The sequence below is a fragment of the Mustela lutreola genome, chromosome Y (genome assembly GCF_030435805.1).
Source record: "Mustela lutreola isolate mMusLut2 chromosome Y, mMusLut2.pri, whole genome shotgun sequence".
Lineage (NCBI taxonomy): Eukaryota > Metazoa > Chordata > Mammalia > Carnivora > Mustelidae > Mustela > Mustela lutreola.
This window is the reverse complement of record NC_081309.1, coordinates 2819981-2892069: the sequence shown is the minus strand read 5'-3', so window position 1 is coordinate 2892069 and position 72089 is coordinate 2819981.

The following is a 72089-nucleotide window of genomic DNA, read 5'->3' as shown; positions in this document are numbered from 1 at the left end:
TGCCTCTTGTGGAAAATGGGCATGTTCTAAAGGAGCCAGGAGAAGGGAATAGTGTGTCAACTAGGGCCATTATAGGGGGACAGACACCGGATGCTACAGGTTGGTAAGGAGATACAGGAAGACAACAGGAGAATGAGCAAGGGAGCTCAGAGCAAAGGTCTGGCATTTTAGGATGGTAGGAGGTACTCTGTACCTGGCTGCATTCCTTAGGGACCTAGGCCCAAATTAAATACACCATCTCTGGCCCCAGGGGGTAGAGCTGGAGAGGGAGCTGACTTGCTCCTAAGTAGATAAACTACTCATTGCCTTTTAATCTTTTCTTTGTTTCTGTTCACAGATAAGGGTAATTTTCAGCTCTGATTTCTTAAAGAAATGTTCAACCCTCATTTTTTTCTTGTCCCTAGGTCTCCTACAATAAGCACCAGTTTCTATTCCCTAGAGTCAATGATTTCCATAAGCTAAATTCCATTTTCCACCATTCTTCCTTCTATCTTTGGTTGCTTACTTATTGTCCAGTATTTGTCTTCCAGGTCACTAATTGGATTCTCTGCTTCTGCCAGCTTCCTGGACTTTGCATCCAGTCTGCTACCACTCTTTTCACCAGGGACTCTTTGTTTTACTTTATTTTATTTTTTAACACTTTTATCTCTGTGGTTTGACTCTACCTGATGTCTTCTGTGTTGTCTGATGTATAGTGAGTATCCTGTCCGCTGCTTTCAATCCTCCATCAGGCGTGTTACATGTACAGGTTTCTCATTATTTGTTTTTTTTTTCCCCCCCTTGGCATCAGTTGATTTTTCCAGTTTTGCATTTGTTCTATATCTCTTATTCTCTGTATTCTCAAGGCCTAATCTTTTTTTTTTTTTTTTTTTAGCCTGAGGGTAATTCCTTTAAGAGAAAAGATCATGGAGTGCCCAAGGGATGTCCCTTGAAGAAGTCTCTGGGGTTTGTGTCATGCATACCATCTGCAGTTGTGTTGTAACTGTCCCCTGTCCTTGAGGCCAGTCATCTGCAGAGGTTCTCATTGCCTGCTGTTTGGAGTGTTTGATGTCTGGGCTAAAGAGGGTGAAGTTTAGTTTGGTGGGCTCTTGTGTGCCTGTGAAAAGATGTTAAACCAATGCAAAAGTATGAAGGCCTGCGAAATGCTGCAGTCAGGGAAGAATATATGGGCAGGGCTTTCTTCTAGTTCCCTATGGGAGAGTCTGTTCTCCTAGGACTAAGTAACGTGGACTGAGGAGGAAGTCCCCCAAGAGTTCCATGGATGGGATTTCATGTTTGTAGGTAAGGCAGCTAATATCCTCACTGTCCTGCCTTTGGCCAGCATCAGTCTTGTTGCTGCTGATGTGAGAGCCCAATTTTTTTTGCCCCCTTTTTGTAATCTCTGAGAATACTGCCTCTCACGTATGCACTGATACAACCCACCATCTTCCCACTGTGTCTCTTGATATTGTCTCTGATCATGGCTTCCAGGCTGTCTTCACCTGGTTGCTTGTTGGTGTCCTCTCCAAGAGGAACACAGTTTTATCGAGTCAATGTCTGCCAAGCCTGCTGATCGGAAATCTCCTGGCCTCAAGACCCTTTGTTGGCAAGAACTCGTGCCATTCAGACGCTCTGCTGGTCACAGGTGATGGTGTTGGATTACATGTCCCATGTGGATCCCCAGTGTGTCCTCCTCTCTCCTGTGGCTTTGTCTTTTCCATTGGCTCACTGATCTCTGAAGCACCAACCCGCAATATATCCCTTAAATCTTGTCTCCAATCTTCTCACATAGTCTCTGTGACTACTTTTCTCCTTTACTGTGGAGTTTGATTGGTATGCTTCAGTTCATTTTCCTCCATATTGCACTTTATGTGGTAATCATCAGGTTTTGTTCATGACTGAAGACATGCATGGAGTTCCCAGACACTACTATCATCTCTCTGTCCTCCAAAAGCCCCTCAGACTCTTACACTGCCATAATGAAGAATAAATTTTTGCCATTTCCTTCATGTGGTAAATTTGTGGTGAATATTTGCCTATGTCACATCTATCAGTCTCAGAAAGACAAATAACATACGATTTCACTCTCTCATGGTAGTCAAGAAACCTGTGAAAAAGCAAGGGGAAAAGGGGCAAACAATATGACTCTAACCACACACGCAAAAATTTGTGTTTGTTTGAAGGCCGGGTAGTGTGAATACGTATTTACAAAAGAGTGATAAATGGGACATAACTTGTACGAAATGTGGCTGAAAGAGATGGAATGTGAGTTTTGAAGGCATGTCAAATTGAATTGCTATCCAAAAGAGACCGACTTTCTATCTCTTGAAATTTCATTTTAAGTGTTATCTGAAACACACACACACACACAAAATCAGAAAGTACCAAGAACAAAGGAAACTCAAGAAACTTATGAGATGATGCCAAAACATTGTATGGGGAAACAATATAGGGTTAAATGCTTGTATTTCCAAAAATTAAAAACGCCAGAATAAAGCAACCTAACTTGATGGTATAAGGAAGTAGAAAAAGAAGAGACAAATTCCAAAGTTAATAGAAAGAATGAAATAATACATATGATCAAAGAAATAAAAGAAATATAAATAAACCAGTGCAAAAAAATCAGGTGAACTCAAACATAAGTTTTGAAAATGTTAACAAACTGGGTGAGGCATTACCTGGGTATAACACGGAGATAAGCATACAGTTGAAAGTATGAGACCACAGGACAACTGACAGAAAGGAAAAAAATAATAACCTAAAAGATTCCTCTATGCAATTATGCCAGCAAATCCAATAACTGAGAGAAAAAAATATATTGCAAGACACATATCAACTGCCAATATTAGCTCAGGTAACCTACAATTTGAGCTTTCTAGTAGTGACTAAAGCATTTGAAGCAGTAATCAAACACCTCCGAACACATGAAGTCTAGGTCGAAATCAAGAAAAAATATTAGATTATGGATGTATTGTGGTGTCTATGTCCTCATCTCCTCGTGTTCTAAAACACGAGGTTTTGTTTTTTATCCTTTTTTTAAATTTATTTTTTATTTATTATCTGCATAACAGTATTCATTATTTTTGGACCACATCCAGTGCTCCATGCAATCTGCGCCCTTTATAATACCCACCAGCTGGTACCCTAAGGTCCCACCTTCACCCCTTCAAAACCCTCAGATTGTTTTTCAGAGTCCACAGTCTCTCATGGTTCACATCCCCTTCCAATTTCGCCCAACTCCCTTCTCCTCATCTCCCAATGTCCTCCATGCTTTTTGTTATGCTCCACAAATAAGTGAAACCATATGATAATTGACTATCTCTGCTTGATTTATTTCACTCAGCATAATCTCTTCCAGTCCCATCCATGTTATTACAAAAGTTGGGTATTCGTCCTTTCTGTTGGAGACCTAAGACTCCATAGTGTATAGGACCACATCTTCCTTATCCATTCATCCGTTGAAGGGCATCTTGGTTCTTTACACAGTTTGGCAATTGTGGCCATTGCTGCTATAAACATTGGGGTAGAGATGGCCCTTCTTTTAACATCTGTATCTTTGTGGTAAATACCCAGTAGTGCAATTGCAGAGTCATAGGGAAGATTTATTTTTAATTTCTTGAGGAATCTCCACGCTGTTCTCCAGAGAGGCTGCACCAACTTGCATTCCCATCAACAATGGAAAAGGGTTCCTGTTTCTCCACATACCCTCCAACACATGTGGTTTCCTGTCTTGCTAATTTTGGCCATTCAACTGGTGTAAGGTGATATCTCAATGTGGTTTTCATTTAAATATCTTTGAGGGCTAGTTATGATGAACATTTATTCATGTGTCTGATAGCAATTTTTATGTTTTCATTAGAGAAGTGTCTGTTCATATCTTCTGCCCATTTTTTAATATGATTTTCTGTTTTCAGTGTGTTGTTTGAGGAGTTCTTTATGAATCCTGGATATCAATCTTTTGTCTGGACTGTCACATGCAAATATCTTTTCCCATTCCTTGGGTTGCCTCTTTTTTTTTTGACTGTTTGCTTTGCTGTGCAGAATCTTTTGATCTTGATGAATTCCCAAAAGTTTATTTTTGCTTTTGTTTCCTTTTCCTTGGAGACATACTTTGAAAGAAGTTGCTGTGGCTGATATCGAAGAGATTATTGCCTATGTTCTACTCTAGGATTCTGATGGATTCCTGTCTTACATTGAGGTGTTTTATCCATTTTGAGTTTATCATTATATAGGGTGTAAGATAATGGTCGAGTTTCATTCTTTTACATATAGCTGCCCAATTTTCCCAGCACCATTTATTGAAGAGACACTCTTGTATTCACTGTATTTTTTTCCTGTTTTGTCGAATATTATTTGCCAATAGAGTTGAGGGTCCGTATCTGGACTCTCTACTCTGTTCCACTGGTCTATGTGTCTGTTTTTATGCCAGTACCATTCTGTCTTGGTGATCACAAGTTTGTAGTAAAGCTTGAAAACAGGTAGCATGATGCCCCAAGTTTTATTTTTGTTTTTCCACATATTTTTAGCGATTCGGGTCTCTTCTGTTTCCATAAGAATTGTTGGATAATTTTCTCCAGCTCTTTGAAAAATCAATAATTCTTGGAATTTTGATCTGTATCGCATTAAAAGTCTAGATTGCTCTAGGTAGTATAGACATTTTAACAATGTTTATTCTTTTGATACAAGAGCATGGAATGGTATTCCATCTTTTTGTGTCTTCTTTTATTTATTTCATGAGTGTTCTGTAGTTCATTGAAGTTAAATCTTTGGTTAGGTTTCTTTCTAGGTACCTTATGGTTCTTCGTGCTATAGAAAATGGAATCGTTTCTCTAATTTTTATTTTCTATATTTTCTTTGTTAATGTATAAGAAAGCCACTGATTTCTATACATTGACTTTGTATGATGCCATGTTATTGAATTGCTGTATGAGTTCTAGTAGTTTGAGGGTGGAGTCTTTTGGGTTTCCCATATAAAGAATCATGTCATCTGCAAAGAGAGAGTTTGAATTTTTCTTGCCAATTTGGATATCTTCTATTTCTCTTTGTTGTCTGATTGCTGTTACTAAGACTTTTAATACTATGTTGAACAAGAGTGGTGAGAGTGGGAATCATTGATGTGTTCCTGATCTCAATGGGAAGGCTGCAAGCTTTTTCCCATTGAGGATGATATTTGATGTGGGTCTTTCATAGATAGATTTGACGAAGTTCAGAAATGTTCCCTCTATCCCTATACTTTGAAGCCTTTTAATCAGGAACAGATGCTGGATTTTATCAAATAATTTTTCTGGATCAATTGAGAGGACCATGGGGTTCTTCTCTCTTCTCATATTAATTTGTTGTATCACACTAATTGATTTGCAAATGTTGAACCATTCTTGTAGCCCAGAGATGAATCCCACCTGGTCTTGGTGGATAATCTTTTTAATGTGCTGTTGGATACTGTTTGCTAGGATCCTGTTGAGAATCTTAGCATCCATATTAATCAGTGATATTGGTCTGAAATTATCCTTTCTGATAGGGTCTTTGCCTGTTTGGTGATCAAGGTAATGTTGGCTTCATAGAGTGAGTCTGGGAGTGTCCCTTCTGCTTCCATATTTTGAAACAGCTTCAGGAGAATATGTGTTATTTCTTCTTTGAAAGTTTGGTAGAATTCCCCCGGGAATCCGTCAGGTCCCTGGCTCCTGTGTTTTTGGGATGTTTTTGATCACTTCTTCAATCTCATTACTAGATATTGGTCTATTCAGGCTGTCAATTTCTTCCTGGTTCAATTATAGGAGTGTATAGTTTTCCAGGAAGGCATCCATTTCATCTAGGTTGCTTAGCTTATTGGCATATAACTCTTGATAAAAACTTCTGATGATTGGTTCTACTTCCTTGGTGTTAGTTGTAATCTCTCTCTTTTTATTCATAATTTTATTAAATTGGGCTTTCTCTCTTTTCTTTTGGATTAGTGTGGACAATGGTTTATCGATCTTATTGATTCTTTCAAAAAACCAGCTTCTAGTTTCATTGATACATTCTACTGAATCTCTTGTTTCTAACTCATTGATCTCAGCTCTAATCTTGATTATTTCCCTTCTTGTGCGTGGAGTTGGTTTGATTTGTTGTTGGTTCTCCAGTACTATATGGTGTAGGGACAGCTGTTGTGTTCTGTATTTTTCAATTTTTTTGAAGGAGGCTTGGATGGCTATGTATTTTCCCCTTAGGGCCACCTTTGCTGTATCCCATAGGTTTTTGACCGAAGTGTCTTCATTCTCATTGGTTTCCATGAATTTTTTCAATTCTTCTTTGATCTCCTGTTTGATCCAAGCATTATTAAGCAAGGCGTTCTTTAACTTCCAGGTGTTTGAGTTCCTTAGGAAATTTTCCTTGTGATTGAGCTCCAGTTTCAAAGCGTTGTGATCTGAGAATATGCATGGAATAATCTCAGTCTTTTGGTATCAGTTGAGTCCTGATTTTGACCCAGTATGTGATCTATTCTTGAGAAGGTTCTATGTTCCCTTGAAAAGAATGAGTATTCTGTTGTTTTAGCGTGAAATGCTCTGTGTATATCTCCAAGGTCCATCTGGTCCAAAGTGTCATTCAATACTCTTGTGTCTTTATTAATTTTTGCTTCAATGATCTGTCTATTTCTGAGAGAGGTGTGTTAAGATCTCCTACTATTAATGTATTCAAATCAATATGATTCTTTATCTTGATTAACAGTTTTTTTTTTTTAATGTAATTCTCTACTCCCTTATTAGGGCATCTATATTTACAATTGGTAGATCGTCTTGGTAGATAGTCCCTTTAAGAATGATGTAGTGTTCTCCTGTATCTCTCACTACAGTCTTTAGTTTAAATTCTAATTTATCTGATAGGAGAATCGCTAGCCTAGCCTTCTTTGAGGCCCATTGTCATGAAAGATGCTTCTCCATCCCTTCACTTTCAGTCCTGGTGTATCTTTAGGTTCAAAATGAGTGTCTTGTAGACACCATATCGATGGGTCCTGTCGTTTTATCCAATCTTCAACCCTGTGCTGTTTTATAGGCGCATGTAAGCCATTCACATTGAAAGTGATTATTCATAGATCGTTTTTATTGACATCGTGTTACCTTTGAAGTCTTTCTCTCTGTAGACTGTCTATATTTCTGTTCAATGCTATTCTTACGATTTTTCCTCTTTTATAAAACCCTGCTTAATATTTCATGCAGTGTCGGCTTGGTGGTTGCATTGTTTTTTAAGCCTTGCCAGTCTTGGAAACTCTTTATCTCTCTATCCATTTTGAATGTCATTTTTCTGGATAAAGTATTCTTGGCTGCATGTTCTTCTCATTTAGTGTTCTGAATATATCTTGCCAGGCCTTTCTGCCTTGCCAGATGTCTGGGGCAGGTCTGACGTTATTCTGATGGGCTTTCCCCTGAAAGAAAGGAGCCTCTTTATCCTAGAGGCTTTCAAGTGATTATACCTCCAATTATGATTTCTTAATTTGACTATCAGGTGCCTTGATGTTTTGTATCTATAATATTGGGTGGAGACCGTTTGGACTCTAGTACATGAACACTGGTTCCAATCGTAAGATTGGGCAAATTCTCATGAAGAACTTGTTCCACTATATCTTCTAGACTTCTTTCTTTTCCCTCCTCTTCAGGGATTCCAATAAATCTGATTTTGAAATATTTCATTGCATGATTTATTTCCCTGATTCTGTTTTCATGGTTTCTAAACTGTTTGTTCCAGGCTTCCTCCTGATCCTTTCTCTCTGTCTGTTTGTCCTCCAGATCGCTAGTTCTACCTTCTTTCCCAGTTACTTTAGCTGTGAGAGAATTTAGATGAGATTGGAACTCATTGAGAGCATTGAGAACCTCAGCCCTGTTAGCTTTTAGCTCCTCCCTAACATTGTGAACATCCTTTATGGGCGCTTTCAGCCTGGCTCTAATCAATTCCATTTGATCATCCATGGCTTTGTTCAACCTAGCTATTGCCTGGATAATTGTTAGCCTGGATTCTCTTTCCAACATATTGTCTATGTTGACAGCCATTAGCTCTGTTGCAGAAGGTCCATACTCTGTATTTTTATTCTGTTGGGCATTCCTCCTCCTAGTCATTTTGGAGAGAGATGACTGAACACATGTAGCTGGATGTGTTGACCGTGGTGCAGTCAAGGTGCACCCTGGAACACTTCTGAGCAATCAGGATTCACCACCCAAATGAGATACAAAAGAAAAGAAAAAGCAAAAGAATAAGTGAGAGAGAGAGAGAGGAAAGATGAAAGATGAAAGAGATTGTTTAGCCCAATTGGGTCCCAAGGTAAGAATTATGAAGTAGACAAACAAAAACAGACTAACAAAAAGACAGATAAAAGAATATGACAAGAGAAAAATATATATATATATATATGCATTTAAAGGAAAAACCTCATCAAAATGAACCCCAAATGTAAGATATATGTGCTATCAGGACAATCACAAAAACACAGAACCAGTGATGGAAGAAAAGGATGGAAGTGTGGTTATAAATTCGTAGTGTGGGTGGGGAAGGTTGTTTTGATTCTTCCTGGATGTATCTTGATATCTATTTTAGTGGACTCAACTTTGCTAAGATAAATGGGATTAAAAATTGGTTTACCCAGTGGAACAGTGTAGAGAGCCCAGATATGGACCCTCAAATCCATGGTCAATTAATCTTCTACAAAACAAGAGAAAATACACAGTGGGAAAAAAACAGTCTCTTCAATAAATGGTGCTGGGAAAACTGGACAGCTATATGTAGAAGAATGAACTCGACCATTCTCTTAAAGCGTACACAAAGATAAACTGAAAATGGATAAAAGACCTCAACGTGAGACAGGAATCCATCAGAATCCTCGAGAAGAACATAGGCAGTAATCTTTTCAATATCATCCACAGCAACTTATTTCAAGATATGTCTCCAAAGGCAAAGGAAACAAAAACGAAAATAAACTTTTGGGACTTCATCAAAATCAAAAGCTTCTGCACAGCAAAGTAAACAGCCAAAAAAACCCCAAAAACCAAAAAACAAAAAACAAAGAGGCAACCCATGGAATGGGAGAATATATTTGCAAATGACAGTACAGACAAAAGGTTGATATCCAGGATCTATAATGAACTCCTCAAAGTCAACACACATGAAACAGGCAAACATATCAAAAAATGGGCAGAAGATATGAACAGACACTTCTCCAATCAAGACATACAAATGGCTATCAGACATATGAAAAAATGTTCATCATCATTAGACCTCAGGGAGATTCAAATTAAAAGCACATTGAGATATCACTTTTACACCAGTTAGAATGGCCAAAATTAACAAAACAGGAAACATCATGTGTTGGAGAGGATGTGTAGAAAGGGGGACCCTCTTCCACTGTTGGTGGGAATGCAAGTTGTTGCAGCATCTTTGGAGAACGGTGTGTAGATTACTCAAGAAATTAAAAACAGAGCTTCCCTATGACCCTGCTATTGCACTCCTGGGTATTTATCCCAAGGATACAGATGTGAAAAGAAGGGCCATCTGTACCCCAATGATTATAGCAGCAATGGCCACAGTAGCCAAACTATGGAAAGAATCAAGATGCCCTTCAACGGATGAATGGATAAGTTAGATGTGGTCCATTTACACTATGGAATATTATGCCTTCATCAGAAAGGGAGAATACCCAACTTTTGTAGCAACATGGACGGGATTGAAGAGATTATGCTGAGTGAAATAAGTCAAGCAGAGAGAGTCAATTATCATATGGTTTCACTTATTTGTGGAGCATAACTAATATCATGGAGGACAAGGGGTGTTAGAGAGGAGAAGGGAGTTGGGGTAAATTGGAAGGGGAGGTGAATCACGGGAGACTATGGACTCTGAAAATCAATCTGAGAGGTTTGAAGTGGCGGGAGTGGGTGGGAGGTTGGGGTACCAGGTGGTGGGTATTATAGAGGGCACGAATTGCATGGAGCACTGGGTGTGGTGAAAAAATAATGAATAATTTTTTTATGAAAATAAATAAATTGGAATAAAATAAACACCATATATTGACCTAAAAAAAATTGTTTACTATGAGGGTAATATTCATTGGGAAAAGGGGATTAATTTGAAGTTTAACTCTATATGAATATTAGAAAATAAAATAAAAAGGAATAAACTAGACTAAACCAAACTAAAATAAAAAAAAAAGAAATTCAAAAAATAGAAATGCATAAAGAAAAACACAGGTGTATGTATCAAAAAGTTCATGTTAGAAGGTTATTATGGAATTTGATGTACGTGACAGCTCACTGTGATGGTAAATTGGTTAAAAAATTATCTATGTAAAAAAAAAATGAACCAGAATAATGAGGAAGAGTTAAAAATAAATGTAGTCCTATGAAGTAGTGGTGGTTGTTCTCTTGCAGTCATTTATTTTTTTCTTTCTTGGTTTATTTTCTGGGGTAGTGGCATGCCACATGGATTTTCAGTCAATGATGTTCCCTGAGTTAACTCTTCCAGTTCCCCTCAAGGGTTTGGGCTCTGAGGAAACAGGTTTTTATATAAATATTCTCACTAACCTGCCTTCAAACAAACAAAATATTGCGTGTCTGTTAGAGTTGTATTGTTTGTGCCTTTTCCTTGCTTTTTCACATGATACTTGAGTACCATGAGAAAGTGAAGTGATATGTTATTTGTCTTACGGAGACTGATAGATGTGACATAGCCCAATGCTCTCCACAATTCTGCCACATGAGGCAAGGGGCAAGAATTAATTCTTGCTTATGGCTTGGAAAGTGTCTGTGGTGCTTTTGAAGGACAGTGAGATGGTAGTAGTGTCTGGGAACTCCAGGCTTGTCGTCAGCCAGAAACACAACTGGAAGATTACCCAATCAAGGGCAACATGGTGGAAATGGGCCGGTAGCCAACAAAGCAACTCCACAGCCAAAAAATGGAAGAAGTTGCGGAGACTTTGGGAGAAGAATTGAGGCATGGCTTAGGGGAGATGTGGGCGGTTGGTGCTTCAGAGGGCCGTAAGTCAATGCAAAGGACAAAGGCAAAGAAGAGAGGAGCACACTGAGAATCCACAAGGAGCATGTTTCCCAAGGCCACTGGCTGCGACCAGCAGTGACTCTGAATGGCATGAGTTCTTGTCAAAGGGTCTTGAGTCCGGAGTTTTCAGATAATCAGGCTTGGCAGACATCACCTCGAGAGAACACTGTGTTTCTCCTGGAGAGGACACCAACAAGCAACCAGATGCAGGAAGCATGGAAACCATGATCATAATCAATCCTAGTAGGCAGAGTGGGAAGATGGTGGTTTCTGGCAGTGCATCCATGAAAGGCAGTGTTTGTGGAGATGACTCGATGACTCGATGTGGAGATGACACGAAATTTTGGGCTCTCGCACCAGTAGCATAAACACGGAGCTATTCGCCACTAAAGGACGGTGAGGACATTAGCTGCCAAACCTGCAAACATGAAGTACTTAGTGTGGAACATTGGGAGGACTGCTTTCCTCAGTCCAAGTTGCTTTGTCCCAGGAGAACAGACTCTCCTGTAGGGGACTTGAGGAAAACCCTGCCCACATGATTTCTCCTGATCACAGCATTCCACAGGCCTTTATTCTGTTGAGTTGGTTTAAAGTTTCTTTTCACAGGCACGCCAGAGCCCACTATGCTGGACATCACCATATTCAGCCCAGATACCAAACACTCCAAATGGCAAGCAGGAGAGCCTCTATATTACTGGCCTCAAGGACAGGGGAAAGCCACAACACACCAGCAGAAAGCATACATGCCAAACACATCCGAGACTCCCTCAAGGGCCAGCCCTTGGTCAATCCATGATGTTGTCATCCTAAAGAATTAATTTTCAGGGTAGAAAACAGAATGGGCTTTCTTTTTTTTTTAAGTAGATAAGATATATTTATGGAAAAGAGTAGGACTTTGATGCATAAATATCATTTTTTAAAAAATTTTCAGCATAACAGTATTCATTGTTTTTGTACCACACCCAGTGCTCCATGCAATCTGTGCCCTCTATAATACCCACCACCTGGTAGCCCGGCCTCCCACCCCCCACCCCTTCAAAACCCTCAGATTGATTTTCAGAGTCCATTGTCTCTCATAGTTCACCTCTCCTTCCAATTTCCCCCATCTCCCTTTCCTCTCTATCTCACCATGTCCTCCATGCAATTTGTAATGCTTCACAAATAACTATATGATAATTGAATATCTCTGCTTGACTTATTGCACTCAGCATAATCTCTTCCATTCCCGTCCATGTTACTACAAAAGTTGGCTATTCCTATTTTCTGATAGAGGCATAATACTCCATAGTGTATATGGACCACATCTACCCTATCCATTCTTCCCTTGAAGGGCATTTTGTTCTTTCCACAATTTGGTGACTGTGGCCATTGCTGCTATAAAGATTGGGGTACAGATGGGCCTTCTTTGTACTACATCTAAATCTTTGTGGTAAATACCCTTAGTGCAATTGCAAGGTCATAGGAAGTTCTATTTTTAATTTCCTGAGGAATCTCCACACTGTACTTCAAAAAGGCTGCACTAACTTGCATTCCAACCAACAGTGGAAGAGGTTTCCCTTATGTGCACATCCCCTCCAACACGTGTTGTTTCATGTCTTGCTAATTTTGGCCCAGAAAGGCCTTTTTCAATATAGAGAAGACAGAGACTGGGATCCAATGCAAAGGTGGTAGAATCATTGGACGCTGAGGAAAAGAACAAGAAATGATCCTGTCCAGGCCAATCAAAATGAAACGTCTACATGTAACATGCTCGATGGAAGCTTGAAGCAACATCAGGATATTAACTGGGCGCAGGGGAGGGTTTATTTAATTTGGATTTAAGTCCCTATGGAATGCAGCCAGGTTCAGAGCATGCCCCACCATTCTGAAATGACAGACTGTCGCTCTGATCTCCATAGTTCATTCGGCTTTTCTCTGTCTTCCTGTATCTCTTCACCAACCTGTAGCATCCACTGTCTATCTCCTTGTAGGAGCTCCTATTTGTCACGTCCTTCATCCTCTCCTGGTTCCATTAGAACATGCCCATCTTCACAAGGGGCACTGCTTGCTTATCACCTGAAGCTATTTGGGGGATCGTCATGAGAGGTTTAAGGCATGCTTGTGCATCCACATCTCCATTCAGTTCCACAGAGGGTAGCTGCACCAACCTGTAGGAATGATCAAGACTCTGCAACATTCGAGTCCTCTTCCTTGCATCCATTTGGAGATACATGTTGACATACTAAAACGGGCACCATAGTTTTTTTCAGATGGTATCACTTGGACTATGGTTCTCTTCCAACAAGCTCCATGCTTGCTTCTGTGGACTCCAAGTACATGAGTCTGTCTTGGGCCTCAGTTTATCATGTGTAGGTTCTGCCTTTGGTGCTTGGTCATTTTTGAATATTGGGAGACCATTTTGGAATGGTGTCTACACACCCTAGGTTTACTCGTGTACTCACTGTTGATGACTCCAGACATGTCTTTGGCATGGTTGCAGGTGTTCCCTGGGAGCATTCCGTGGTGGCACTATTCCTAGTCAGAAGTGCCGTGATTGTGTGGAGGAACCAAAGACATGTGCGGGGCATGGAGTTCCACCCCTGAGTATTGTTGGACGCCTGATTCTTTCTAGGCCAGTCATGGGTAAGATGAAATGGTGGATTCCTGCCTTTTTCCAGAGCCCCGAGGGCTGGTGGTGACAGTCACGACCAAAGACTATAAATTTAGCCATGGAGAAGGTGCCACCGACTCACTTTGTAACTTCCTTGGTGAGAGACCCAGGCTGCTCCAGTGATTTGAGAGGGCTAGGGGTCCTCTTGGCCCACCCATGAATACTCAGGCCAAGAGTAGTGATCAGGTTTGTGTCGAGGAGGAGTTGGTGCTATGACCTCAAGCCTTGGTGACATCACAGAAGTTGTTGGCTTCACTGAAAGAGCAGTCCCTCTCTCATGACCTTTGAGTCCTATGGCTTTAGGTACTAAGCCACGGGATGGAGGAAAAAAAAAAAAGCCTTCTTAGCCTGACTAAGAACTTAGGTTGTCTTGTGTGTTAATTTCCCACTCTCCCTTTCCAGACAAAGAGAAATGAAAATGACATTCGGCATCCCATCCTTTAGACCAACAATTCTCCAGAGACAGCAAGGATTTCCTATTTCCACTGCAATTTCTAGAGATCTCAATAAACAGTGAGGCTTCTTGGGTATCATCAGCTCTCTGTGAGGTTTGTAATCTGGTGGGTGAGGGAGTTCTTTCTCAGTGTCTTTTCCTTATGGTTCAGGGAAGACTAAGGGATAGAAAGTCCCTTCTCAGGGAAAAATATTAGGGCATGGATGTATTGTGCTGTCTGTGTCCTCATTTCCTAGTGTTCTGAAACATGAGTCATAGGCATTAGGGCTCTGTCTACCTAGTTTTACCTTAAACACCTTTGCAAATGTTAAAGTAGAGTGACATTCTTCATGATAGCTAACCGTTAATGAAGAGCCTTGGACAGCACTCCTTGTCATCTTTAGTTAACTCTACCTGCTGTGGTAATGGGTATAGAAATGTTGACAAAGTCTTTTTAATCAGAGGAAAAGGAATAACCTATGTCGGTGGCCTTCAATACCCCCTGGAGCAAGACAGTAGTTTGAGATGCAGTGCCTTTGCAAAGACTAGTGGATAAAGAAAATGTGATTTGTATTGGCAACAGAGTATTCCTCAGGCACCAAGGAGGATGAATCCCTGGTACTTGGCATTGACATGAATGCCACAGGACTGGGTGTTACAAAATGAAAAAGGCAAGCAGACAAAGCGAAATGTCATATGGATTCTCATCTATGGGTCCCAGAAGGAATACCATGGGCCTTAGTAGAAAGAAGGGAAAACTGAAGGGAATCATGTCAGAGGAGGAGACAACCCAAGAGTTACTCAGAACTCTGAGGAACCAAGCTGAGGGTTACAGAAAAGAGAGACATGCATGGAATGAGGGAACTGGCTAATAGGTGTTGAGGAGTTGTGGCATATATTAGAAGAAGCACTAGGTCTATATAGAACTAAATAATCCGTGAATACTCTGTCAAAAATGAATGAAGGATGATAGGCCTACTTCCTCAACACAACAAAATATTAAGAAAAAAACAAACTGGCCCTTTCCAAAGCAGTTGAAGACTGACAGAGAAAAGGAAATGATTATATTTTTATTAACTTTACTTATTAAAATGACATGTACAATTTCCTATAATGTCCGTATCTGAATTGGTCTTGATATTTGTAAATTAGAGTCTCCCTGCCTCCTCCATTTCTGGAATCGATTAGTTGAAATGGCAGTGCATTCACTAAATGTCTAGACGAGTTGCCCAGGAAAGTAATTTGGACCTGGACTTCTCTGTGTTGGTAGGGGTTTGATTACTGCTTCAAATGCTTTAGTCACTAGGAGAGAGTTCAGATGCTGTAGAGTTCCTGACCTAATCTTGGGAGTTGATATGTGTCTTGGAATTTATCCTTTATTACAATTCTTGGATTGGCTAGCATAATTGTGTAGAGGGGCTTTTAGGTTATTTTTTTGTTTCTTTATATAAGTTGTCCTGTGGTCTGCTACTTTCAACTATATGCTTGTCTCCCCTTGAATCCAGGTAATGGCTCCACCAGTTAAAGTTTTCAAAACTGATGTGTGAATTCTTTTGAATTTTTCCTATTGGTTTCTCTGTATTTCTTTATTGCGATGACCATATGAATTATCTCCTTTTTTCTGTTTACTTTGGAGTTTGTTTCACCTTTTTCTATTGCCTTATGCCATCATTTAGGTTGCTTTTCTTCAGTGTTTCTAATTTTTGGAAATAAGCGCATTTAGCCCTATATTCTCTCCTCATACAATATTTTGGTATCATCCCGTAAGTTTCTTGACTTTCCTTTGCTCAAGGTACTTTCTGGTTTTCCTTTTGCTTGTCCTTCCTTGAGTCTGCTAGTTCGGGAGTGTGTTGTGTTTTCCACCTTTTAGTGTCTGGCTGTGTTTCCCATTCGTAAGTGATTTCTTTCTGTTTTCATATATTCGTGGTCCTAAGTTACAAGATAAGATTTGAATTCTCTATTAATTACGACTGGATTTGGACTCCAGCAGAGGATCTCTGATAGAAAATGTTAGGTCTGCCCTTGGGAAGAACTTCTCTTATGGTTCTCAGATACACAATCTTATGCATGTTTCCCCAAAGCTCAGGTGGACTCGAAAGCCCATGATGACGTCTGTTATTCCTTACCACCTTTCCCTCTGGATGATCTGTCTTGTGCTGTAAGTGGATATCGTAGTCCCCAACAATATTGGAATGTGGTCCCAATCTCCTTTTCTTTCTGTTAATATGCTTCCAACATTTAGAAACACCCACATTGGTGGTGTATCTGTTGGCAATTCTTCCAAGTTTCTGATGTTTTGATGCTGCATGAAGACAAAACACCTTCCGGGAATCTTTGGTCTCTTGAAGTGCTAAAATCTCTCTACTTGTCACCGGCACAATCACTTTGATTCACTTCTCCTTGGCAGTTGCATTAACTATATCTTCCCAATTCCTCCATTTTCAAGCTATGTGTATCTTGATAGTCGAAGGAAATCTCCTTATAATTGAAGAAAATCTCCTTCAACTGTAAGGCCAAAGTAAGTTCAAGCTTGTTTTGTTTTCGTTGTTTTCTTGTTGAACTTTTTTGCCTTTATTTTTTTTTTTTTAATTTTCATGTTTCTAATAATCTGTTTATAGGGATTGGAGAATTTAATCCTGATTACGTTAACTAATGATTGACAATGAAGGAGTTAACTATCTCATTTTCATTGTTTTCTTAATACCCTTAATGGTATTTATGGGGGGTTTGCTTCCCTTGATCCACAATTCCTCTGCATCTCTCATGTGTCTTTTCTGTGTGTGTGTGTGTGTGTGTGTGTGTGTGTGTGTGTTTGTGTTGATGCTGTCTGTGTGTGTTTCACATAACACTTATAATGAAATTTCAAGAGATGGGAAGTTGGTCTTTTATGGATCGCAATTCAATTGGATATCCCTTAAAAACTCCCATTCCATCACTTGGATATTGTATGTTATTCGTCTTTCTTAGACTGATAGATGTGACATAGCCCAATGCTCTCCACAATTCTGCCACTTAAGACAAGGGGCAAGAATTTATTCTTGCTTATGGCTGGGCAAGAGTCTGCAGTGCTTTTGGAGGACAGTGAGATGGTAGTAGTGTCTGGGAACTCCAGGCTTGTCTTCAGCCAGGAAAACAACTGGGATATTACACCATCAAGTGAAACATGGTGGAAAATTGTCTGAAGCTTACAAAGCAAACTCTACAGCAAAAGACAATTGAAGTAACAGAAACTTTGGGAGAAGAATGGAGGCATGGCTTAGGGTAAATGTAAGTGGTTGGTGCTTCAGAGGGCAGTAAGACAATGCAAAGGACAAAGGCACAGAAGAGAGGAGCACACTGAGAACCCACAAGGAGCATGTTTCCCAATGCCACTGGCTGCGACCAGCAGTGGCTCTGAATGGCACGAGTTCTTGTCAAAGAATTGTCTTGAGTCCTGAGTATTCAGATCATCAGGCTTTGCAAACATTGATTCGAGAAAACACTGTGTTTCTCCTGGAGAGGACACCAACAAGCAACCAGGTGCAGGCAGCCTGGAAATCTTGATCAGAGACAGTCCCGGGAGACTCAGTGGGAAATGGTGGGTTCTGGCAGTGCATCCGTGAGAGGCAGTGATCGTGGAGATGACTCGATGGGGGCACACGAAATTTTGGGCTCTCGCACCAGTAGTATAAACACAGAGCTACTGGCCAAAGATAGTATGGTGAGGACATTAGCTATTGTACCTGCAAACATGAAGTCCTGGGCGTAGAACACTGGGGGGACTGCTTTTCTCAGTCCAAGTTGCTTTGTCCCAGGAGAACAGACTCTTCTGTAGGGGACTAGAAAAAATCCCTGTCCACATGCTTTCACCTGATCACAGCATTCTACTGGCCTTCATTCTGTTGAGTTAGTTGAATGTCTCCTTTCACAGGCACTCCAGAGCCCAACAAGATGAACATCACCATATTCATCCCAGACCTCAAACACTCCAAATGGCAGGCAAGGAGAGCATCTAGATGACTGGCCTCAAAGACAGGGGACAGCCACAACACACCAGCAGAGGGCATGCATGCCACACACCTCGCGAATCCTTCAAGGGCCAGCTATTGGCCACTCCGTGATGTCAGCATCCTAAAGAATTTACTCTCAGGATGGAAAATAAAATGGGTTTTTTGAATAAAGAGAAGATAGAGAGCTGGATCCAGTGCAAAGGTGGAAGAATCATTGGACCCTGAGGAAAAAGATTGTCCAGGCCAATCAAAATGAAACGTCTACATGTAACATGCTCGATGGAAGATTGAAAGCAACAGCCAGGATACATCTGTTCTGCACATCAGAAACACACAGAAGATATCAGGGAGTTTCGAACCACAGAGATAAAAGTGTTTAAAATAATAAAATAAGGAGTCCTTGATGAAAAGATTATGAGAAAACTGGATGCAAAGACCAGGAAGCTGACAGAAGCGGAGGATCAAATTTGTCATCTGGAAGACCAGTACTGAAGAGTAAGGAAGCAAATCCAGATAGAGAAGGAAGAATGATGGAACATGACAATGAGCTTAGGGAAGTCATCAACTCCAAGGAATGAAAAGTGGTGCCTATTTTAAGAGAACTAGGAGTAAGAGAATAAGAGTGCTAAACATTTCTTAGAGAAATCAAAGCTTCAAATGTACCTCACCAGGAGCAGATCTTGATTCAGAGGCACAGAGGTTTCCCATCTATGTCTACAAGAAGCAGTGCAACAAAGACATAGTGTCACTCCCCCTGTAAAAGCTAGCAATGGAAGAATTCTCTTTACCCAAATATGCTAGGGAGAGTTGTGTGTCCATAGCCACGTCACTGACTTCAAGACGACAAGCTCTACCAGCTCCTGAAGCAGGTCAGATAGAACAAGCAACACCATCCCAAGCCAAAATCTGGATCCCCTGCATTTCTGAGCAATGACAGAGCAGTGGTACTTGTCTAGAACTAGGAAGGATTAAGAATACAAAGATTGGGTCCTGTGATGTGTCCTTCGGTACAGAGGCGGCTCTCAGCTCAACTCATGATCCCAGGGTCACGGCATCGACTCTGGTCTCAGGTTTCCTGCTCAGGGACAAGTCTGCCTCTCCTTCTCCAGCTCCATCTTCTGATTGTGATCTCTCTGTCTCTCTGTCAAGTACAAGCTTGTCCTTATTTAGACAAAAAACGAAAACACACAAACAAAAACAGTGTATAAGGATTGACTTGGCCCAGAGGATGGTTTATTTAATTCGTATTTAGTTCCCTATAGAATGCAGCCAGGTTCAGAGCACATCCTACCACCCTGAAATGCCAGACTGTCGCTCTGAGCTTCCTTGTTCATTCGGATTTTCTTTGTCTTCCTGTATCTCCTCACCAACCTCTAGCATCCACTGTCTATACAACTGTAGTGGCTCCTTTTTGTCACGTTCTTCATCCTCTCCTGGTTCCATTAGACACACCCATCTTCACAAGGGACACTGCTTGCTGATCACATGAAGCCATTTGGGGGATTGTCATGAGAGGGTTAAGGAAGACTTGTGCTGCCACATCTCCATATAGTTCCCCAGAGGCAAGGTGCACCAACCTGTGAGAATGCTCATGGTTCTGTGACATTTGAATCCTCTTCCTTGAGTTCTTTTGGAGATACATGTTTGTATCTCCATATATACATGTTGTTTGGACAACCTGAAACAGGCACAAAAATCTTTCAAATGGCTTCATTTGGGCTATGGTTCTATTCCAACAACTCGACGCTTGCTCCTGTGGACTTCAAGTACATGAGTCCGTCCTGGGCCTCAGGTTCTCGGGTGAAGGGTCTGCCTTTGGTGCTTTGTCATTTTTGAACATTGGGAGGTTATTTTGACACGGTGTTTGGAGAAGCTAGGCTTACTCGTGTCCTCGCTGTTGAAGACTCCAGACATGTCTTTGGCATGGTTGCCGGTTTTCCCTGGGAGATTTCCTTGGTGGTTCTTTTCCTGTTCAAAAGCGCCAGGATTGAGTGGGAGGATCATAGACATGTGCAGGGCAGGGAGTTCCAGCCCTGAGTCATTATTTGATGCCTGATTCTTCCTTGGCCAATTGTGGGTAAGATAGAATGGTAGATTCCTGCCTTTCTCCAGAGCCCAGAGGGCTGGTGGTGACAGTCATAACCAAAGACTATGAATTCAGCCATGGAGAAGCTGCCACCGACTCACTTTGCCACTGCCTTGGTGAGAGACCCAGGTGGCTCCAGTGGTTTGGGAGGGCTTGGAATCCTTGGACCATCCATGACTACTCCAGCCAATGTTGTGATCAGACGTGGTTTGGCGAAGAGTAGTTGATATGACCTCAAGCCTGGGTGACTTCACAGAAGTTGGCTTCCCTGAATCATCAGTCCCTCTCTCATGATCTTTGAGTACTATGGCTTTAGGTAGGAATCCCCGGGAATGACAGAAAAAGAGTCTTCTGAAATTGATCAAGAACTCAAGTTGTTTTGTGGGTTAATTTCCCACTTCCCTTTTCTAGACAAAGAGAAAAGAAAATTATATTCGGTATACTATCCTTTAGGCCAACAATTTTCCAGAGACAGCAAGGTTTTCTTATTTCCACTGAAATTTCTAGAGATCTCAAGAAGCAGAGAGGTCTCTTGGGTATCATCAGCTCTCTGTGAGGTATGTCATCCTGTGGATGAAAGAGTACTTTTCAGTGTCTTTTCCTTATGTTAAGGGATTACTAAGGGTCGGAAATTATGGGTATAGCCATGTTGACCATGTCTCTTTAGTCAGAGGAAAAGGAACTGCTTATATCCATGGCCTGCAATGGCTCCTTCATTAGAACTGTGAATTGAGCTGCAACTCCCTTGAAAAGACTAATGGATAAAGAAGGTGTGGTCAATATTGCACATTGGACAAGTGTCTTTTCCTATCTTCTGCCCATTTTTTTATATGATTGTCTGTTTGTGAGTGTTGAGTTTGAGAATTTCTTTATAGATCCTGGATATCAACCTTTTGTGTTAACTGAGATTTGCAAATATTTTCTCCCATTCCATGGGTTGCAGCTTTGTTTGTTTGTTTGTTTGTTTTTCCATAATTTTAAATTTATATTTTTATTTATTTTCAGATAACAGTATTCATTATTTTTGAACTACACACAGTGCTCCATGCAATCCATGCCCTCTATAATACCCACCACCTGGTTCCCACAACCTCACACCCCCCTCACCACTTCAAACTCCTCAGAATATTTTCAGCGTCCATAGTCTCTCATGGTTCACCTCCCCTTCAAATTTCCCCCAACTCCCTTCTCCTCTATAACCCCCATGTCCTCAATGATATTTGATAGCTACACAAATGAAGGAAACTATATGATAATTGAGTCTCTCTGCTTGACTTACTTCACTCAGCATAATCACTTTCAGTCCCGTCCATGTTGCTACAAAAGTTGGGTATTTATCCTTTTTGATGGAGGCATAATACTCCATATTATATATAGACCACATCTTCCTTATCCATTCCTCTGTTGAATGGCATCTTGCTTCTTTCCATGGTTTGCAACTGTGGCCATTGCTTCTATAAACATTGGGGTACAGATGGCTCTTCTTTTCACTACATCTGTATTATTGGTGTAAATACCCAGTAGTGCAATGGCAGGGTCATAGGGAAGTACTATTTTTCATTTCTTAAGGAATCTACACACTGTTCTCCAAAGAGGCTGCACCAACTTGCATTCCCACCAACAGTGTAAGAGGGTTCCCCTTTCTCCACATCCCCTCCAACACATGTTGTTTCCTGTCTTGCTAATTTTGGCCATTCAACTGGTGTAAGGTGGTATCTCAATGTGGTGGTCATTTGAATCTTCCTAGTGGCTAGTAATGATGAACATTTTTTTCATGTGTCTGATAGTCATTTGTATTTCTTCAATGGAGAAGTGTCTGTTTATGTATTCTGGCCATTTTTTGATATGGTTGTCTGTTTTGTCTGTGTTGAGCTTGAGGAGTTCTTTATAGTCCTTGGATGTAACCTTTTGTCTATACTGTCATTTGCAAATATCTTCTCACATTCCATGGGTTACCTCTTTGTTTGTTGACTGTTCCCTTTGCTGTGCAAAGGCTTTTGATTTTGCTGAAGCCCCCAAAATTCATTTTCACTTTTGTTTCCTTTGCCTTTGGAGACATATCTTGAAATAAGTTGCTGTGGATGATATCGAAAAGATTATTGCCTATGTTCTCCCCTAGGATTCTGATGGATTCCTGTCTCACATTGAGGTCTTTTATCCATTTTGGGTTATCTTTATGGACAGTGTAAGAAAATGGTTGAGTTTCATTCTTCTACATATAGCTGCCCAGTTTTCCCAGCACCATTTATTGAAGAGACTGTCTTCTTTCCACTGTATATTTTTTCCTGTTTTGTCGAAGATTATTTGACCCTAGAGTTGAGGGTCAATATTGGGCTCAATACTCTGTTCCACTGGTATATCTCTCTGTTTTTATGTCAGGTCCATGCTGTCTTGGTAATCACAGCTTTGTGGTAAAGCTTGAGATCACATAACGTGATGCCCCCAGTTAAATGTTTGTTTTATAAGATTTACTTAGTGACTCTGGGTCTCTTCTGATTCCATACAAATTTTTGGCTTATTTGACCAGCTCTTTGCAAAGAGCTGGAGCATATAATATATATGTATATTATATTTATTTATTTGTTTATTTTCTGCTTGAAGAGGCGTGTTAAGATCTACTTCTATTAGGGCACCTTGGTTGCTCAGTGGGTTAAAGTGTCTGCCTTTGGCTCCGGTCATGATCTCAGGGTCCGGGATCGAGTCCCTCATTGGTCTCTCTGCTCACTTGTGAACTCTGTCTGTCAAATAAATAAATCTTTTAAAAGTTAAAAAAAAGATCTCCTACTATTAATGTATTCATATCAATAAAACTCTTTATGTAGGCTAATAGTTTCTTATGTAATTGGCTGCTCCCATATTGGGTCATAGATATTTACCATTGTTAGATCATCTAGGTGTAGAGTTTCTTTAAGAATTATGTAGTGTCCTTCTGTATCTCTGACGACAATCTTTAGTTTAAAATCTAATTTATCTCATATGAGAATTGTTACCCCGACCTTCTTTGGGGGACAATTTTCATGAAAAATGCTTCTCCATCCCTTCACTTTCAGTCTGGGTGTATCCTTAAGTTCAAAATGGGTCTCTTGTAGGCAACATATGGATGGGTCTTGTCGTTTTATCCATTCTTCATCCCTGTGTCATTTTATGGGTGCATTGAGGCCATTCATATGCAGAGTGATTATTGATAGATAGGTTTTTTATTGACATAGTGTGACCTTTGAAGTCTTTCTTTCTGTAGATTGTCTCTATTTTTTTGTTCAATGCTATTCTTAGGATTTTTCCTTTTTTCTTGAACGTTCCTTAATATTTCCTGCAGTATCAACTTGGTGATTGCATAGTCTGTTTAGCCTTGCCGGTCTTGGGAACTTTTTATCTCTCCATCCATTTTGAATGTCTGTCTTGCTGGGTAAAGTATTTTTGCTGGATAAAGTGTTCTTTTCATTAAGCGCCCTTTCTGGCTTGCCATGTCTCTGTGGACAAGTCTGATGAGATCCCGATGGGCTTTTCTCTGTACTTAAGGAGCGTCTAGGTCCTAGCTGCTTCAAGAGATTATGTCTATATTCATTATTTCTCAGTTTTACTCTCAGGTTTCTTGACTTTTTCTTTTTTTTTTTTTTGTGGATTCTATAATCTTGGGGCAAGACCGTTCTGTCTTTAGTACATGAATGCTGGTTCCAATAGTGAGATTGGGAAAATTATCATGAATAACTTGTTCTACTATATCTTCTAGACTTCTTTCTTTCTCCTCCCCTTGATAGATTCCTATAATTATGGAGTTGGAATTTTTCATGGTATCATTTACTTACCTGATTCTGTTTTCATGTCTTCTAAGCTGTTTGTGTCAGGCTTCCTCCTGATCCTTTCTCTCTATCTCTTTGTCCTCAAGATCACTAACTTTATTTCTGTCTCAGTTACCTAGCTTTTAGAGAATTTAGATTAGATTGGAACTCATTGAGAGCATTGTGAACCTGATCCCTGGTATCTTTCAGGTCTTTCCTATTCAATTACATTTGGTCATCCATGGCTTTCTGCAACCTAGCTATTGCCTGGATAATTGTGAGCCTGAATTCTCTTTCCGACATATTACCTATGTTGGTAGCCATTAGCTCTGTTGCAGAAGGCCTGTCCTCTGTATTTTTCTTTTGTTAGGCAATTATACTCATATTCATTTTGATGAGAGATGACTGAACAGATGTAGGTGGATGTATTGAACATGGTGCAGTCAAGGTGCACCCTGGAATGCTTCTGAGAAATCAGGATTCCCCACCCAAATGAGAGAAAAACGAAAAGAAAAAGAAAAAAGAGAGAGAAAGAAACAGGGAAAAAATGGAAGATAAAAGTGAAGGTTGGATCAAATGGGCCCTAAGGATAGATTTATAGTATACAAACTAAAACAAACAAAAAGACTGATAAAATTATATGATGAGATAAAATATAATATATATATATATATATATAATTCTTATACCTAAGTATAAAAGTATATATGTATATAAGTATATGTCTTCTATATAAGTATATTATTGTTATACTTGGGCTTTTTACAGGTTCTTCCTTTATTTGCTTAAATATATATATGTATAAAAGTGTATGACAAGAGAAAAAAATACATATAATATATATTTACATATATTTCTATTTTATATATATTTATATATATTATATATATTTATATATATAGCATTTATTAGTAAAGGTTCTTCCTTTGTTTGCTTTAATACACACACACACATAAATAGTTCTATGAAAAGAGAAAAAAATATATATATATTCTTGTCATATTATCATGACAGCAGAAAAATATATATATATTAATATATATTTTATATGACATATAATATATATATATTAATATATTTTTTTCTCTTGTCATATACTTTTCTCTTGTCCTATAAAATTTATTTAAAAAATTTATATTTTTTCTGGTTATATACTTATATATATATAAATACATTCATATACTATATATATATATATATATATATATATATATATATATATATATATTTGGGTTTTGGTTTTAGGAGGTTTAGAGGAAAGCAAACTGCACCCCGATCTCCCTCTCAAAGGGAAGTCTCAGTCATCTCCCCTGTGGGTGCTGCAGAGCCCTTATAATTCCCCCTTGGCTTCTGGCAGAGCAGATTTTAGTCGTGGTCCCAGGGGATGCAGAATCTTCTGCATGTACCCCAAACTACAGCAGCAGTGGCTTTCTGGGCAGTTCCAGACCACCAGAGAGGTTCAAAACAGTGATTCCACACTGAGGTTTTCCCGCTGGGCCGGGCTGAGAATGCCTAGTCTTTCTGGGTCTAAGAGTGCCTGGCTTGCAAGCAACTCTCTCAGGGGAGTGTGTGGGGCATCTGCGTGTCTCAGGCTCTGATATTATGGTGTGGGTCTAAGAGCACTAGAGTTTCGAACACCTCTCTCAGAGGATGGTAACGGGTGCATGTGTCTCAGGCTCTGTTAGCAAGGCTCCGCGTTCTGCTGTCTGGCCAGGCTCCCAGGCCCTCACAGGAGCCAGACCCCACGCGATTTCAGGCGTGCTGGTGGCTTAGGAACCAAGACCTGTTCCTCCACCACACTGTCTCTGGCTCCATGCCAGGGGAGGCTGTCCTGCCTCCATGGACTTAAGATCCTATTCTTAGTTTCCCCATTTCCTACAATTTATCCCCGTGATCATTTGCACCCTTTGAGTTCTTTCAACCATAGTCCGAGTTAATGCTGGTCCCCAGATGCAGGGCACTCTCGTATTGGGGTATAACTTTCTAACCAGTCGCCTCTGGTAGCTTCCTTCCACTTTTCTTTATCTTTTATAGTAAGTCTGATGTTCCAACTCTGCTTTTCCTGCCCACTCATGTTTTCTGCCCTTGTAGAGATTCAGATGTTTATAATTCTGATCTCAGGCTTATTTCATGGGTTATCAGAGCTATTTGGTAGGAAATCACATCAATTTAGGGTACAGGTTGAAATGGCACATCCTCTTTCTTCCCCGTCATCTTGTGTCACTTCACATAACACTTACAATAAAATTTCAAGAGATAGGAAGTCAACCTTTTATGGATAGCAATTCAATTTGATAGGCCTTCAAAATTCACATTCTATCACTTTCAGCCGTATTTCCTGCAAAGAATGTCCCATTTAGTCCTCTTTTATAAACACATATTCCCACTAACCTGCCTTCAAAGAAACACAAAATGTTGTGGTTCTGGTTAGAGTCGTATTGTTTGTCCTTTTTCTCCTGCTTTTTCACATGTTCCTTTACTACCATAAGAGAGTGAAATTATAGGTTATTTGTCTTTCTGAAACTGAGAGATATGACGTAGCCCAATGCTCTTCCCAACACAGCCACATGAGACAAATGGTAAGAATTCATTCTCTTTTATGGCTGTGTAAGAGTCTGTGGTGCCTTTGGAGGACAGTGAGATGGTAGTAATGTCTGGGAACTCCAGGCTTGTCAGCAGCCATAAACACAACTGGAATATTACCACAACAACTTCAACTGGGTGGAAATTGACCTGAAACCTACCATTCAATCTCCACATCAAAAGAGAAAGGAAGTCATAGATACTATAGCAGAAGATTGGAGACATGGCTTAGGGAGTCGTGGGTGATTGGTGTTTCAGAGGGATGTGAGTCAATGCAAAATAAAGGCACAGGATAGAGGAGCAAACACACCAAAAGGCAGTCAAGGACAGCCTCTGCAGATGATGGCGTTAAGGTCAGAGGACAGCCACAACTCAACAGCAGAGGACATGCATGCCACACACACCGGAGACTCCCTCAGGAGCCAGCCCTTGGGCACTCCAAGATCTCTTCTTCCTAAAGACATTACCCTCAGGGAAGAAAACAGAATGTGCTTTGAGAATAAAGAGAAAAAGAAAGAGACTTAGATCCAATGCTAAGATGGAATAATCAATTGAAATCAAGGAAAATGAATAAGAAATGATTAAGACAAAGCAATTGAAGTGAAACCTCTAATGTTACACACCCGATGGTGGATTTAAAGCAGCAGCAAGGATACTCACTGTCCATCAGAAAAACACAGAAGATATCAGAAAGTCTCTAACCACATAAACAAATGTGATAAAAAAAGAAAATAAAATATAGGGTCCCTGATGAAAAGATTGGTAGCAGGCTCAACGCAATGTCGAGGAAGCCTGCAGAAGAAGATGATCAAATTAGTGACTTAAAAGTAAAAGTCTAGAAAATAAGGAAGCAAAGCCAAACAGAAAAGGAAGAATGATGGGCCATAATAATGAGCTTAGGAAAGTCATCAAATCCAAGGAATGGAAAGAGGTGCCTACTCTAGGACATCTAGGAGTGAGTGTATAACAGCCAAACATGTCTTTGAGAAATCAGAGCTGAAAATGTCTCTCATATGGGATCAGAAACAGAGAACCAGATTCAGAGGCAGAGAGGGCACCCATCACCATCAACAGAAGGAGCACCACAAGACATAGTGCCATTTCTCCTGCAAAAGCTGGTAGTGGAGGAATTATCTTTACCCAAATATATGAGGGAGAGAGGTGTGTTCATAACCAAGTCAGTGACTTCAAGACGACAAGCTCTACCAGCTCTTGGAGCAGGTCAGATAGAGCAAGCAACACCAGCCCAAGCCAAAATCTGTATCCCCTGCATTTCTGAACAATGACAGAGCAGTAGTTCTTGTCTAGAACTCTGAGGTATTAAGAGGACAATGATATGATCCTCGATATGATCCTCCATTAGTTCAGAGGTGGAATTCAGCTCAACTCACGATCCCAGGGCCATGGCGTCAACTTTGGTCTCAGCTTCCCTGCTCAGGTGCAAGTCTATTTCCCCTCCCCAGCTCCACCCACTCATTGTGAACTTCTGTCTATCTCTCAAGTACGTGCATGTGTATCCTTTGACTAAAAAAACAAAAACAAAACCAAAACCAGTTTACAAGGATTTACTGGTGCCAGAGGACGGTTTATTTAATTTGGACCTATATCTCTGTGGAATGCTGCACCTCTTACCATGATAAAATGCTAGACCGATGCTCTGAGCTCCATTGTTTATTCTCCTATTCTTTGTCTTCCTATATTTTCTCACCAACCTGTAGCATCTGCTGTCTGTCCAGCTGTAATGGCACTTGGTTTTCACTCTCCTAGCTCCATTAGAACATGCCCATCTTCTGCAAGAGGCACTGTTTGGTTATTGTATGAAACCATGTAGGGTATGGTCATGAGATGGTTAAGGCAGGCTTCTGCTGCTGTATCTCAATTCAGTTCCCCAGAGGGTAGCTGAACCACCCTGTGGGAATGCTCAAAATTCCTTGACATTCGAATCTCCTTCAACATGTCCTTTTGGAGATACACATTTTCATCTTGAACTGGCAAGAGTGTCATTCAGATCACTTCACTTGTGCTATTAGTTCTCTTGGAACATGTTCCACGCTTGTTCCTGTGGACTCCAAGTAGATGAGTCAGTCTTGGGCCTCAGGTTCTAGGGTGTAGTGTATGCCTTTGGGACTTGTTTACTTTTGAAAATTGGGTGGCCTTTTTTTCATGATTTCTTGAGTCACTAGAGTTACTCGTGTCCTCTCTGTTGAAGACTACAGACAGGTCTTTGTCATGGTTGTGGGTATTCCCTTTAAGCTTTACTTGGGTGGCCTTTCCCTAGTCAGAAGCACCCTGATTGGGTGGGAGTATCAAACACATGTGAGGGACATGGATTTCCTCCCCTGAGTCTTTGTTTGAGACCTGCTTCTTTCTTGGACTTTCGTGAAGGGTAGGGTGGAATTGTGGATTCATGCATTTCTCCAGAATCCAGATGGTTGGTGCTGACTGTCACAATAAAAGACTACAAATTTGGCCATGGAGAAATTAACACCAACTCACTTCACAGGCAGCTCCAGAAGTTTGGGAGGGCTTGGGATCCTCTTGGCCCACCCATGACTACTACCTCCAAGTGTACATAAGGCGTGGTTTGGGAAGGAGTAGTTGCTAGGAACTCAAATCTTTGTGACATCACAAAAGCTGGCTTCACTAAAGCAGCAGTCCCACTCTCATGTCCTTTTTGTCCTATGGCTTTAGGTAGGAAGCACCAGAAAACACAGAAAAAGACCCCGTAGCCTGATCAAGAACTCGGGTTGTCTTTTGTGTTAATGTCCCACTTCCCTTTCGAGAGAAAGAGAAAAGAAAATGACGTTTGTCATACCATCCTTTAGACCAGTATTTCTCCATAAAAGGCAAGGTTTTACTATTTATACTGAAATTTCTAGAGATCTCAAGAAACAGTGAGTCCTCTTGGGTATCATCAGCTCTCTGTGAGGTTGTCATGCTGTGTGTGAGAGAGTCCTTTCTCAGTGTCTTTTCCCTATGGGTCAGTTATGACAAAGAAATGGAAAGTACCTCTTCAAGGAACAATGTTAGGATATGGATGTATTGTGCTATCTTTGTTTTCATCTCGTAGTGTTCGAAAACACTAGTCATAAGGGATTATGGCTCTGTCTACCTACTCTCCCCTTAAACAAATTTGGAAATTCTTCAAGGAGCGTGACATTCTGCATGAGAGCTAACGCTGAAGGAAGAGCCCTAAAAAGTACTCCTTGTTATCATTAGTTAACACTACCTGCTGTGGTAATAGGTATAGCCATGTTGACCAATTCTCTTAAATCAGAGGTAAAGGAATGGCCTATATCTGTGAACTGTAATGCCAAATCGAGCAGAACTGTTGGATTGAGCTGTAATGTACTTGAAAAAACTATTGAATAAAGAAGTTGTGGTTTGTATTGACAACAGAGTATCCCTCAGCCATCAGGGAGGATGAACCCCTGGTACTTGCATGGACTTGAGTTTCACAGGACTGGGTGTTTAGAAATAAAAAAAAGGCAAGCAGACAAAGGGGAATTTCTCATGGCTCCCAGGAGGAATATCATGACCCTTAGTAGAAGGAAGGGAAAACTGAAGGGAATAAAGACAGAGAAGGAGACAAACCAGGAGTGTCTCTGGACTCTGAAGAACTTAGGGTTACAGAAAAGAGAGAAATTCATGGAATGAGGGCACTGGCTAATGGGTATCCAGGAGTTGTGGCATATGTTAGGATGAACACTAAACCATATATGAAACTAAAGCTTTAGTGAATTATTTGTCATTAAGAGATGATGGATCATAGGCTGGTTTCCTCAATAGAACAAAAATATTAAAGGAAATACAGTCTGACCCTTTCAAAAGCAGATGAAGACACGTAAAGAAAAGGAAAGAATTATATTTTTATTATCTTTACTTATTAAAAAAGGCATGGAATTTTTTCCCTTTAATGACCTTATCTTAATTGGGTCTTTATATTTGAAAAGTAGATTTTACCCGACACCTCCATTTCTGGAATCAATGCGAAGAAATCCCATTGCCTTTGTTAAATTTATGCAAGTGTTGACTAGGAAAATGATTTGGATGTGGCCTTCTGTGTGTTGGCAGGAGTTTGATTACTCCTTCAAAGGATTTAGTCAGTAATAAAAAGCTCAGATATTGTAGGGTTTCTGACCTAAACTTGGGAGTTGTTATGTGTCTTGAAATTTATCCTTTTCACTTGTTCTTAGATTTGCTGGCATAATTTTTTAGAGGCATCTTTTAGTTTATTTTAGTTTAGTTTAGTTTTGTTTTGTTTTTTTCCCTTTCCATCAGGTGTCAAAAACTTTCTTCTGGATGCTGGTCTCCTTCAGTAATGGCTTCTTCAGTTTGTTAAAGTTTGTTAAACTTCTTTCTTCTTTTTCTATTTCCTTATGCCGTCATGTTAGGTTGCTTTTTGTGTGTGCATTTGTGTGTGTGTGTGTGTGTGTGTGTGTGTGTGTGTGTGTGTGTGTGTTTAATTTTGGTAAATACACACATTTACCCCTATATTCTTTCTTCATAAGATGTTTTGACAACATCCCATAAGTTTCTTGAATTTCCTTTGTTCAAAGTACTTTCTGATTTTTTTTCTTTGATTCTTTGATACTTCAGGAGTGTGTTGTTTTTTCCACCTATTCATGCCTGGCTGTGTTTCCCTTTCTTAAGTGATTTCTTTCTGTTTTCATATCTTTGTGGTTATCAGTGACAATACAGGATTTGAATTATCTTCTAATAATTACGACTGTATTTGGATCCAGCAGAGGATTTCTGACAGACAATTTTAGGTCTGCCTTTGGGAAAAACTTCTCTTATGGTCCTCAGAAACACAATCTTATGCATGTTTCCCCAAAGCTCAGGTGGTCTAGAGAGTCCATGATGACATCTGCTATTCCTTACCACCTTTCTCTCTGGATGATATGTCCTGTGCTATAAGTGCATACTGTAGTCTGCAACAATACTGGAATGTGGTCCCCATCTCCTTTTCTTTCTGTTAATATGCTTCCAACATTTATATACACCCACATGGAGGTGTATCTGTTGGCAAATATTCCAAGTTTCTGGTGTTTTGATACTCCATAAAGACAAGGCAGCTTCTCGTAACTTTTGTCTCTCAAAGGCAGAAAGTCTCTCTATCTGCCATAGGCACAATCACTTTTGCTCCCTTCGCTTTGTCAATTGCATAACTTATGTCACCAATCCCTTCACTTTCGAGTCAACATGATGTTGAGCTTGTTAATTTTTTGTTGTTTCCTTGTGTAAATTTTTGCCCTTTTTTTTCTTTCTTTTTTTTTTTTTTAATTCTCATTCATTCCAAAAATGTGTTTGTACAGAACAAAGAATTTATCCTGAATACTTGAACTAATTATAATAGGTAGGATGTTAAGTTTTTATTTTGGTTAGTTTCTGACTTGGAATCTCCATGCCTTTCCCCTTCATGTTATTTCCTGGGGGTTTGCTTTCTTTAGAGTGATTCCTCACTTCCTCCCCATCTTTGGTGTTTCTCCTTTGTGTGAGCATGTGTGTCTGAGTGTGTGTGTGTGTGTGTGTGTGTGTGTGTGTGTGTGTTGTTTGTGTGTGTTCACATAACACTTATAATTAAATTTCAAGAGTAGGAAGTTGTTATTTTATGGTTAGCAATTCAAATTCACATGCCTTGAAAACTCACATCCCATCACTTTCAGCCACATTTCCTACGAAGAATGTCACATTTTTTTCCACTTTTATAAACACATATTCTCACAAACCTGCCTTCAAACAAACAGCAAATTCTGTGTGCCTGGTTAGAATCATGTAGTTTGTCCCTTTTTCCCTTACTTTTCCCCATGTCTCTTGACTACCATGAGAGAGTGAAATCCTATAATATTTGTCTTTCTGAGAATGATAGATGTAACATAGCCCAATGATCTCCACAAGTCTGCCACATGAGTCAAGTGGCAAGAATTCATTCTTGCTTATCCTCTGTAAGATTCTGCGGTGCCTTTGAAGACAGTGAGTTGGTAGTAGTGGCTGGGAACTCCAGGCTTGTCTTCAGCCATGAACACAACTAGAAGATTACCACATCAACTGCAACTTGGCAGAAATCGACCTGAAGGCTAAAAGCAAACTCCACAGCAAAAGAGAAAAGAATTCGCCGAGACTGTGGGAGAAGATGGAGACATGGATTATGGGATTTATGGGTGTTTGGTGTGTCAGAGGACAGTGAGTCAATGAAGAATACAAAGGCACAGGAGAGAGGATCACACTGGGAACCCATAAAATGCATGCTTCCCAATGCATTTACTGTGACCAGCAAGGGTCCGAATGGCATGAGTTCTTCCCAACAAAGGGTATTGATACCTGGAGATTTCAATAAGCAGGCTTGGCAGACATTGACTCGAGAGAACACTGTGTTTCTCCTGCAGAGGACACCAACAAGAAACCAGGTGCAGACAGCATGGAACAATACTCAGAGACATTATCAGGAGACACAGTGGGAAGATGGTGGGTTCTGGCAGTCCATACATGAGAGTGTGTTCATGGAGATGATTTGATGGGGACACAAAAATTTTGGGTTCTCGCACCATCAGCATCATGACTGAATTTCTGCCAAAGACAGGATGGTGAGGGCATTAGCTGCCTAACCTGCCAACATGAAATCCCAACCATGGAACACTTGTGGGGCTGCCTTCCTCAGTCCAAGTTACTTAGTCCCAGGAGAACAGACTCTCCCATAGGGAACTAGAAGGAAGCCCTGCCCACATGCTCTATCCTGAGCACAGCATTATGTAGGCCTTCATTCTGTTGATTTTGTTGAACGTCTTCTTTCACAGGCACACCAAAGCCCAGCAAGCTAAACCTCAGAATATTTAGCCCAGACCCCAAACAGACAAAACAACAGGAAAGGAGAGCCTTTGCAGATAACAGGTCTCAAGGACAGGGACAGCCACAACACAGCAGCAGAGGGTATGCATGCGACACACAGACACAAGACTCCATCAAGCACCAGCCATTGGGCAATCCATCATCTCTCCTTCCTAAAGAAGTTAGCCTCAGGTTATAAAACAAAATGGGCTTTTTCAATACAGGGAAGAAGACAGAGACCTAGATCCAATGCAAAGAAAGAAGAGTCATTTCATGCCAAATGAAAAAAAAAAAAAAAAAAAGAAAAAGAAAAAGAAATTATCATGGCCAGGCAATCACAGTGAAACCTGTACTCTTGACTCGCCCAAAAGAGGATTGAAAGCTGGCCAGGATACTCACTGCACATCAGAAAGACACAGAAGATATTAGGTACCCTCGAACCACAGAGATAAAACTGATAAAAATAAAAAATAATATAAAATAATGAGTTCCTGATGAAATGATTGGTAGCAGACTGGATGCAAAGTCCAGGAAGCTGGCAGAAGCAGAGATTCCAATTAGTGATCTGAAGGAAAAATACTGGAAGATAAAGAAGCAAATCCAAAGAGAGAAGGAAGAATGATGGAACATGACAATGAGTATAGGGAGCTCATCGGCTCCAAGGAATGGAAAAAGTTGCCTATTGTAGGAGAACTAAGAGTGAGAGAAAGAAAGAGGGCTGAATATTTCTTTGAGAAATCAGAGTTCAAAATGCCCTTAATCTTTGATCAGAAACAGGGATCCAAATTTGGAGACACAGAGGACTCCCATCACCATCAAGAGAAGCAGAGCAACACAAGACACAGGTCGGATAGAGCAAGCGACACCAGCCCAAGCCAAAATCCGTATTCCCTTCATTTCTGAAAAATGGTAGAGCAGTGGTTCTTGTCTAGAACTAGGAGGTATTAAGAAGAGAATGAATGAGTCCTGTGGTGTGTACATCATTCAGAGGCGGCCTTCAGCTCAACTCATGATCCCAAGGTAATGGCATCAACTCTGGTCTCAGGTTTCCTGCTCAGCGACAAGTCTGATTCTCCGTCTCCAGATCCACCCCCTCATTGTGATCTCTCTTTCTCTCTCAAATACATCAAATGCACGTATTTTGACAGAAAACAAAAGCGAAAACAAAAACAGTGTACAAGGTTTGACTGGGGCCAGAATATGGTTTATTTAATTTGGACCTAGGTCCCTATGGAATACAGCCAGGTTCAGAGCACCTCCCACCATCCTAAAATGCCAGTCTATCGCTCTGAGCTCCCTTGTTAATTCTGCTCTTGTCTTCCTGAATCTCCTCACCAACCTGTAGCATCCGCTGTCTATCCCGCTGCAATGGCCCTTTGTTGCCACATTGTTCATCCTCTCCTGGCTCCATGAGAACATACCCATCTTCTGCAAGAGGGACTGTTTGGTTATCGCATGAAGTCATTTGTGGGATGGTCATGAGAGGATTCAGGCAGGCTTGTGCTGACACATCTCCATTCAGTTCCCCAGAGGGTAGCTGCACCACCTTATGGAAATGTTCAAAGTTTTTCGACATTAGAATCTTCTTCAATGCGTCCTTTTGGAGATACACATTTTCATCTTGAAACAGGCAAAAGTGTCTTTCAATGGCTTCACTTGTGCTACAGTTCTCTTCCAATATGCTTGCTCCTTCGGACTCCTACTCCTTCGGACTCCAAGTACATAAGTCCGTCCTGGGCCTGAGGTTCTTGGGTGTAGAGTCTGACTATGGTGCTTGGTCACTTTTGAAGTTTGGGAGGCTGTTTTGGCACGATTTCTTGAGACGCTAGAGGAACTCATGACATCGCTGTTGAAGATTCAAGACATATCTTTTGCAAGGTTGTGGGTGTTCCCTGTGAGGTCTCCTTTGCTGGCCTTTACCTAGTCAGAAGAGCCCTGTTTGGGTAGAAATACCAAACACATGTGCAGAAGATGGAGTTCCTCCCCTGAGTCTTTGTTTGAGACATTATACTTTCTTGGTCTTTTGTTGCTAAGATGGAATGCTGGATTCTTGTCTTTTTCCAGGGTCTAGATGGCTGGTGCTGACTGTCACATCAATAGACTACAAAATTGTCCATGGAGAATGTGACACTGACTCACTTCATAGCTGACATGGTTAGAGACCCAGGTGGCTCCACCAGTTTGGGAGGGCTTGGGATCCTCTTGGTCTACCCATGAATACTCCAACCAAGTGTAGATCAGGCATGGTTTGGGGAGGAGAGGTTGCTATGTCCTCCAACCTTTGTGACACCACAGAAACTGACATCACTGAAACAGCAGTCACTCTCTCATGATATTTGAGTCCTATGGCTTTAGGGAGGAGGCCCCATGAAGTACTAAAAAGATCCCTCTGATTCTGGTCAAGAACTCAGGTCGTCTTATGTGTTAATTTCCCACTTGCACTTTCTAGACAAAGAGAAAAGAAAATGAGGTTCGGTATACCATCCTTTAGGCTAACATTTCTCAACAGACGGCAAGATTTTCCTATTTCCACTACAATTTCTAGAGATCTCAATAAACAGTGAGGCCCCTTGCCTATCATCAGCTCTCTATAAAGTGTGTCATCCTGTGGGTAACAGAGTCCTTGCTCAGTGACTTACCTGTGAGTCAGTAATGACTAAAGGTCAGAAAGTTCATTTTCAAGGCAAAATATTAGGGAATGATGTATTGTGCTCTCTGTGTCCTCATCTCCTAGTGTTATGAAATACTAGTCATAAGAGATTAGGGCTCTCTCTACCTGGATTTACTTTAAACACCTTTTCAAAGGCTTCAAGGAGGGTGCATTCTGCATAATGGCTAACCATTAAGGAAGAGACCTGGAGAGCACTCCTTGCCATCATTAGTTAACTCTAACTGCTGTGGTAATGGGTATAACGATGTTGACTGAGTCTCTTTAATCAGAGGAAAAGGAAAGTCCGATATTGATATCCTGCCAAGGTCCAATTGAGCAGAACTGTGGATTGAGATGCAATGCCCTTGCAAAGTGTAGTGCATAAAGGTGTGGTCCATATTGGCAACAGAGTAATCCTCAGCCATCAGGAAGGACGAACACCTGGTACTTGCATTGACATAAATGCCCAAAACTGGGTGATGCAAAAAAAAAAAAAAAGTCAATTAGACAAAGAGGAATATCATATGGCTTCCCTCCTATACAACACAAGAATAATACCATGGCCCTTAGTGGAAGTAAGGAAAAACTGAAGGGGAAGAAGTCAGAGAAACAGACAAACCAGGATATCTCAAGTCTCTGAGATCCACGCTGAGGGTTACAGTAAAGAAAGAATTCTGGTTAATTGGGAACTGGTTAATGAGTGTTGAGGAGTTGTGGCATATCCTAGGATGAACACTAGGTCATATATGGAACTATACCATCAGCAAATACTCTGTCAAAAATGTATGGTGGATGATAGGCTGGCTTTTTCCACAGAACAAAAAAATTAAAATAAAAACAAACTGTCCTTTTCAAAAGTAGATGAAGATAGAGAAAGAGAAGGAATTATATTTTTATTATCTTTAATTATTGAAATGTCATGGAAATCGTTTCCTATAATGTCCTAATGTAAATTGGTTCTTTATACTTGTAAATTAGAGTCTACCCACCTCCTACATTACTGGAATCAATGAGAAGAAACGAAATTGCCTTCATTAAGTGTCTAGAAGTGTTGCCCATTAAAAGGATTTGGACCTTGCCTTCTGTTGGTTGACAGGTGTTTTATTAGTGTTTCATATGCTTTAGTCACTAGAAGAGAGCTGAGATTTTGTAGGTTTCCTAACCTAATCCTGGGAGTTATGTGTGTCTTGGAATTTATCATTTTCTCTCAGTTCTTGGATTTGCTAGTATAATGTGTAGACTTTTTTTAGGCTATTTTTTAGGTTATTTTTTAGCATAAATGTATAAACTTTTTATTTGGTTATTTTTATTTTTTTATAAGTTGTCATGTGGTTTCATACTTTCAGCTGTGTGCGTGTCTCCCTGTTTTATCTAAGTAATGGCTCCTCCATTGTGTAAAAGTCTTCAAAACTGACATGTAAGTTCTCCTGATTTTTTCCTATTGATTTCTTATTATTACCTTTATTCCAATAATCATCTATCTTATTTCATTTTTTTCTGTTAACTTTGGAGTTTGGTTCTTCTTCTTCTTGTTCCTTATGGCTACCAGTTAGGTTGGTTTTTTCCGGTGCTTTTAATTTTTGGAAATACATGCATTTAACCCTATATTGTTTCCTCATATATGTATTGGCATCATCCCATAAGTTCCTTTACTTTCCTTTGTTCATGGCACTTCCTGATTTTCCTTTTCCTTTTCTTTCTTAGATTCATTGTTAGTTCGCAAGTGAATTGTATTTTCCACCTATTAGTGTCTGGCTGAATTTCCCATTCATAAGCGATTTCTTCCACTTTTCATATTCGTGGTCAAAAGTATACAAAAAGGATTACAACTGGATTTGGACTCCAGCACACGATCTGTGATAGACAAAGTTAGATGTGCCCTTGGGAAGAACTTCTCTTATGCATGTAACCTCAGAGACACAATCTTATGCATGTAACCCCAAAGCTCAGGTGGTCTAGAGAGCCCAATATGATGTATGTTATTCCATACCACCTTTCCATCTGGATGATCTGTCCTGTGTTGAAAGTGAATTTCATAGTCCCCAACAATATTGGATTGAGATCCCCATCTCCCTTACTTTCTGTTAATATGCTTCCAACATTTAGATACACCCATGTTGGTCATGTAGATGTTGGCAATTCTTCCAGGTTTCTGATGTTTTGATGCTCCATCAAGACAAAACACCTACTGGTAATCGTTTGTCTCTCAAAGGCATAAAATCTCTCTATCTGCCATAGGTGCAATCACATTGGCTCTCTTTTCATTGCCAATTGCATAACCTATGTCTTCCCAATTCCTTCACTTTCAAGTTATGTTTATCTTTATAGTCAAAGGAAATCGCCCATGGACAACATAAAGTCAAGCTTGTTTATTTTTTATTGTTTTCTTGTTGACCATTTTTGCCTTCGTGTTTTTTTTTTTATTTTCATCCTTCCAACTACCTGTTTATAGGAATAGGATAATTATTTCCGAATATGTGAACTAATTATTGATATATAAGGACTGAACTTTCTCATTTTGGTTGGCTTCTTACTTGGATTTTCTATGGTATTTTCTTGGAATTTTGCTTCCTTTAGTATGATTCCTCATCCTCCCCATCTTTTGTGTGTCTTATCTGTGTGTCTGTGTGTGTGTGTGTGTATGTTGTCTGTGTGTGTTTCACATAACACTTCTAATGAAATTCCAAGACATAGCCAGTCGGTTTTTATGGATACCAATTCAATGTGATATGCCTTGAAAACTCACATTCCATCAGTTTCAGCCACTTTTCCTGCAAGGAATGTCCCATTTAGTCCTCTTTTATAAGCACCTATTCTCACTAACTTGACTTCAAGCAAACAACAAATTTTGGGTGCCTTCTTAGAGTCGTATTGTTGTCACCTTTTCCCTTTCTTTTTCCAGGGTCCTTGACTACTATGAGAGAGTGAAAGAATATTTATTTGTGTTGCTGAGACTGAGAGATGTGAAGTAGGTCAATGCTCTCCACAACATTGCCACTGGAGGCAAGTGTCAAGAATTCATTCTTGCTTATGGCTGGGTAAGAGTCTGTGGTGCTTTTTGAGGACAGTGAGATGGTAGTGATGTCTGGGCACTCCAGGCTTGTCTTCAGTTATAAACACAACTGGAAAATTACCACATCAGTGCAACATGGTGGAAATAGATGTGAAGCCTACAAAGCAATCTGCACAGAAAAAGAGAAAAGAAGTCACAGAGAACTTGGGAGATGACTGGAGACATGGATTTGAGAGACATGGGCAATTGTTTCTTAAGAGAACAGAGAGACAATGCAAAGGACAAAGGTACAGGAGAGAGAAGCACACTCGGAATGCAGAAGGAGCACGTTTCCCAAAGTCATTGGCTGTGACCAGCAGAGTGTATGAATGGCATGAGTTATTGCCAACAAAGTGTGTTGAGTCTGGAGTTTTCAGATCATCAGGCTTGGCAGACTTGAGAGAACACTGTGTGTTTTTTTTTTGGAGAGGACAGCAGCAAGCACCTAGGTGCAGAAAGCCTGGAAACCATGATCAGAGACTATAACAGGGGACAGAGTGGGAAGAAGGTGGATTCTAGCAGTGCATCCATGGGAGGCTGTGTTTATGGAGATAAGTTAATGGGGGCACACGAAATTTAAGGCTCTTGCACCAGCAGCATCAAGACCGAACTACTGGCCAAAGATAGGACGGTGAGGACATTAGATGCGAAACCTGCAAACATGAAATCCCAACCGTGGAATACTGGGCGACTTCCTTACTCAGTCCAAGTTGCTTTGTCCCAGGAGAAAAGACTCTTCCGTAGTGGTTTAGAAGAAAGCCCTGTCCACATGCTTTCTCCTGACCACAGCATTCTACAGGCCTTTGTTCTGTTGAGATGGTTGAAAGTCTCCTTTCACAGGCACGCCAGAGCCCAACAAGATGAACATCACCATGTTGACCAAGTCACTTTAATCAGAGGAAAAGGAATGGCCTATATTGATGGCCTGCAATGCCCACTCGAGCAGAACTGTGAATTGAGCTGCAATGCCCTTGCAAAGACTAGTGGATCAAGAAGGTGTGGTCGATATTGGCAACAGCATATTCCTCAGCCATCCCTCCATTCATTCCTCCCTTCATAAGGGAGGATGAACTCTGGTACTTGCATTGACATGAATGCCACAGGACTGGGTGAAGCAAAATGAAATAGGTAAGCGGACAAAGGGAAATATCATATCTCTATCCTTGTAAATGGCTCAGGAGGAATACCATGGCCCCTAGTAAAGGAAAGGAAAGCTGAAGGGGAAGAAGTCAGAGAATGAGACTAAACAGGAGTGACTCAGGATTCTGAGAACCAAGCTGAGAGTAACAGAAAAGAGACACATGCAGGGAATGAGAGAACTGGATAATGGGTGTTGAGGAGTTATGACATATATTAGGGTGAGCACTAGGTTGTATAAGGAACTAAAGCATCTGTGAATACTCTGTCAAAAAACAAAGAGGCAACCTATAGAATGGGAGAAGGTATTTGCAAATGACAATACAGACAAAAGGTTGATATTCAGGATCTATCAAGGACTCCTCAAACTCAACACACACAAAACAGACAATCATATCAAAAACTGGGCAGAAGATATAAACAAACACTTGTCCAATGAAGATATAGAAATGACTATCAGACACATGAAAAAAATGTTCATCATCACTAGCCGTCAGGGAGATTCAAATAAAAACCAAAATGATATATCATCTTACACCAGGTAGAATGGCCAAAATTAGCAAGACAGGAAACGACATGTGTTGGAGGGGATGTGGAGAAAGGGAATCCCTCTTCCACAGTTGGTGGGAATGCAAGTTGTTGCAGCTTCTTTGGAGAACAGTATGGAGATTCCTCAAGAAATTAAAAATACTGCTTCCCTATGACCCTGCAATTGCACTACTGTGCACTTACCCCAAAGATACAGATGTAGTGAAAAGAAGGGCCATCTCTACCCACAACGTTTATAGCAGCATTGGCCACGGTCGCCACACTGTGGAAATAAGAACCAAGATGCTCTTCAACGGACGAATGGATAAGAAAGATGTGGTCCATATACACTATGGAGTATTATGCCTCCATCAGAAAGGACGAATACCCAATTTTTTAGGAACATGGACAGGACTGGAAGAGATTATGCAGAGTGAAATAAGTCAAGCAGAAAGAGTCAATAATTATATGGTTTCACTTATTTGCGGAGCATAACAAATAGCATGGATGACATGGGGAGATAGAGAGGAGAAGGGAGTTGGGGGTAATTGGAAGGGGAGGTGAACCATGAGAGACTAACGACTCTAAAAAACAATCTGTGGGTTTTGAAGGGGCAGGGGGTGGGAGGTTGGGGGATCCAAGTGGTGGTTATTGGAGAGGGCAAGGATTGCATGGAGCACTGCATGTGGTGAAAAAATAATGAATACTGTTACACTGAAGATAAATAAAAAATAAATTAAAGAAAAACGGATGATAGATGACAGGCTGGCTTTCTCACCAGAACAAAAAATTAAAAGAAAAACAATCTGCCCCTTTCAAAACCAGATGAAGACAATGAGAAAAAAGAAAAGAATTATTTTTTTACTATCTTCAATTACAAAAATGGCATGGAATTTGTTTCCTAAAATGTCGTTATCTTAATTGGGTCTTTATCCTTGTAAATTAGAGTATATCTGCCTCCTCCATTTCTGGAATCGATGAGAAGAAATGACATTGCCTTCAATAAATGTCTAGAACAGTGGCCTAAGAAAATGATTTGGACCTGCCTTATGTGTGTTGTCAGGTGTTTGATTACTGCTTCAAACCCTTCGTCACTACTAGAGAGCTGAGATTTTGTAGGTTTATTGACCTTATCTTGGGAGTTGATAGGTGTCTTGGAATTTATTCTTTTCTCTCAGTACTTGGATGTGGCATAATTGTGCAACAGGTCTTTTAGGCTTTTTTTTTTTTTTCCTTTCTATATGTTGTCATGTGGTCTAATACATTCAGCTGTGTAGTTGTCTTCCTGATTTATCCAGGTAAGGGCTCCAGTTTTTTAATGTTTTCAAAAATAACGTGTGAGATCTCCTTATTTTTTTTCCTATTTGCTTGTATTTCTTTTATTTTGATAATCATAAATATTATTTAATTTTTTCTGTTAACTTTGAAGTTTGTTTCATCATTTTATAGTTCCTTATGGCGCCCAGATAGGTTGCATTTTTTCAGCGCTTTTGATTTTTGGAAACACACTCATTTAAACCTATATTGTTTCCCCATAAAATGTTTGGTATCATCCCGTAAGTTTCTTTATTTTCCATTTTTCTTGGCACTTTTGAATTTTCCTTTTTGATTTTCATTCTTTGAATCATTGCTAGCTCACTAGTGTGTTCTGTTTTCCACATATTAGTGTCTGGCTGTGTTTCCCCTTTGTAAGTGATTTCTTTCCGTTTTCCTATATTTGTGGTCATAAGTATACAAGATACGATTTGAATTCACTACCATTAATTAGGACTTGTTTTGGGCTCCAACAACAATCTGTGATAGACAATGTTATGTCTCCCCTTGGGAAGAACTTATCTTATGGTCCTCAGAGCCACAATATTACACATGTATCCCCAAAGCTCAGATGGTCTAGAGAGCCCAAGGTGATGTATGTTATTCTTTACCACATTTTCATCTGGATGATCTGTCCTGTGCTGAGAGTGAATATCGTCATCCCCAACAATATTGGATTGAGGTCCCATCTCCCTTCCTTTCTGTTCATATGCTTCCAACATTTAGATACACTCATGTAGGTGATGTATGTATTGGCAATTCTTCCAAGTTTCTGATGTCTTGATGCTCCATTAAGACAAAACACTTTCCAGTAATCCTTTGACTCTCAAAGGCATAAAGGCTCTCTATCTGCCATAGGAACAATCATTTTTGCTATTTCTCCTTGCCAATTGCATAAACTATGTATTCCAAATTCCTTCACATTCAAACTATGTGTATCTTTATAGTAGAAGGAAATCTCCTATGGACAACAAAAGGTCGAGCTTGTTTAGTTTTTGTTGTTTTCTTGTGGACCGGTTGTGCCATTTTTAAAAAGTTTTTATTTATTTATTTGACAGACAGAAATCACAAGTAGGCCGAGTAGCAGGCAGGGAGAGAAGAAGGAAAGCTGGCCCCCTGCTGAGCAGCGAGCCAGATATGGTACTCTATCCCAGGAAACTGAAATCATGTCCTGAAATGAAGGCAGCAGCTTATACCACTGAGCCAAACAGGCGCATTCTGCCAATTTTCTTTTTTCTTTTTTTATTTCATCCAATCAAAAATCTGCAGTGACGATTGAATTTGGTCCTGAATACTTCAACTAATTATTGATAGGTAAGAAGGTAACTTTCTCATTTTGGTTGGTTTCTGACTTAGATTCTCTGTGCCTTTCCACTATACGGTATTTTCTTTGAGGTTTGGTTTTTTAGTGCATTTCTTCAATTCCTCCCCAAATTTTGTGTGTTCTGTGTGTGTGTGTGTGTGTGTGTGTGTGTTGTCTTTGATTGTTTCACATAACACTTATAATTAAATTTCAAGAGATAGGGAGTCAGTATTTTAAAAATAGCAATTCATTTTGAAAACTCACTTTTCAAAACTTTCAGCCACATTTCCTACAAGGAATATCACCTTTAGTCCTCTTTGATAAACACGTATTCTCAAAAATGTGTCTTCAAACAAACACCAAATATTTTGTTCCTGGTTAGAGTCATATTGTTTGTCCCTTTTTCCTTGCTTTTTCATATGTCTTTTGACTGTTATGAGAGAGTGAAATTGTCTCTTATTTATCTTTCTGAGACTGATAGATGTGACGTGGCCCATGCTCTACACAGCACTGCCATATGAGGTAAGTGGAAGAATTCATTCTTCCTTATGCCTCAGTAAGGATTTGCAGTGACTTGGAGGACAGTTAGATGGTAGTACTGTCTGAGAACCCCTGGCTTGTCTTCAGCCAAGAACACAATTGGAAGATTACCACATTAACTGCAACTTGATGGAAATTGACCTGAAGCCTACAAAGTAAACTTCAAGCAAAACAGAAAAAATGTCACAGAGACTATAGGAGAAGATTGGAGACATGGTTCAGGGGAGAAGTGGGCATTGGTTCATTAGAAGGCAGTTAGCTAATGCAAAAGACAAAGTCACAGGAGAGTGCAGCACATTGGGAATTCAAAAGGAACATGTTTCCAAATGACATTGGCTTTGACGAGCAAAGGGTCTGAATGGCATGACTTCTTGCCAACAAATGGTCTTGAGGCCTGGAGATTTCTGATCTTCAGGCTTGGTAGACATCAAATCGAGAGAACACAGGGTTTCTCCTATAGAGGACACCATCAAGCAACCAGGTACAGACAGCCTGGAAACCATGATCAGAGACAATATTACCAGGAGACACAGTGGGAAGATAGTGGGTTGTGGCACTTCATCCGTGAGAGGCAGTGTTCGTGGAGATTACTCAATGGGGGCACAAGAAATTTTGTGATCTTGCACCAGCAGCATAAAGACTGAGCTACTGGCCAAAGACAAGATGGTGAGGACATTAGCTGCCTAACCTGCCAACATAAAATCACAATTGTGGACCATTTGGGGGATTGCCTTCCTCAGTCCAAGTTGCTTAGTCCCAGGAGAAAAGACTCTCCCATACAGGAGTAGAAGAAAATCTTGACCACATGCTCTTTTCTGAACACAGCATTCTGAAAGCCAGCATTCTGTTGAGTTGGTGGAAGGCCTCCTTTAACAGGCACACCAAAGCCTACCAAGATAAACCTCAGCATATTCACCCCAGACCCCAATAATACCAAATGGCATGCAAAGAGAACCTCTGCAGTTGACTAGCCTCAAGGACAGGGTACACCACAACACAAAAGCAGAGGACATGTGTGCCACAAACACACACACACACACACACACACACACACACACACGCACGCATGCACACACACACACACACACACCTGAGACTCCCACAAGTGCTAGCCCTTGGGCATTCCATGATTCCTTCTTCCTAAAGAAATTATCCTTAGGCTAGAAAACAGATTGGGCTTTTCGAATACAGAGGAAGACAAGACTTAGATCCAATGCAAAGAGGAAGAATCAAATAATGCCAAGGAAAAACAACAAGAAATTATCAAGGCCAGGCATTCGGAATGAAACCTACATAGAACACGCCTTATGGAGGATTGAAAGCAGCGTCCAGGATACTCGCTGTACATCAGAAAACACAGAAGATATCAGGGAGACTCGAACCAAACATTTAAAACTGATAAGAATAAAAGAAAATAAACAGTTCCTGATGAGAATATTGTTAGCAAACTGGATGCAAAGTCCGAGAAGCTGGCAGAAGTAGAGGGTCCATTTAGTGACCTGGAAAAACAAGATTATAAAATAAGGAAGGAAATCCAAAGAGAGAAGAAAGAATGATGGAACATGACAATGATCTTAGACAAGTTATCGTCTCCAAGGAATGGAAGGAAGTGCCTATTGTAGGAGAGTAGGAGTGAGAGAAAAAAAGACGGCTGAACATGGATTTGAGAAATCGGGCCTGAAAATGTCCCTTGTCTGGGAGCAGAAACAGAGAGCCAGATTCAGGGACACAGAGGACTTCCATCACCTTCCACAGAAGCAGAGCACCAAAAGACCTAGTGTCATTCCCCCTGAAAAAGCTAGAAATGGAGGATATCTCTTCACACAAATATGCTTGGGAGAGTAGTTTGTCCATAGCCCAGTCACTGACTTCAAGAGGACAAGCTTGACCAGTTCTCAAAATAGGGCAGATAGTTCAACCAACACCAACCCAAGCCAAAATCCGTATCCCTTGTATTTCAGAACAATGACAGAGCAGTGGTTCTTGTATAGAACTAGGAGGTATTCAGAAGTCAAAGCTGTGTCCCAGGGTGGGTCCATCAGTTCAAAGGCGGACTACAACTCAACTCATGATCCCAGGGTCATGTCATCAACTCTGGTCTCAGGTTCCCAGCTCAGGGACAAGTCAGTTTCTCCCTTTCCAGCTCCACCCCTGATTGTGATCTCTTTGTTTCTCTGTCCAATATGTGCATGTGCATCATTTGACAACAAAACAAAACAAAACAAAAGCAGTGCACAATAAAGGATGGGGGTCAGAGGATATTTTATTTAATTTGGACCTAGGTTCCTATAGAAGACCGCCAGGTACAGAGAACCTACCACCATCCTAAAATGCCAGACCTTTGCTCTGAGATCCCTTGTTCTTTGTCTTCCTGAATCTCTTCACCAACCTGAAACATCCACTGTCTGTCACGCTGTACTATCCCCTTCTGACACATTGTTCATCCTCTCCTGGTTCCATTAGAACATGTCCATCTTCTGCAAGAGGCACTGTTTGCTTATCGCATGAAACCATTTGGGGGATGGCCATGAGAGGGTGAAGGCAGGATTGTGCTGCCACATCTCCATTCAGTTCTATATTGGGTAGCTGCACAACCCTATGGGAACGCTCAAGGTTCTTAAACATTTGAATCCTCTTCAATGCATGTTTTTGGAGATTCAGTTGTCATCCTGATATGTGCATTAAAGTATTTCTGATGGCTTCATGTGGGCTATGGGTCTCTCCCAACATGCTCCACGCTTGCTCCTGTGGACTCCAAGTACATGAGTCCATGCTGGACCTAAGGTACTAAGGTGTAGAGTCTGCCTTTGTTGCTCTGTCTCTTTTGAAGATTGGGAGGCCGTTTTTGCACAATTTCCGGAGACCCTAGAGGTACTCATGCCATCGCTGTTGAGGACCCCAGACATGTCTTTGATGGTTGTGGGTGTTACCTTTGAGCTTTCCTTGGGTGGCACTTTTCCTGGTCAGAAGAGCCCTAATTGGGTGGGAAGACCAACCCATGTGCAGGGCAGGATTTCTTACCCTGAGGTTCTGTTTGAGGCATGTTTATTTCTTGGTCTTTTGTTGGTAGGATGGAATGGTGGATTCTTGATTTTCTCTGGAGTCTAGAGGGCTAGTGATAACAGTCACGACCAAAGACTATGAATTTGGCCATGGCGAAGGTGACACTATCTCATGTCACATACTCTTGGTGAGAGACCCAGGCCGCACCAGCGGTTTGGGAGGGCTTGGGAACCTCTTGGTCCACCCATGACTGATCCAGCCAAGTGTAGTTATCAGTCGTGGGTTGATGAGGAGCGGTTGCTATGACCTCAAAGCTTTGTGCATCACAGAAGCTGGCTTCACATAAGCAGAAGTCCCTCTCTCATGACCTTTGAATCCTATGGCCTTAGGTAGGAAGCCCTGGGAAGGACAGAAAAAAAGCCATCTAGCCTGATTAAGAACTCAGGTTGTCTTGTGTTTTAATGTCCCTCTTTTCCTTTCTAGACAAAGAGAAAAGAAAATGACGTTTGGTATGCCATCCTCTAGGCTAGCATTTATCCAAAGATGGCAAGGTTTTCCTATTTCCACTGCAACTTCCAGAGATCTCAAGAAACAGTGAGGACTTTTGGGTATCAAGAGTTCTCTATGGGGGTTGACATCCTTTGGGAGAGTCCTTTCTCAGCATCTTGTTCCTATGGGACAGTGATGATTAAGGGATGGTAAGTCCCTTTACAAAGAAAAATGTTAGGGCATGAATGTACTGTGCTGTCTGTATCCTCAACACCTAGTGTTCTGAAACATGAGTCATAAGGGAATAGGGCTCTGTCTTCCTGGTTTTCCCTTAAACCCCGTTGCAAAGTCTTCAGGAGAGTAACTTTGTGCCTCAGAGCTAACTCTTAAGGAAGAGCCATAGACTGCACCCCTTGTCATTTTAGTTTACTCTACCTGCTGTGGTAATGGGTATAGCTGTGTTGACCAAGTCCTTAAATCAGAAAAAAAAAAGAATGGCCTGTATCGTTGGTCTGCAATGCCCACTCTAGTAGAACTGTGGTTTGAGCAACAATACCCTTGCAAAGACTAGTGGATAAAGAAGGCGTGGCCCATCTTGTCAACAGAGTATTCCTCAGGCATCAGGGAGGATGAACCCCTGCTACTTGCACTGACATAAATGCCACAGGACTGGGTGATGCAAAGTGAAAAAGGGAAGCAGGCAAAGGGAAATATCATATGTCTTACTTCGTATGTGTCCCAGGAGGAATACCATGGCCCTTAGTAAAGAAAGCGAAAACTGAAGGAGAAGAAGTCAGAGAAGGAAACAAACCATGACTGACTCAGGATTCTTAGAACCAAGCTGAGGGTATAAGAAAAGAGACACATGCAGTGAATGAGGGAACTGGTTCATGGCTGTTCAGGAGTTGTTGTAGCACTAGGTCGTATATGGAAATAACGCATCCATGAATACTCTGTCAAAAACGGATGATGGAAGAGACACTGGCTTCCACAGCATAACAAAAAAATTAAGAGAAAAACAATCTGGCCTTTTCAAAACAAGATCCAAGACACAGAGAGAAAAGGAAAGAACTATATTTTTTTATTATCTTTCCTTATTAAACTGCCTTAGAGTTTGTGTCCTATAATGTCATTATCTGAATTGGGTCCTTAAATTTCTAAATTATAGTATCCCTACCTCCTCCATTTCTGGAATTGATGAGAAGAAACAACATTGCCTTCATTGAATGTGTAGAAGAGGTGACCAGGACACTGATGTGGTTCTGGCATTTTGTGTTTTGGCATGAATTTGATCACTGCTTCAACCGCTTTATTCATTACTAGAGAGCACAAATTTTGTAGGTTTCCTGACCTAATCTTTGGGAATTGATATGTGTCTTGTAATTTATCCTTATATCTCAGTTCTTGGATTTGCTGGTATAATAGTGTAGAGGTTTCTTTGGGTTATTTTTATTTCTCCATTCTATCAGTTGTCATGTGGTCTCATATTTTCAACTGTGTGCTTGTCTCCATGTTTTATGCAGGTAATGGCTCCTCCAGTTTGTTAATGTTTTCAGTACTGACGTGTGAGTTCACCTGATTATTTTCTATGTGTTTGTTTGTATTTCTTTTATTTTGATGACAATATGTATTATTTATTTTTTTTAATTGGATAACTGTAGACTTTGTTTCTTCTTTTCCTAGTTCTTTATGGCATCCAGATTGTTTGCTTTTTTTCGGGGTTTTTAATTTTTGAAAATACATGCATTTAAACATATATTCCTCCTCATAGTATTATTTGGCATCACCCCATAAGTTTCTTGACTTTCCTTTTTTTGTTCATGGCACTTTCTGATTTTCCTTTTAATTTTCTTTCTTTGATTCATTACTATTTTCTGAGTGTGTTTGCTTTCCAGCTATTAGTGTCTGGCTGTGTTTTGATTTGAAAATGATTTCTTTCCATTATCATACTTTCGTGGTCATAAGTATACAAGATAAGATTTGAATTATCTTCCATTAATTTTGGCTTGATTTGGACACCAGCACACGATTTGTGATAGACAAAAATAAGTCTGCCCTTGGGAAGAAATTGTCTTATGATTTTCAGCGACATAATCTTATGCATGTTTCCCCAAAGCTCAGGTGTTCTAGAGAGCCCATGAGGACGCCTGTTATTTCTTACCAACTTTCCATCCGGATGATCTGTCCTGTGCTGAATGTGGGTATCGTAGTCCCCAACAATATTAGATTTGGGTCCCCGTCTCCCTACCTTTCTATTAATACGCTTCCAATATTTAGATACACCCATATTGGTGGTGTATATATTGGCAATTTTTCCAAGTTACTGATGTTTTGGTGTTCCATCAAGACTAAACACCTTTCGGTAATCTTTTGTCTCTCGAAGGCAGAAAATCTCTCTATCTGCCATAGGCACAATCACATTGGCTCTCTTCTCCTTGCCAATTGCATAACCAATGTCTTCCAGATTTGTTCACTTTCAAGCGAAGTATATCTTTAGAGTTGAAGGAAATCTCCTATGGGCAACAGAATGTCGAGCTTGTAAAGTTTTTGTTGTTTTCTTGTGGAACTTTTTTGCCTTTTTTTTCCTTTTCTTAAAAATTTTCATCAAGTACAACAATCTGTTTGTAGTGACAGAAGAATTTAGTCCTGAACACCTGAACTAATCATTGATAGTTAAGAACTTAACTTTCTCATTTTGGTATGTTTCTGACTTGAATTCTCTGTGCCTTTCCCATTTATGATATTTTCTTCGTGCTTTTGACCCTTAGTGTGATTCCTCACATCATGCCCATCTTTTGTGTGTTTCATCTGTGTGTGTGTGTGTGTGTTGTCTGACTGTGTTTCACAAAGCACTAATAATTAAATTTCGAGAGATAGGAAGTCAAGCTTTTATGGAGAGCAGTTCAATTTGACATACCTTAAGAACTCACATTCCTTCAGTTTCAGCCAAATTTCCTACAAAGAATGTCATCTCTTGTCCTCTCTGATAAACTCGTATTCTCACAAATCTGCCTTCAAACAAACACCAAATTTTGGTTGCCTGGTTGGAATCGTATGATTTGTCCCTTTTCCCCTTATTTTTCACATGTTTCTTGTTAAATGAAAGAGTGAAACCATAAGCTATTTGTCCTTCTGAGACTGATAGATGTGACGTAGCCCATTTCTCTGTGCAACACTGTCATATGAGGCAAGTGGCAAGAATTCATTCTTGCTTATGCCTCACTAAGAATCTGTGGTGCCTTTGGAAGACAGTGAGATGGTAGTAGTATCTGAGTACTCCAGATTTGTCCTCAGCCATGAACACAACTGGAAGATTACCACATCGACTGCAACTTTGCAGAAATTGACCTGAAGCCTACGAAGTAAACTCCACAGTGAAAGAGAAAAGAAGTCACAGAGACTATAGGAGAAGATTGGAGACATTCCTTGGGGAAAAGTTGGTGGTTGGTGCTGCAGAGGGCAGGGAGCCAATGCAAAAGACCAAGGCACTGGAAAGCAGAGCATACTGGGAACCAACAAGGAACCAACCCATAGGCTGTGACCAGCAGAGTGTCTGAATGGCATGAGTTCTTGTGAACAAATAGTCTTGAGGCCTGGAGATTTAAGATCAGTAGACTTGGCAGGCATCAAATCAAGAGAACACTGTGTTTCTCTTGCAGAGGACACCAGCAAGCAACCAGGTTCAGACAGCTTGAATATCATGATCAGAAACAATAGAAGGAGACACAGTGGGAATTTGGTGGTTTCTGGCAGTGCATCCTTGAGAGGCTGTGTTCGTGATGTTTCTATGGGAGCACAATAAATTTTGTGCTCTCACACCAGCAGCATAAAGACTGAGCTACGGGCCAAAGACGGGATGGTGAGGACATTACTGCCTAACGTGCCAACAGGAAATCCCAACCATTGAACACAGGGTCGACTGCATTTCTCTGTGAAGTAGCTTAGTCCCAGGAGAACAGACTCTCCCATAGGAGACTAGAAGAAAGCCCTGCCCAAGTGCTCTCTCCTGACCACAACCATTCTTCATGCTTTTGTTCTTTTGAGTTGGTTAAACATCTCCTTTCACGGGCACACCAGACGCCACAAGGCTAAACCAGAGCATATTCAGCCCAGAACCCAAATACACCAACAGCAGGCAAGGAGAGCCTGTGCAGATGACTTGCCTCAAGGATGGGGATAGCAACAACACAACAGAGGGAATGCATGTCACACACACACACGAGACTCCCACAAGGGCCAGCCCTTGGACTCTCCATGATCTCTTCCTCCTAACAATATTACCCTCAGTCTAGAAAACAGAATGTGCTTTCTAAATAGAGAGGAATACAGAGACCTAGATACAATGCAAAGATGGAATAACCAATTGATGCTGAGGAAAAAGAAAAGGAAATGATCATGGATAGGCAATCGTAGTGAAACTCTATATATTACACACCCAATGGAGGATTGAAAGCAGTGGCCAGGATACTCCCTGTATATATGAAAACATAAAAGATATCAGAGAATCTCGAACCACAGAGATAAAACTGATAAAAATAAAATAAAATAAGATAAGATTATAAATAAAATAAAAGAGTTTCTGATGAAAAGTGGTTAGCATACTAGATACAAAATCCAGGAAGCTGGCAGAAGCAGATGATCAAATTAGTGACCCAGGGCAAAAAGACTCGAAAATAAGGAAGCAAATCCAAAGAGAGTAGGAAGAATGTTGGAACATGACAATGAGCTTAGCGAACTCATCGACTCCAAGGAATGGGTATTCTTGGAGAATTAGAAGTAAAGAAAAAATAGGGATAAGCATTTATTTGCAAAATCAGAGCTGAAAAATTCCCTCATCTGGGAGCAGAAACAGATATTTAGATTCAGAGGCACAGATGACTCCCATCACCATCCACAGGAGCACAGCACCACAAGACATAGTGTAATTTACCCTGAAAAAAATCTATCAAAGGAGGAATTCTCTTTACCCAAATATGTGTGGGAGAGTAGTATGTCTATAGCCAAATCACTGACTTCAAGAGGACAAGCTGTAGCAGCTCTTGAAGCAGGTCGGATAGAGCAAGCAACACCAGCCCATGCCAAAATCCATATACCCTGCATTTCTGAAGAGTGACAGAGCAGTGGTTCTTGTCAAGGACTAGGAGGTATTAAGAAGACAAAGATTGGGTCATGGGGTATGTCCATCAGTACAGAAGTGGCCTTCAGCTCAACTCAGGATCCCAGGGTCATGACATTGACTCTGGTCTCAGGTTTCCTGCTCAGTGGCAAGTCTGCTTCTCCTGCCCCCAATCCATCCCCTGATTGTGATCTCTCTGTATCTCTGTCAAATGTGTGCATGTGCATCGTTTGACAAAAAAAAAAAAAAAAAAAAAAAAAAAAAAGAAACAAAACCAGTGTACAGGATTCCCTGGTGCCAGAGGGATCTCTGTCCCTGTGGTATACAGCCAAGTACAGAGCACCTCCCACCATCCCGCTATGCCAGACCTTTGAATGGAGGTCAATTGTTCATTATCCTCTTCTTTGTCTTCCTGTATCTCCTCACCAACCTGTAGCATCTGCTCTGTGTTGCGCTGTAATGGCCCCTGGTTGAGATATTGTTATCCTCTCCTAGCTCCCTAATAACATGCCCATCTTATGCAAGAGGCACTGTTTGGTTATTGCATGAAATCATTTTGGGGATGGTAATGTGATGTTTAAAGCAGACTTGTGCTGTAACATCTCCTTTCAGTTTCTGCAGAACCCTGAGGGAATGCTCACGGTTCTTCAACATTCGAATCCTCTTTCTTTCGTCATGTTGGAGATACAAGTTGTCATCCTTAAAAGGGCATGTATTCTTTCAGATGGTTTCACTTGTTCTATGGGTCTCTTCCAAAATGCTCCATGCTTGCTTCTGTGGACTCCAAGTTCATGAGTCTGTCCTGGACCTAATGTGTAGAGTGTAGTGTCTGCCTATGTTGTTTGGTCAGTTTTGAAGTTTGGGAGGCCGTTTTGGTATAATTTCCAAAGCTGCAAGAGGTACTAGTGTCTTGCTGTAGAAGACTCTAGACATGTCTTTGGCATGGTTGTGGGTGTTCCTTTAAGCTTTCCTTGGGTGGCCCTTTTCCTGGTCAGAAGAGACCTGATTGGGTTGGAGGACCCTAGCCACGTGCAGAATCGTGGATTTCCTCTCCTGAGGCTTTGTTTGAGGCCTTATTGTTTTTGGTCTTTCATGGCTAAGATGGAATGGTGGATTCTTGCCTTTCTCCAGAGTCAAGAGGGATGGTGCTGACAGTCACAACGAAAGACTACAATTTGGCCATGGGGAAGGTGACACTTTCACTTTACACACTGCCATGGTGAGAGACCCAGGCGCCTCCAACACTTTTGGAGGTCTTGGGATCCTCTTGGCCAACCATGACTATCCCAGCCAAGTGTAGTGTGTAGTGATGAGGAGTGGGTTGATAAGGAGTGGTTGCTTTGACCTCAAATCTTCGTGACATCACAGAAGCTGGATTCACTGGAACAGCAGTCCCCCTCTCAGGAACTTTCAGTCCTATGGCTTAAGGTAGGAAGCTCCAGGATGGACAGAGAAAAGGGCCCTCTGAGCCTGGTCAAGAACTCAGGTTGTCTTGTGTGTTAATGTCCCACTTCGCCTTTCTAGACAAAGGGAAAAGAAAATAACATTTGGTATACCATCCTTTAGGCCAACTTTTCTCCAGAGACAGCAAGGTTTTCATATTTCCACTGGAATTTCTAGAGATATCAAGAAACAGTGAGGCTTCTTGAGTATCAACTGCTATCTGTGGGATTTGTCATCCTGTGGGTGAAAGAGTCCCTCTCAACGTATTTTCCTTATGGGTCAGAGATGACTAAGGAATGGGAAGGAAAAATGTTTTGTGCTTTTTGTGTCCTCATGTCCTACTGTTTGAAACATGTGTCATAAGGGGTTAGGGCTCTGTCTATCTGGCTTTACCTTAAACACCTTTGCAAAGGCTTCAAGGAGAGTAACGTTCTGCATGAGAACCAACACTTAAGGAGGAGCCCTGGACAGGACCCCTTGTCAACTAGTTAACTCTACCTTCTGTGGTAATGGGTATAGCCATGTTAAGCACATCTCTTTAATCAGAGGAAAAGAAACAGCCTATATCGATGGCCTGCGTGTTTCAATCTAGCTGAACTGTGGATTGAGCTTCAATGTCCTTACAAAGACTAGTAGATAAAAAAAAGCAGTGGGCCTATTGGCCACACAGTATTCCACAGCCATCAGGGACGATGAACCCCTGGTACTTGCATTGACATGAATGCCACCGGACTGAGTGATGCAAAGTGAAAAAGGCAAGAGACAAATAAAAATATCATATGGCTTCTCTCTTATGTGCACCAGGAGGAATACCATGACCCTTAGTAAAGGTAAGGAAAACGTAAAGGGAAGAAGTCAGAGAAGGAGTCAAACTGGGTGTGACTCAGGATTCTGAGAACAAAGCTGAGGGTTACAGAAAATATAGAATGCAGGGAATGAGGGAAGAGGATAATTGGTATTGAGGATTCGTGGCAGGTATTAGAATGAGCACTAGATCTTATATGGAGCCAAAGCATCCTTGAATACTCTGTCAAAAACGGATGATGGAGGGGGCAAGATGGCGGGAAAGTAGGAGGAGGAGCCTTTTCAACCTGTACCCTAAAGCAATTGATTACCTACCAAAGAACTTCGATCACCCATGAAATCAGCCCAAGATTAGAATTATACACATCTAGATCTCTACAGGGGCCGAAGTAACCAGTGGGCAGGTAAAGTGGTATGAGATGTGCTGACTGATTTTGGAAGATGGTGGGGAGCCTCCAGAGGTGACCTGTTGGAAAGTAATACCCCAATCCGTGAGTGCCCTGCGTCTGGGGACCAGCATTAACTTGGAGATTGGTTGAAAACACTCCAAAAGAGCAAAGGATTGTGTGTGTGGGGGGGGTGGGAATCGGGGCAGCTAGGAACAGGGGCTTAAGTCCCCAGTACCAGGGCACTGAGCCAGTGTGGGTGGAGAAACCAGGCCTTGTTCCCTGAGCCACCAGCATTCCCGAGACTGAGTGGGGTCTGGATCCTGTGAAGAACCCCTCAACCTCCCCTGAGAGATGTATTAAGGCCCAGCTAGCGCTCTTTGACCTGTGCCATTGTTTCAGAGCCTAAAACATATGCCACAATCTCTCCCCTATGAGAGGTGCACCAAGGCCCAGCCTGTGCCCTCTTTGCAGAGCCTGAGACGCGTGCACGACCCACATCCTCCTCTGAAAGAGGAGGCTTCCTTATAAGAGTGCACGCCTGGTGCTCTTAGACCCAGAAAGAACAGGCACTCCAAGCCCAGGCCTTCGGAAAAATCTTAGTGTGTGATCACTGCTTGGAACATCTCTGGCGGTCTGAACCTGCCCAGACAGCTGTAGCTGTCATGGTTTTGGGTACAAGCAAAAGATCCTTCACACCCAGGACCACAACTTGGAACCTGCTTTGCCAGTGGCCAAGGGGAAATTTATATGGGCTCTGCAGCCACACTGGGGCTTCTCTCTGAGAGGGAGTCCAGGGTGCAATTTGCTTTCCCCTAAACTTACAAAAAACATCAAATGTGGTCAATACAAAAGGCAAAATAATAGTGAACATACAGCCACCAGAGAACAAAATCCAGAAAAGAACTATTTCCTCAGAGCCCACTCCTTTGAGGGGGACTGGAGGAATTAACTCAGGGAGCATCATTGACTGAAAACTCACGATGCAGGCCCCTCCCACAGAAACCAAACCAGTAAAGAAAAAAAAAAAAGTCGACAAAGGAATAACCACCACTATTTCATAGGACAACTTTTATTTTTAATTTATTCTCACTATTCTGGCTCATTTTTTTAAATATAGATAATTTTTTTAACCTACTTACCATCACAGTGAGCTGTCCAGTACATCAAATTCATTAATAATCTTCTAACCTGAACTACATACACCTCTGTTTTCCTTTCGCATTTCTATTTTTTGAATTTCTTGTTTTTATTTTAGTTTAGTTTAGTCTTGTTTATTCCTTTCTTATTTTTATTTTCTATTATTCATATAGAGTTAAATTTCAAAGTAATACCCTTTCCCCAATCAATATTATCCCTATAGCTAAACCAATTTTTAATCCCCTTTATCTTAGGAAAGATGAATCCTTTAACAAAGATATCAAGATACATCCAGGAAGAATCAGAACAACCTTCCTCACCCATACTGAGAATTTATAACCACTCTCCCATCTTTTTCTTCTGCCATTGTTTCTGTGTTTTTGTTTTTGTCTTCATAGTATATAAATCTTACACTTTGGGTTCTTTTCAAAGAGATTCTTCCTTTATTTGCATATTTTTTTCTCTTATTATATACTTTTATCAGTCTTTTTGTTTGTCTGTTTTTGTTTGTATACCTCATAAATCTTACCATGGGGGCCATTTAGGCTGAACCTTCTCTTTCATCTTCCCTTTCTTTCCTCTCTCTCTCTTCTTTTTTTTCTTTTTCTTTTATTTTTTCTCTCACTTGGGTGGGGAATCCTAATTGATCATAAATGTTCCAGGGTGCACCTTGACTGTACCACGATCGATACATCCAGCTATATCTGTTCAGTCATCTCTCACCAAAATGACAAAGAAAAGGAAGGCCCAACAGAAGAAAAATACAGAGGATGGACTTTCCACAACAGATCTAAGAGCTATTAACATAGATAATATGTCAGAAAGAGAATTCAGGAGAACAATTATCCAGGCAATAGCTAGGTTGGAGAAATCCATGGATGACAAAATAGAATTTATAAGGATCGAGCTGAAAGCAACCAGACAGGATGTTCACAATGTTAGGGAGGTGCTAAAACCTACCAGGGATGAGGTTCACAATGCTACCACTGAGTTCCAATTTAATATAAATACTCTCAAAGCTAGGGTAACTGAGACAGAAGATAGAATTAGTAATCCAGAGGACAAACAGATAGAGAGGAAGGATCAAGAGGATGCTTGGAACAAACAGCTTAGAAACCACGAAAAAAGAATCACGAAATAAATGATGCTATGAAAACTTCCAATGTCAGAGTTATTGGAATCCATCAAAGCGAGGAGAAAAAAAGAAGTCTAGAAGATATAGTGGAACAAGTTCTTCATTAAAATTTTCCTAGTCTCGAGAATGGAACCAGTATTCAGGTACTAGAGGTCAATCAGTCTCCAACCATCCAAGATTATTGATTCAAAAAAAAAAAAATCAAGGCACCTGATAGTCAAACTGAGGAATCATAATTCCTCTCAAAGAGAGCTAATGATACCCTCTATATTTTCAGTGGAAATAGGAACAACTTGCTTTCTCTGGAGAAATGTTGCCCAAAAGGATGTCATACTGAACGTCATTTCCTTTTCTCTTTGTCTAGAAAGGGGTAGTGGGAAATTAACACACAAGACGACCTGGAGTCTTGATCAGACTCAGAGGACTCTTTTTCTGTCCTTCTAGGTGCATTCTACCTAAAGCCATAGGATTCAAAGGTCAGGAGATAGTGACTTCAGTGAAGCCAGCTTCTGTGATATCACAAAGCTTTGAGGTTATAGCAACCATTTTTTCCAAAACCATGCCTGATCACTACACTTGGCTGGAGTAGTCATAAGTGGGTCAAGAGGATCCCAAGCCTCGCAAACCACTGGAGCCACCTGGGTCTCTCACTAAAGCAGCTTGGTAAATGAGTATGTGTCACCTTCTCTATGGCCAGATTCATAGTCTTTGGTCGTGAATGTAAGCACCAGCCCTCTGGACTCCAAAAAAAAAAAAAAAAAAAAGGCAGGAATCCACCATTTTATCCTACCTACAAAAGGCCAAGAAAGTTGAGGCCTCAAACAAAGCATGAGAGGAAGCACTCCATAGCCTGCACATGGCTATGGTCCTCCCAGTCAATCAGGGCGCTTCTGAGCAGGAAAAGGGCCACCCAAGGAAAGCTCAAAGGGAACACCCACAAGCACACCAAAGACATGTCTGGAGTATTCAACAGCAAGGGCACGAGTACCTTGAGCGTCTCCAGAAATCATGACAAAATGGCATCCCAAGCTTCATAATTGATCAAGCACCAAAGACAGACTCTACACCCTAGACCCTTAGGTCTAGGATGTACCCATTTAGTTGGAGTCAACAGGAGCAAGCGTGGAGCTTTTGGAAGAGACCCATAGCCCTAGTGAAGCCACATGAAAGTCATTTATGCCCGTATCAGGATGACAATGTGTATCTCCAAAAGGACACATTGAAGAGGATTAAATGTCAAAGAAGCTTGAGCACTCCCACATGGTGGTGCAGCTACCCTCTGGGGAACTGAATGGAGATGCGGCAGCACAGGCCTGCCTTAACCCTCTCATGACCATCCCCCAAATGGTTTCATGCGATAAGAAAACAGTGCCTCTTGTGGAAAATGGGCATGTTCTAAAGGAGCCAGGTGAAGGGAATAATGTGTCAACTAGGCCCATTATAGGGGGACAGACACCAGATGCTACAGGTTGGTAAGGAGATACAGGAAGACAACAGGAGAATGAGCAAGGGAGCTCAGAGCAAAGGTCAGGCATTTTAGGATGGTAGGAGGTACTCTGTACCTGGCTGAATTTCTTAGGGACCTAGGTCCAAACTAAATACACCATCTTCTGGACCCAGTCAGTCTTTTCACACTGGTTTTGTTTTTGTTTTTTGTCAAATGATGCACGTGCAAATATTTGACAGAGAGACAGCTCACAATCAGGGGTTGGAGCTGGAGAGGGAGCTGACTTGCTCCTAAGTAGGTAAACTACTCAGTGCCTTTTAATCTTATCTTTGTTTCTGTTCCCAGATAAGGGTGATTTTCAGCTCTGATTTCTTAAAGAAATGTTCAACCCTCATTTTTTTCTTGTCCCCAGGTCTCCTACAATAGGCACCAGTTTCTATTCCCTGGAGTCAATGATTTCCATAAGCTAATTTTCATTTTCCACCATTCTTCCTTCTATCTTTGGTTCTTACTTATTTTGCAGTATTTGTCTTCACGGTCACTAATTGGATTCTCTGCTTCTGCCAGCTTCCTGGACTTTGCATCCAGTCTGCTACCACTCTTTTCACCAGGGACTCTTTGTTTTACTTTATTTTATTTTTTAACACTTTTATCTCTGTGGTTCGACTCTACCTGATGTCTTATGTGTTGTCTGATGTATAGTGAGTATCCTGTCCGCTGCTTTCAATCCTCCATCAGGCGTGTTTCATGTACAGGTTTCTCATTGTTTGTTTGTTTGTTTGTTTTTCCCCCTTGGCATCAGCTGATTTTTACAGTTTTGCATTTGTTCTAGATCTCTGTATTCTTCTCTGTATTCTCAAGGCCTAATCTGTTTTTTAGCCTGAGGGTAATTTCTTTTAGAGAAAAGATCATGGAGTGCCCAAGGGATGTCCCTTGAAGAAGTTTCGGGTGTGTGTGTCATGCATACCATCTGCAGTTGTGTTGTAACTGTCCCCTGTCCTTGAGGCCAGTCATCTGCAGAGGTTCTCCTTGCCTGCTGCTTGGAGTGTTTGATGTTTGGGCTGAATAGGGTGAAGTTTAGTGTGGTGGGCTCTTGTGTGCCTGTGAAAAGATGTTAAACCAATGCAAAAGTATGAAGGCCTGTCGAATGCTGCAGTCAGGGAAGAATATGTGGGCAGGGCTTCCTTCTAGTTCCCTATGGGAGAGTCTGTCCTCCTAGGACTAAGAAACGTGGACTGAGGAGGAAGTCCCCCAAGAGTTCCATGGATGGGATTTCATGTTTGTAGGTAAGGCAGCTAATATCCTCACTGTCCTGCCTTTGGCCAGCATCGGTCTTGATGCTGCGGATGTGAGAGTCCAAATCTTTTTGCCCCCTTTGAGTAATCTCTGAGAATACTGCCTCTCACATATGCACTGATACAACCCACCATCTTCCCACTGTGTCTCCTGATATTGTCTCTGATCATGGCTTCCAGGCTGTCTGCACCTGGTTGCTTGTTGGTGTCCTCTCCAAGAGGAACACAGTTTTATCGAGTCAATGTCTGCCAAGTCTGCTGATCGGAAATCTCCTGGCCTCAAGACCCTTTGTTGGCAAGAACTCGTGCCATTCAGACGCTCTGCTGGTCACAGGTGATGGCGTTGGATTACATGTGCCATGTGGATTCCCAGTGTGTCCTCCTCTCTCCTGTGGCTTTGTCTTTTCCATTGGCTCACTGATCTCTGAAGCACCAACCCGCAACATATCCCTTAAATCTTGTCTCCAATCTTCTCACATAGTCTCTGTGACTACTTTTCTCCTTTACTGTGGAGTTTGATTGGTATGCTTCATTTCATTTTCCTCCATATTGCACTTTATGTGGTAATCATCAGGTTTTGTTCATGCATGAAAACATGCCTGGAGTTCCCAGACACTACTATCATCTCTCTGTCCTCCAAAGGCCCCTCAGACTCTTACACTGCCATAATGAAGAATAAATTTTTGCCATTTCCCTCATGTGGTAAAGTTGTGGTGGATATTTGCCTATGTCACATCTATCAGTCTCAGAAAGACAAATAACATACGATTTTACTCTCTCATGGTAGTCAAGAAACCTGTGAAGAAGCAAGGGAAAAGGGGGCAAACAATATGACTCAAAACACACACGCAAAAATTTGTGTTTGTTTGAGGGCCGGGTAGTGTGAATACGTAATTACAAAAGAGTGATAAATGGGACATAACTTGTACGAAATGTGGCTGAAAGAGATGGAATGTGAGTTTTGAAGGCATATCAAATTGAATTGCTATCCAAAAGAGACCGACTTTCTATCTCTTGAAATTTCACTTTAAGTGTTATCTGAAACACACACACACACATAAAATCAGAAAGTACCATGAACAAAGGAAAGTCAAGAAACTTATGAGATGATGCCAAAACAGTGTATGGGGAAAAAATATAGGGTTAAAGGCTTGTGTTTCCAAAAATTAAAAATGCCAGAATAAAGCAACCTAACTTGATGCTATAAGGAAGTAGAAAAAGAAGAGACAAATTCCAAAGTTAATAGAAAGAATGAAACAATACATATGATCAAAGAAATAAAAGAAATATAAATAAACCAGTACAAAAAAATCAGGTTAACTCAAACATGAGTTTTGAAAATGTTAACAAACTGGATGAGGCATTACTTGGATATAACACGGAGATAAGCATACAGTTGAAAGTATGAGACCACAGGACAACTGACAGAAAGGAAAAAAATAATAACCTAAAAGATGCCTCTATGCAATTATGCCAGCTTTTTCAATAACTGAGAGAAAAAAAAATATATTGCAAGACACATATCAACTGCCAATATTAGCTCAGGTAACCTACAATTTGAGCTTTCTAGTAGTGACTAAAGCATTTGAAGCAGTAATCAAACACCTCTGAACACATGAAGGCTAGGTCGAAATCAAGAAAAAATGTTAGGGTATGGATGTATTGTGGTGTCTATGTCCTCATCTCCTCGTGTTCTGAAACATGAGGTTTTGGTTTTTTATCATTTTTTAAAATTTATTTTTTATTTATTTTCTGCATAACAGTATTCATTATTGTTGGACCACATCCAGTGCTCCATGCAATCTGTGCCCTTTATAATACCCACCAGCTGGTACCCCAAGGTCCCACCCTCACCCCGTCAAAACCCTCAGATTGTTTTTCAGAGTCCAGAGTCTCTCATGGTTTACCTCCCCTTCCAATTTCACCAAACTCCCTTCTCCTCATCTCCCCATGTCCTCCATGCTTTCTGTTATGCTCCACAAATAAGTGAAACCATATGATAATTGACTATCTCTGCTTGACTTATTTCACTCAGCATAATCTCTTCCAGTCCCATCCATGTTGCTACAAAAGTTTGGTATTCGTCCTTTCTGTTGGAGACATAAGACTCCATAGTGTATAGGACCTCATCTTCCTTATCCATTCATCCGTTGAAGGGCATCTTGGTTCTTTACACAGTTTGGCAATTGTGGCCATTGCAGCTATAAACATTGGGGTAGAGATGGCCCTTCTTTTCACATATGTATCTTTGTGGTAAATACCCAGTAGTGCAATTGCAGAGTCATAGGGAAGATTTATTTTTAATTTCTTGAGGAATCTCCACACTGTTCTCCAGAGAGGCTGCACCAACTTGCATTCCCACCAACAATGGAAAAGGGTTCCCGTTTCTCCACATACCCTCCAACACATGTGGTTTTCTGTCTTGCTAATTTTGGCCATTCAACTGGTGTAAGGTGATATCTCAATGTGGTTTTCATTTAAATATCCTTGAGGGCTAGTTATGATAAACATTTATTCATGTGTCTGATAGCAATTTTTATGTTTTCATTAGAGAAGTGTCTGTTCATATCTTCTGCCCATTTTTTTTATATGATTTTCTGTTTTTGGTGTGTTGAGTTTGAGGAGTTCTTTATGAATCCTGTATATCAATCTTTTGTCTGTACTGTCACATGCAAATATCTTTTCCCATTTCTTGGGTTGCCTCTTTGTTTTTTGACTGTTTCCTTTGCTGTGCAGAAGCTTTTGATCTTGATGAATTCCCAAAAGTTTATTTTTGCTTTTGTTTCCTTTGCCTTTGGAAACATATCTTGAAAGAAGTTGCTGTGGCTGATATCGAAGAGATTATTGCCTATATTCTACTCTAGGATTCTGATGGATTCCTGTCTTACATTGAGGTGTTTTATCCATTTTGAGTTTATCATTATATAGGGTGTAAGATAATGGTCGAGTTTCATTCTTTTACATATAGCTGCCCAATTTTCCTAGCACCATTTATTGAAGAGACTCTCTTGTATTCACTGTATATTTTTTCCTGTTTTGTCGAATATTATTTGCCAATAGAGTTGACGGTCCGTATCTGGACTCTCTACTCTGTTCCACTGGTCTATGTGTCTGTTTTTATGCCAGTACCATTCTGTCTTGGTGATCACAGGTTTGTAGTAAAGCTTGAAAACAGGTAGCACGATGCCCCAAGTTTTATTTTTGTTTTTCCACATATTTTTCGTGATTCGGGTCTCTTCTTTTTCCATAAGAATTGTTGGATTATTTCTCCAGCCCTTTGAAAAATCAATAATTCTTGGAATTTTGATCTGTATCGCATTAAAATCTAGATTGCTCTAGGTAGTATAAACATTTTAACAATGTTTATTCTTTTGATACAAGAGCATGGAATGGTATTCCATCTTTTTGTGTCTTTTTTTATTTATTTCATGACTGTTCTGTAGTTCATTGAAGTTAAATCTTTGGTTAGGTTTCTTTCTAGGTACCTTATGTTTCTTCGTGCTACAGAAAATGGAATCGATTCTCTAATTTTTATTTTCTATATTTTCTTTGTTAGCGTATAAGAAAGCCACTGATTTCTATACATTGACTTTGTATGATGCCATGTTGGTGAATTGCTGTATGAGTTCTCGTAGTTTGAGGGTGGAGTCTTGTGAGTTTCCCATATAAAGAATCATGTCATCTGCAAAGAGAGAGTTTGATTCTTCATTGCCAATTTGGATATCTTCTATTTCTCTTTGTTGTCTGATTGCTGTTACTAAGACTTTTAATACTGTGTTGAACAAGAGTAGTGAGAGTGGGAATCACTGTTGTGTTCCTGATGTCAATGGGAAGGCTGCAAGCATTTTCCCATTGAGGATGATATTTGATGTGGGTCTTTCATAGATAGATTTGACGAAGTTCAGAAATGTTCCCTCTATCCCTATACTTTGAAGCATTTTAATCAGGAACAGATGCTGGATTTTATCAAATAATTTTTCTGGATCAATTGAGAGGACCATGGGGTTCTTCTCTCTTCTCATATTAATTTGTTGTATCACACTAATTGATTTGCAAATGTTGAACCATTCTTGTAGCCCAGAGATGAATCCCACCTGGTCTTGGTGGATAATCTTTTTGGTTGCATTGCATTTCATCTAGGTTGCTTAGCTTATTGGCATATAACTCTTGATAAAAACTTCTGATGATTGGTTCTACTTCCTTGGTGTTAGTTGTAAGCTCTCCCTTTTTATTCATAATTTTATTAAATTGGGCTTTCTCTCTTTTCTTTTGGATTAGTGTGGACAATGGTTTATCGATCTTATTTATTCTTTCAAAAAACCAGCTTCTAGTTTCATTCATACATTCTACTGTATCTCTGGTTTCTAACTCATTGATCTCAGCTCTAATATTGATTATTTCCCTTCTTGTGGGTGGAGTTGGTTTGATTTGTTGTTGGTTTTCCAGTTCTTTAAGGTGTAGAGACAGCTGCCGTATTCTGTATTTTTCAATTTTTTTGAAGGAGGCTTGGATGGCTATGTATTTCCCCCTTAGGGCCACCTTTGCTGTATCCCATAGGTTTTTGACCGAAGTTTATTAATTCTCATTGGTTTCCATGAATTTTTTCAATTCTTCTTTGATCTCCTGTTTGATCCAAGCATTATTAAGCAAGGTGGTCTTTAACTTCCAGTTGTTTGAGTTCCTTAGGAACTTTCCCTTGTGATTGAGCTCCAGTTTCAAAGCATTGTGATCTAGAATATGCAGGGAATAATCTCAGTCTTTTGGTATCAGTTGAGTCCTGATTTGTGACCCAGTATGTGATCTATTCTTGAGAAGGTTCCATGTGCACTTGAAAAGAATGAGTATTCTGTTGTTTTAGCGTGAAATGTTCTGTGTATATCTCCGAGGTCCATCTGGTCCAAAGTGTCATTCAATGCTCTTGTGTCTTTATTAATTTTTTGCTTCAATGATCTGTCTATTTCTGAGAGAGGTGTGTTAAGATCTCCTACTATTAATGTATTCAAATCAATATGACTCTTTATCTTGATTAACAGTTTTTTTATGTAATTGGCTACTCCCATATTAGGGCATCTATGTTTACAAGTGGTAGATCATCTTGGTGGATAGTCCCTTTAAGAATGATGTAGTGTTCTCCTGTATCTCTGACTACGGTCTTTAGTTTAAAATCTAATTTATCTGATAGGGGAATCGCTACCCCAACCTTCTTTGGGGCCCATTGTCATGAAAGATGCTTCTCCATCACTTCACTTTCAGTCTGGTTGTATCTTTAGGTTCAAAATGAGTTTCTTGTTGACACCATATCGATGGGTCCTGTTGTTTTATCCAATCTTCAACCCTGTGCTGTTTTATGGGCGCATGTAAGCCATTCACATTGAGAGTGATTATTCATAGATCGTTTTTATTGACATCGTGTTACCTTTGAAGTCTTTCTCTCTGTAGACTGTCTCTATATTTCTGTTCAATGCTATTCTTACGATTTTTCCTCTTTTATAAAACCCTGCTTAATATTTCATGCAGTGTCGGCTTGGTGGTTGCATTGTTTTTTAAGCCTTGCCAGTCTTGGAGACTCTTTATCTCTCTATCCATTTTGAATGTCATTTTAGCTGGATAAAGTATTCTTGGCTGCATGTTCTTCTCATTTAGTGTTCTGAATATATCTTGCCAGCCCTTTCTGCCTTGCCAGATGTTTGGGACAGGTCTGATGCTATTATGATGGGCTTTCCCCTGCAAGAAAGGAGCTTCTTTGTCCTAGAGGCCTTCAAGTGATTATACCTCCAATTATGATTCCTTAAATTGACTATCAGGTGCCTTGATGTTTTGTTATCTATAATATTGGGTGGAGACCGTTTGGCCTCTAGTACATGAACACTGGTTCCAATCGTAAGATTGGGCAAATTCTCATGAAGAACTTGTTCCACTCTATTTCTAGACTTCTTTATTTTCCCTCCCCTTCAGGGATTCCAATAAATCTGATTTTGAAATATTTCATGGCATGATTTATTTCCCTGATTCTGTTTTCATGGTTTCTAAGCTGTTTGTTCCAGGCTTCCTCCTGATCCTTTCTGTCTGTTTGTCCTCCAGATTGCTAATTCTACAATCTTTCTCAGTTACTTTAGCTGTGAGAGAATTTAGATGAGATTGGAACTCATTGAGAGCATTGAGAACCTCAGCCCTGTTAGCTTTTAGCTCCTCCCTAACATTGTGAACATACTTTATGGGCGCTTTCAGCCTGGCTCTAATCAATTACGTTTGATCATCCATGGCTTTGTGCAACCTAGCTATTGCCTGGATAATTGTTAGCCTGGATTCTCTTTCCAACATATTGTCTATGTTGATAGCCATTAGCTCTGTTGCAGAAGGTCCATCCTCTGTATCTTTCTTTTGTTGGGCATTCCTCCTCCTAGTCACTTTGGAGAGAGATGACTGAACAGATGTAGCTGGATGTGTTGACCGTGGTGCAGTCAAGGTGCACCCTGGAACACTTCTGAGCAATCAGGATTCCCCACCCAAATAGGAGACAAAAGAAAAGAAAAATCAAAATAATAAGAGAGAGAGGAAAGATGAAAGATGAAAGAATTGTTTAGCCCAATTGGGTCCCAAGGTAAGAATTATGAAGTAGACAAACAAAAACAGACAAACAAAAAGACAGATAAAAGTATATGACAAGAGAAAAAAATATATGTCGGACTCCGGTAGGTTTTGCAGGCTGACAGGCACGAGGAGAGCATCCGAGCCAGCCAGTAGCTTCCCTTGGGGCTGAGCGGGATGGCAAGTGTCACGAGTCCAGGCTCATTGACGAACCACACCAGACTCCGGGGATCTGTCAAAGCAGGATCTCACTTTATTGAGCGGGGTTGCAGCTTATATTGGGTAGGGGATGGGAAAAGAGGTCAGCGGGGAGAGAGCCTATCGGGTTTGGTTACGTAGTCAGTAACTGGGTAGGGTGTGTTGGGCGAGAGGAGGAAATATCAGAGATATGCGGAACCAAAACCGCCAGGTTGGCGCCAATACTGTCACGGTGGTGCCTTTTCTAGCCGGAAGAGAAGGCAGGCCAGCGCCATCTTTGCTGTGCCCAACAAATATATATGCATTTAAAGGAAGAACCTCGTCAAAATGAACCGCAAGTGTAAGATATATAGGCTATCAGGACAATCACAAAAAACACAGAACCAGTGATGGATGAAAAGGGTGGAAGAGTGGTTATAAATTCTTAGTGTGGGTGGGGAAGGTTGTTTTGATTCTTTCTGGATGTATGTTGATATCTATTTTAATGGACTCAACTTTCCTAAGATAAATGAGATTAAAAATTGGTTTACCCAGTGGAACAGTGTAGAGAGCCCAGATATGGACCCTCAAATCCATGGTCAATTAATCTTCAACAAAACAGGAGAAAATACACAGTGGAAAAAAGAAAGTCTCTTCAATAAATGGTGCTGGGAAAACTGGACAGCTATATGTAGAAGAATGAAAGTCGACCATTCTCTTAAACCGTACACAAAGATAAACTGAAAATGGATAAAAGACCTCAACGTGAGACAGGAATCCATCAGAATTCGAGAGGAGAACATAGGCAGTAACCTTTTCAATTTCAGCCACAGCAACTTCTTCAAGATATGTCTCCAAAGACAAAGGAAACAAAAATGAAAATAAACTTTTGGGACTTCATCAAAATCAAAAGCTTCTGCACAGCAAAGGAAACAGCCAAAACAAAAACAAGAAACAAAGAGGCAACCCACGGAATGGGAGAAGATATTTGCAAATGACAGTACAGACAAAAGGTTGATATCCAGGATCTATAATGAACTCCTCAAAGTCAACAGACATGAAACAGGCAAACATATAAAAAATGGGCAGAAGATATGAACAGACACTTCTCCAATCAAGACATACAAAAGGCTATTCAGAAACATGAAAAAATGTTCATCATCATTAGACCTCAGGGAGATTCAAATTAAAGGCACATTGAGATATCACTTTTACACCAGTTAGAATGGCCAAAATTAACAAAACAGGAAACAACATGTGTTGGAGAGGATGTGGAGAAAGGGAGACCCTCTTCCACTGTTGGCGGAAATGCAAGTTGGTGAAGCCTCTTTGGAGAACAGTGTGTTGATTCCTCAAGAAATTAAAAACAGAGCTTCCCTATGACCCTGCTATTGCACTCCTTGGTATTTATCCCAAGGATACAGATGTGAAAAGAAGGGCCATCTGTACCCCAATGATTATGGCAGCAATGGCCATGGTTGCCAAACTATGGAAAGAACCAAGATGCCCTTCAACAGATGAATGGATAAGGAAGATGTCGTCCATTTACACTATGGAGTATTATGCCTTCATCAGAAAGGGTGAATACCCAACTTTTGTAGCAACATGGACGGGATTGGAAGAGATTATGCTGAGTGAAATAAGTCAAACAGAGAGAGTCAATTATCATATGGTTTCACTTATTTGTGGAGCATAACAAATATCATGGAGGACAAGGGGTGTTAGAGAGGAGAAGGGAGTTGGGGTAAATTGGAAGGGGAGGTGAATCACGGGAGACTATGGACTCTGAAAATCAATCTGAGGGGTTTGAAGTGGCGGGAGTGGGTGGGAGGTTGGGGTACCAGGTGGTGCGTATTATAGAGGGCACGAATTGCATGGAGCACTGGGTGTGGTGAAAAATAATGAATACTTATAATAGTTTGTATTTCTTTGGTGTTAGTTGTGATCTCTCCTCTTTCATTCATGATTTTATTTATTTGGGTCCTTTCTCTTTTCTTTTTGATAAGTCGGGCCAGGGGTTTATCAATTTTATTAATTCTTTCAAAGAACCAGCTCCTAGTTTCGTTGATTTGTTCTATTGTTTTTTTGGTTTCTATTTCATTGATTTCTGCTCTGATCTTTATGATTTCTCTTCTCCTGCTGGGCTTAGGGTTTCTTTCTTGTTCTTTCTCCAGCTCCTTTAGGTGTAGGGTTAGGTTGTGTACCTGAGACCTTTCTTGTTTCTTGAGAAAGGCTTGTACCTCTATATATTTTCCTCTCAGGACTGCCTTTGTTGTATCCAAAGGGACACATGCACCCGAATGTTTATAGCAGCAATGTCCACAATAGCCAAACTATGGAAAGAACCTAGATGTCCATCAACAGATGAATGGATCAAGAAGATGTGGTATATATACACAATGGAATACTATGCAGCCATCAAAAGAAATGAAATCTTGCCATTTGCAACAACATGGATGGAACTAGAGCGTATCATGCTTAGCGAAATAAGTCAAGCAGAGAAAGACAACTATCATATGATCTCCCTGATATGAGGAAGTGGTGATGCAACATGGAGGCTTAAGTGGGTAGAAGAAGAATAAATGAAACAAGATGGGATTGGGAGGGAGACAAACCATAAGTGACTCTTAATCTCACGAAACAAACTGAGGGTTGCCGGGGGGAGGGGGTTTGGGAGAAGGGGATGGGATTATGGACATTGGGGAGGGTATGTGATTTGGTGAGTGCTGTGAAGTGTGTAAACCTGGTGATTCACAGACCTGTACCCCTGGGGATAAAAATATATGTTTATAAAAAATAAAAAATTAAAAATAAAAATAATAATAATGAATACTGTTTTTCTGAAAATAAATAAATTGGAAAAAAATAAACACCATATATTGACCTAAAAAAAATTGTTTACCTATGAGGGTAATATTCATTGGGAAAAGGGGATTAATTTGAAGTTTAACTCTTTATGAATATTAGAAAATAAAATAAAAAGGAATAAACTAGACTAAACCAAACTAAAATTTAAAAAAAAAGAAATTCAAAAAATAGAAATGCATAAAGAAAAACACAGTTGTATATATCAAAAAGTTCATGTTAGAAGGTTATTATGGAATTTGATGTACGTGACAGCTCACTGTGATGGTAAATTGGTTAAAAAATTATCTATGTAAAAAAAAAAAAAAAACAAGAACCAGAATAGTGGGGAAGAGTTAAAAATAAATGTAGTTCTATGAAGTAGTGGTGGTTGATCTCTTGCAGTCTTTTATTTTTTTCTTTCTTGGTTTGTTTTCTGGGGTAGTGGTTTGCCACATGGATTTTCAGTCAATGATGTTCCCTGAGTTAACTCCTCCAGTTCCCCTCAAGGGGTTGGGCTCTGAGGAAACAGGTTTTTATATAAATATTCTCACTAACCTGCCTTCAAACAAACAAAATATTGCGTGTCTGTTAGAGTTCTATTATTTGTGCCTTTTCCTTGCTTTTTCATATGATACTTGAGTACCATGAGAAAGTGAAGTGATATGTTATTTATCTTACTGAGACTGATAGATGTGACATAGCTCAATGCTCTCCACAATTCTGCGACATGAGGCAAGGGGCAAGAATTAATTCTTGCTTATGGCTTGGCAAGAGTCTGTGGTGGTTTTGGAGAACAGTGAGATTGTAGTAGTGTCTGGGAACTCCAGGCTTGTCATCAGCCAGAAACACAACTGGAAGATTACCACACAACTGGAAGTGCAACATGGTGGAATGGGCCTGTAGCCAACAAAGCAACTCCACAGCCAAAAAATAAAAGAAGTTGCGGAGACTTGGGGAGAGGAATTGAGGCATGGCTTAGGGGAGATGTGGGCGGTTGGTGCTTCAGAGGGCCGTAAGTCAACGCAAAGGACAAAGGCACAGAAGAGAGGAGCACACTGAGAATCCACAAGGAGCATGTTTCCCAATGCCACAGGCTGCAACCAACAGTGGCTCTTAATGGCATGAGTTCTTATCAAAGGGTCTTGAGTCCGGAGATTTCAGATAATCAGGCTTGGCAGACATCACCTCGAGAGAACACTGTGTTTCTCCTGGATAGGACACCAACAAGCAACCAGATGCAGGAAGCATGGAAACCATGATCATAATCAATCCAAGTAGGCAGAGTGGGAAGATGGTGGTTTTTGGCAGTGCATCCGTGAAAGGCAGTGTTTATGGAGATGACTTGATGACTCGATGTGGAGATGACATGAAATTTTGGGCTCTCGCACCAGCAGCATAAACACGGAGTTATTCGCCACTAAAGGACGGTGAGGACATTAGCTGCCAAACCTGCAAACATGAAGTACTTAGTGTGGAACATTGGGAGGACTGCTTTCCTCAGTCCAAGTTGCTTTGTCCCAGGAGAACACACTCTCCTGTAGGGGACTAGAGGAAAACACTGCCCACATGATTTCTCCTGATCACAGCATTCTACAGGCCTTCATTCTGTTGAGTTGTTTGAAAGTTTCCTTTCACAGGCACGCCAGAGCCCACCATGCTGAACATCACCATATTCAGCCCAGATACCAAACACTCCAAATGGCAGGCAGGAGAGCCTCTATATGACTGGCCTCAAGGACAGGGGAAAGCCACAACACACCAGCAGAAAGCATACATGCCAAACACATCCGAGACTCCCTCAAGGGCCAGCCCTTGGTCTTTCCATGATGTTGTCATCCTAAAAAATTTACTCTCAGGGTAGAAAACAGAATGAGCTTTCTTTTTTATAAAGTAGATAAGATATTTTTATGGAAAAGACTAGGACTTTAATGCATAAATATCATTTTTAAAAAATTTTTGAGCATAACAGTATTCATTGTTTTTTACCACACCCAGTGCTCCATGCAATCCGTGCCCTCTATAATACCCACCACCTGATACCACGGCCTCCCACCCCCCAACCCTTCAAAACCCTCAGATTGATTTTCAGAGTCCATTGTCTCTCATATTTCACCTCTCCTTCCAATTTCCCCCATCTCCCTTCTCCTCTCTATCTCCCCATGTCCTCCATGCTATTTGTAATGCTTCACAAATAAGTGAAACTATATGATAATTGACTCTCTCTGCTTGACTTATTTCACTCAGCATAATCTCTTCCATTCCCGTCCATGTTACTACAAAAGTTGGCTATTCCTATTTTCTGATAGAGGCATAATACTCCATAGAGTATATGGACCACATCTACCTTATCCATTCTTC